Below are 72,089 nucleotides of genomic sequence, written 5' to 3'. Positions count from 1 at the left end.
ATCTTTTACATTATACTATAGAAGCATTTTCTTTTTTTCTAAATACACACAAACATATGTGTTTGCACACACATAGTATTAGAATTTGAAGACTATATTTATTTTATAATTTTCTTTTAAATTTAAAATTACATTTTCAATGAACATTTAACTATTTTAAGGCCCACAGTGTACAAGAAGCTACAAAAGAAATAAAAAGAATAAACTGTATTACATTATTCAATAGCGTGTTTTACCTAAAACTAAGATTCTTATTTTCATTTTCCTAACTTTTATTTTAGGTTCGAGAGGTACATGTGCAGGTTTGTTACATGGGTCTATTGCATGTCACTGAGGTTTGGTGTATATATGATCCAGTTACCCATAGTGATGCATAGTATCTGACAGGTAGTTTTTTCAACCCTTGCCCACCCCCCCATCCCTAGTAGTCCCCAGTGTCTATTGTTGCCATCTTGATGTTCATGTGTACTCAATGTTTAGCTCCCTCTTATAAGTGAGAACATGTGGTATTTGGATTTCTGCTCCTTCGTTAAACTAAGACTCTTAAAAGCAAAAATTTGTGTGTATTTTTACTACTGCATTCCCCATGTGTATAAGTGTGACCAGCATAAAGGAGGCATTCAATACTTACTTAAAAAGTGAATGAATGACTGAGTGAGTGAATGAAATTAGCAATATATCACTCAAGTTGGAGAATACATTCACACACACACAAACACAAATACACAAGTATGGATTTGTGTGCATGTGTATAATATTAAACTTCACTAAAATAAGCAAACATGTATTAAGAAATAGAGACCTAGTTTTCAGCCAGAATAACATGTTAAAATCAAGACTCAATCAGCATGATTATAAACTTAAATAAGTCAAAACACATTGCACATTTCAACAAGACTTATATTTCTGGTCATGCTAGAGTAAAAGGTACAGAAAACCCTATATGAAACTCTAAAACACGAATCAGATATAGGAAAGAATAACTTTTAGGACAATATACATAAGGCAGTAGAGAAATGTGATCCCTGTGAAACAGGAAACAAATAAGGTGAGTCCCCATAATTGCTACAGTTTGCTGCCGGGAGTATTTTCTGGTGCTGCGAACAAGAAGTTAGGTAGAGTTGAGGTACAGAAATAGAATTAAAAGTCTGGGGACACCAAGGTAGTGAAAGGTCACATGCAGAATACTGGAGAAAGTGCCCGTGCATGATGATAGAAACGTGGAGATCTGCAGAAGATCCAAGCTTAGAATTCAGCTGAACTCTGACCAGTAGGTGCATGTAAAGAAATTAGTGGGCACCAGAAGAAGAACCATCCAAAAGAATGAGAGTTAGTAGGGACAAGCTCACATACAGCCAGGAAAAATGCCTGTAAGTGTAAAATCCTATTACTCACAAAAATTTGGGTACAGTGTACTTGCCTCAATAATAGGAAACAATTATACTTAAACTGATTGCTACTCCTGTGCAACCTAAAAAGTAAATAGATAGAGGGCTGGCAAGATGGCCGAATAGGAACAGCTCTGGTCTGCAGCTCTCAGCGAGACCAATGCAGAAGGCAGGTGATTTCTGCATTTCCAACTGAGGTACCCAGTTCATCTCAATGGGACTGGTTAGACATTGGGTGCATCCTATGGAGGGCGAACAGAAGCAGGGTGGGATGTCGCCTCACCCAGGAAGCGACAGGAGTCAGGCAACAGAACAGAGGCCTCAGAAATAACACCGCACATCTACAACCATCTGATATTTGGCAAACCTGACAAAAACAAGCAATGGGGAAAAGATTCCCTATTTAATAAATGGTGCTGGGAAAACTGGCTAGCAGTATGCAGAATACTGAAACTGGGACCCTTCCTTATACCTTATACAAAAATTAACTCAAGATGGATTAAAGACTTAAATGTATGATCTAAAACTATAAAAACCCTAGAAGAAAACCTAGGCAATACCACTCAGGATATAGGCATAGGGAAAGACTTCATGACTGAAACACCAAAAGCAATTGCAACAAAAGCCAAAATTGAAAAATGGGATCTATTTAAACTAAAAAGCTTCTGCACAGCACAGCAAAAGAAACTATCGTCAGAGTGAACAGGCAACCTACAGAATGGGAGAAAATCTTTGCAATCTACCCATCTCACAAATGGCTAAGGATATGAACAGCTAACAGACATATGAAAAAATGCTCATCATCACTGGTGATCAGAGAAATGCAAATCAAAACCACAATGAGATATCATCTCATGCCAGTTAGAATGGCGATCATTAAAAAGTCAGGAAACAGCAGATGCTGGAGAGCATGTGGAGAAATAGGAACGTTTTTACACTGTTGGTGGGAGTGTAAATTAGTTCAACCATTGTGGAAGATAGTACGGTGATTCCTCAAGCATGTAGAACCAGAAATACTATTTGACCCAGCAATCCTATTACTGGGCATACACCCAAAGGATTATAAATCATTCTACTATAAAGCACATGCACACGTATGTTTATTCCAGCACTATTTACAATAGTAAAGACTTGGAACCAACTAACATGCCCATCATATACGCCATGGAATTCTATGCAGCCATGAAAAAGAATGAACTCATGTCCTTTGCAGGGATGTGGATGAAGCTGGAAACCATTATTCTCAGCAAACTAACACAGGAACAGAAAACCAAACACCGCGTGTTCTCACTCATAAGTGGGAGTTGAACAATGAGAACACATGAACACAGGGAGAGGAACATCACACACTGGGGCCTGTCGGGGGGTGGGGGTCAAGGGGAGGAATAGCATTAAAAGAAATACCTAATGTAGATGACAGGTTGATGGGTGCAACACATGTATACCTATGGCACATGTATACCTATGTAACAAACCTGCATGTTCTGCACATGTGTCCCAGAACTTAAAGTATAATAAAAATAAATAAATAAGCACACACACACACACACACACACACACATATATAGAGAGAAACAGAGAGAAAGAGAGAGAGAAAGAAAGAGAGAGGGAGAAGCATCTGAAAGGATCAGACTGTTAAAAAGTAACTTAATTTCATCTTGAAATTAAGTTCAAGGATATTTACAGAAATATAAAATATCCGGCACCTATGAATTAAAATTCACAAAGTCTGGAACCCAATCAAAAATTACCAGGCTTGCCAAATGGTCATGGAAATATGTCCTATAATGAGGAGGGAAATAATCAATAGAAAGCAACAGAACAGATATTAGAATTAGCAGACAAAGACAATAAAAACACTTTTGTAAAGGGTATCCCATGTTTTCAAAATTTTAGTAAAGGAATGAAAAACAAAAATATATTGAAGTTAAACTGATAGAAGAACTACAATGCAAAAGCTGAGACCTGCACTGAATGGAATAAATAGCAGATTAGATATCGCATTGAAAATATGAAGGACTTCGACAGCACAGCGATTGATATTATTGAAAATAAAACATGGTGCAACTTAGAATTAAAAAAAGAAGTGAGCACAGAATCAGGAAGCTGATAAACACTTCTGGGCAGCCTAACTACATATAATTAAAATCACCAAGGAAAGAGGAGAAAAGGGAATGTAGAAAAATGATGTGAAGAAATAATGTTTGATTATCTTCCAAGTGGACAATAATTACAAATCTACACATCCAAAAATGTCAATAAATTCCAAGGAGAGGAAATGAAAAAAACTACACTAAGGTACATCACAATTAATTTGCTCAAAACCAGTGTTGGTAAAAGCTCTTAGAAACAGCTAGAGACAAAAGACATGTCATATACAAAGAAATGACGATACTGGCATATTTGTTGTGAGAAACAATGTAAGTGAGAAGATGGTGAAGTAATATTTAACACACTGAAAAATATATAGTCAACCTAGAATTCTGCATTTGTTTAAATCATCTTTCCAAGATAAAAGAGAAGTAAAGACTTTGCACATGTGCAAAACCTGAAAATATTAATTAAAAGAAGTCCCTCGGGTTACAGCAAAAATTGCTTCAGATGGAAATGTGGATATCCATATAGAATAGACAAGTACTGGAAATAATAACTATATGGTTAAGTACACAGTGTTCTTATTATGTAAATATCTTTAATGCATGATTGACTATTTAAACAATAAATAACAATATGCAGTGTGTTTTATAATTTATGTAAAAATAGCATGTATGATTACAATAGCACACATTTAAGAGGGATGAAATTTATCTATACTATGGAAAGTTCTTACACAGTGAGTACCTGTTTTCACCTCATAGTCTTTATGATGATCATCATAGAAGTGTCTTCCAAATAACTCTCTATACAAAATTTAGAGGGGAGTAATGGACACTGTATTTTTTTAAATTTCTTCCAAGATGCAAGTAAACCCCAGAATTTAGAGCAAAAAGTCTATGCTTCTTGAAAGATGTAGGATTTTAATGATTTTAGAGTGTGTGTTGCGGGGGGGAGAAATAAAATACATGCTTAGAATACCAAACATAAAAATTTCTATCACTTATTAGTATACATTATATGCCAACCATTTTTGCCACTTTTAAGGTTAACTTTTTTAAAATCATCAAGTAACAGTTTTATATAAACATAATTATCCAATTTTTACAGATAATAAAACTTACACTTAAAATGTTTAGAATCTATCAAAGGCCAAACAGTTATTAAATAGCTGAGTTAATAATCTGCCCTAATATATGTGATACAAGCCCTGTGTTCTTCAGCTCTCACAGTGATGCTTTTGAGATGACTAAAAACTTTGGAGATGGAAATGTACACAGCATACTTGGAAAGCAGTTAGTAGATCAGCCTTAGAGAAAAGTAAAGGCTTGCATGGTTGGGAAGTGGGAAGTAAACAAGACACAAACGTTAAACAAAAGAATGATAAAAGAGGTAACAAGGAGGAGGGAAAATAATTATGAGAATGCATTTCACTAGAGCTATGAGAGAAGAAAGCATCAATAAAGAAGGTCTTGTCAGAATCAAGGTTTCCAGAGCTGCCAAGAATAACAGAAATATGCTCTTGCACTTAACAACAAGAAATCAATAGAATATTGTTAGGTGCTAAGGCTAATTCTTAGTTCCTAGGTAAGATTTCTGAATCTAGTGAGGAGAAAAGATAACAGAGAAAAAAAAAGAAAGAGAGAGCGAGCCAGAGAAAGAGAGAGAGAGAAAGTCTGCAAGGGAAATAACTGCAGGGATTGTAAATTCCGTTAAAATAGAAAAGAACAGAAGTTGGATGACTGCCCAAAAAGGCAGAGTGTTCAAATAAATTTGTCTTTGATCCTTAGTTCAAGCAGGGACAACTTTTGCATGTTGATAATTATAGGGTAAAAATGACTAATAAAATTAAGAATGAACATGCTAGAACAAAGTGGGGTAGTTGAGGTATAAGGGCTCCAGAAAAAGTGAAAGGAAATGAGTTCATGATCAGTGGTAGCAATTTTAGTTTTTTAAATCATAATTATATGTCTGCCTCTGCTGTCTGCCTCTATGTCTTGGAGGAAAAATAATAAATTGTCTCACTTATCTTCACATCTCAAAAGTAGATAATGAGTGGCAAAACAGTCACTGGTGCTTTAGACAGTGAATAAGAAAAATGTGGTCATTGGTTTCAGTGCTCATGGCATAGTGGGCTGTAATTGTTGAGAAAAGTTTATTGACACTACACTTATCTATGAAACAAAAAATATGTCCTTCATTTTGATATAACTGGAATTATCCTTCTTGTTAGCTCCTAACCTAACAAGAGACAGTGGTGTGTAGTGTTGAGGGGAACTAGGTGAATTCTAACCTCATAATCTCACCTGGTCCAGTAATTTAGTTTATCTATTTAGGAAGTTGTTACTTGTCCAGAGGACTCAGTTAAAGGCTCATTATTTCAAAAATATTGCCAGGTCCACTTCTCTTTAAGATTCTATACAGGGAAATTGTGGACATGAATGGAGTGTAACCACATGAAACTGAAGTAGGGAGGGAAGCTGATATCTCCTCAGCATCATCAGCAATTTGAAAGTCTCTGCTAAGGTGTGCTAGTGATAGGGACAGGAGGCAGAGAAATTCTAGGCAGAAAAGGGCAGGTCCCTGGTGAAACCCCATCCTCAAGCTGAAAAGCCTGAAACCGTGGCCTAAAGTGAGAACTTATATCCCTGTTTTCCCACTCGAATGTTGCCTTTTCCTAAACCACCCATGGCCCTGCACTGTCCCATCCTATGCCTATAAAAACCCCAGACTCAGTCAGTAGATGGGACTATGGTTGGATGTCAGAGAGAAGTGACTTGACCTCAGAGGGACAGCTTGATGGAGTAACTTTGGAGAAAAATCCAACCAGAAGCAGCCAGACTTCAGGGGAAGATTACTTTCTCACCCCACCCCCTTTTCAGCTTCCCTTCCCACTGAGAGCCACTTTCATCAGCAATGAAAGCCCTCACATTTACCATCCTTCAGTTCATTCATGCGACCTCATTTTTCCTGGATGCCAGACAAGAGCTTGTGAGCCACAAGTGTGGTTACAAAAAGCTGACACACTGGCACATCGCCCTTGTTGGCAGAGGGCAGCCACCTCATGCAAAAAGGCAGAGGGCCCACTGAGCTGTTAACGCTTAAGCCATGCATGGATGGCAGAGCTATGAGAGTACTGTACCATGCTCTCTGGAGCTTCTGCAGTCTCAGGCACTCCCACCTGGATGCTGCCATGGGACCTGCACAGAGTTCAGCCCTGCCGGTTCTAAAGCATCTGGATGGTTCCTGTACCTGCTCAGCCATTTGCTTACTCTTGCAAGGGGTGGAACGCAGCAGGTCTGAGTGAGTGGAGTTTGATTCCATGGGCACTGAAGGGGCTGGTCAATTCCAGCGCTTGTTCACGCCAGTTCCTGCACTCATTCACTCATGCACTGCCTCCTGTGAGGTGTTGAGAGCATGGGGCTCAGTAAATGAGGCAACCCTGTCAAGAGTCGTGCGAAAAGATCAGGGAAATATCCTGCTTTAGTAGAACTAATTCCAGAGACTTCTTTTGGCTTTTACTGCTCAAAGTTGATGCTAATGTAACACATGGTCTATGTTCTAATTTAGACCATGCTCCTGTTGAATCATCCACTTCCCTCTGCTGACTGATTCCATTGACACTTCTGTTTTCCCCTGATTTCCCTTTAATGCCTAGTCCTTCAGCCCTCAACTCCAGTGGTATTAGAATAGTCTAATAGCCACATGGCCGTCCCCATCCACACACATACCCCTACGATCATGAAGGAATTTATAGGTCATTTGCCACCATTAGAAAGCCTAGGAAGGCTGAGGAGGGCTAAATGGGTTCTTATCTGTTCCGTTCACAAAGCTGAGGCTGCTCTATTATGCAGCAGGACAATATTCAAAGGGGACTTTTGTTAAAGTTCCAAATAGAAGGTGGGATAAAGGACCTCTTATCCTTGACAGTTCCTTCAATACCCTAACAGGACCATCTGCTACAATCTTCTCTGCAAATCAGACCAGGAGCAAAAAAATGCAGTTCAATAACATGTTTATTCCAACCATTCATTTTAATGGAAGTTGGGAAATTTCCTTCCCTGTTCTCATGTTTCTGAGATATATATGTTTTTTAAACAGCTATAATAAAGTTGTTTGACCTGTCTCTAGATACATTTGAAAAGGATAAGGAAGGCATTTTTAAAATTTTTGTCTCTTTTAATTACACTTGGCTTTTATTACTATTGTCTAGTTAAAGCAATCAAGAATAGCAGCTTTGAGACTCGAAACTGATCAACAGCTAATTTGTTCTTGGTAGTTTCTACTTCCTTTTTTCCCTGGGGCAGTAAATCTCACTGCTTTGATTTGAAGACAGAGAATTCCAAGGAATATTTAAGAAGATATTAGAAAACATTTTTGGGATATCATAACCTCCTTATATGTATCACCTCATCTGCGGAATTCAATTAACAATAGTGCCCACCTTAGAAAACAATCAAAATCATTAATGGAGTACCTGGCGGTTAGTATTTATAACAATAAAGAAAGTAGGAAATGAGGCTCTCTACTGAATCTGGAAAAAAAAAAGAGAGAGAGTATTGAGATTATTTGCTTGAAAAAAAGTGAAAATTTTGAAATTATTCCTGAAGAAAATAGTAAAATATAAAAGAGAAAATTATATAGAAAATTATATGGTTGTATAATCTCAAGGAATCAGTTGAAATTTGACATTATGACTATTTAGAATGGACCCATCTTTTCTACTTTCTTCATCTCCTTTATATACTTTATGTATGAGAAAGGGCAGAGAAATAATTTGCTGATGGTAGTCTAGATTTAGGAAACAGACTACAATTACTAGGGAAATTGAAGTACAGTGAAGGGCAGTAGGCTGTTATTGAAAAGGGGAAAGAAATGGACTGATTCTGGAGTGAGAAAACAAGTGAAGCCAGAAGGATCCTATGCCGTATTTTAATTCAGTCTATTTTGGGATTTTGGGGCATTGAGAACAACTGGCCTTTGCCACCAATTTAACTGTATTTTATGAATGGTGGTGGGAATTGGGAATAAAAATCATCTAATTTTGAATTCCCTGTGGACTGCTCTATTTTGGAACCATGAGAACTGAATAAGAACTTTAGAACTGAACAGGAAAGTTGTGCTTTTAGCACTTCCCAGATGAAAACATGCATCAGAAAATTCTTGTGTTCCCTGTACCCCTTCTAGTGACAGTTGTCATTGATCATAAATCAAGAAGGTGTTGTGTGTACACTGCCAAATTTATAGAATAGTCTTCAAAAACTAACACCATCTCATGCTCCTTGTAGTTTAAATATATGTTCCTGATCATAAGTTTTTTTCTGCTAATTTCTACATCACAGAGATGTCAGGAAATCAGCTTGTCACTCTTTATGTTCCTATCTAAATGCTCAGTTTGTCAGATCTGCCCCCACATTCTTTCTCTGAACTCTTAGAACTATGACCAATGAAGGAATGCTAATCTGAAAAGACTTTTAGAAATATGTTGTTTTCTATCTTTTTAATAAAAAAGCTTTATTAAACTATAATTGATATACAAAGAACTACATATATTTGATGCATTCAATTTGGAAAGCAGGGACATATGTACACACCCATGGTTATGACTATTACAATGAAGGTAACAGACATTTCTAACACCTCCCAAAGTTTCCTTGTGTTCCTTTGTCATTGTCTTTTTCTATTATTATAAGAACATTCACCATGATATCTATTCAATAAATTTTATAAAGCGTAATACCTTAGTTTCGGTTATGCTAGATGAGTAAATTCTAGAGATCCGCTGTACAACCTGTGACTATAGATTTTTGTTATTTAAGATCCACCTGCTCATAAAAGAAAAGAAAAATATATGAGGCAGCATAGTGTATTTATAAAAAGTAAAAATAGCCACTTTAGTAGACATTTGCTTACTAAAACCTATAAAATTCAAAGTTTTCATCACAACATTCTACTTAAGCATTTGAGTGAATTTGAAGAAGCAGCCAAACTTAGCCTCATTTTTACCAATATTTCAAGTTAAATTTAGAGATTCCTAGCAAACACCACATTTAATGAGGTTCTTTTGAAACCAGTGTTTTTATATTATTGGAAAGGTAATCCTGTAGTAAATTGCCTGTTCACAAAGGTAATAGTCACTATTTTAATTACAAGTATAGAAAACTTCTTTCAGTAATCTCATGTTTCATAAGTACCTTGTCTCCCATGTCTCTCATTTCAGAAAGACAAAGACATCCTGAAATTCATACAGTGGAAATCGGTCATCAGTACTTTTTCTGTAATTAACACTTGATTTGAACTTAGAGCATCTTCCCAATCCATGCATTTAAAAAAACTTGGCAAACATTGTCAAAGGAGATCTTTCCTTTGTTTTCAAGTGCTCAATGAAATTACTCAGGGCTGTTCTACTAGCCAATAACTGTTAAGTCCACCCTTTCCACTTACGTTTGGCATTTCATAAAAGTCAGATTATTAGTTCTGATATTCAAATCACAAATCTGTTTCTCTCTTTAACACACACACACACACACACACAAACTCAGAACATCAGAGTTTTTCACTCGTGTTTCAATCATCTGATGGTATGAAGTCACCCGGAACTTGAATAAAGGAACTAGGAGCCAGCGTGCTACAGTTGAACAGTTAAAAAGTATAGTAGGTGGAGGAAGGTGTTGATGGGAATACGATAGAACACATGGCTATTTCTACTCCCATAGCAAGGAAACAGGAGAATGGAGACATAGACTTGAGGTGCAAGAAGATGGCAGATTCTTTCTTTACCTGAGGAGAGGCATGTGCAAAAGGTAGATGGAAATGTAGTCCAAAACTAAAAAAAATTTTGATTTTGAAATGTTAAACTAATTGGTGTGAAAAAAATTGTCCTAAAAAATAGTTTATTCACATATTCACTTTAGCAAAGGAGAGAAATTTTATGTAACTTATTTGGATACAAGACTACGATATTACAGATACTCACATTTTAAATGACTCCCTGCAACTTAAAAATAAGATTTAACCTTTTATTCTTTTAAGGACGGAAGACTCTTCATATTGTGGCCTTGCCTACCTGCTCAATATTGCTTTTCTTTACTCTCCCGTCACAAATCCCACTCGGTCATTTCCGAAGGACATGATGATACCTACATGGGTCACATTCTGTAATAAGACCTGTCTTTCGAATATGCTACCTTCTCTCCTTGGGATGTTCTCCTGCCTTCTCTTATTCCCCTCTCCCTAACAAAATGTGCCTGCTTGGAAAATAAAACCCATCCTTTTTATTCATTTTATTTTTTATTGATACATAATAGATGGACATATTTTTGCAGTACCTGCTATAATTTAATATATTCATATATTTTGAAAAGATCAAATTTGTATAATTGAAATATCCATCATCTTAAATATTTGTCTTTTGTTTATGCTAGAAACATTGAAATTATCCTCTTCTAGTTATTCTGAAATACATAATAGATTATTGTAAACTATAGTCACTCTGTTGAGCTATCAAGCACTAGGTCTTATTTCTTTTATCAAACTGCACATTTGTACTCATTAATCCCCTGTCCCCAATCTTTTAAGTAGAGTCTTCAAGCATCAGTTTTGTTTGTTTGTTTGTTTGTTGAGACGGAGTCTTGCTCTGTTGCCCAGGCTGGAGTGCAGTGGCACAATCTTGGCTCACTGCAACCTCTGCCTCCCTGGTTCAACCGATTCTCCTGCCTCAGCCTCCCGAGTAGCTGGGATTACAGGCATGTGCCACCATGACAACGGGGTTTTGCCATGTTGGCCAGGCTGGTCTTGAACTCCTGACCTCAGATAATCCGCCCACCTTGGCCTCCCAAAGTGCTGATATTACAGGCATGAGCCACTGCGGCCGGCCCAAGCATCAGTTTTAATACTGTATCTTTTATAAGGTTGCCACTGATTTGTCTTATTCTATTGGGTTCCCACTGCATTTCAGGCATAATCTGTTATACATATTATCTCATATCATCATACATGGCTGCCTGCATACCTCCCACCCTAATAGTAGCATTTGTAGGTTAGAGACTTTGCTTTCCATCTTTATGCCTCCCAGTAAATACGCATTTGAAATGCATTTGTTAAATTGATAAAAGAAGTGTTCTGAGTAGTAAAGTGTTTACTGAATACTACTGCAGAACTGAAGGGAATTGCTTACTACAAGAATCCTCATAGAGGTATTGTTTCAATAGAACTTTAAAACACAAAAAATGTGTAGGAAATTTGCTGTATTTTTACTATACTTCCATACCAGGCTCTATTACCTGAGAGGGAAAGCCTGCCTTCTCCACCTCTCTCTTACTGCTGGCCAAGAGGCAGGTTGCCCCTGTCACGTAAACAGTGACTGAAACTAATCTACATAGATTACAAAACACTGTAGAATATTTGTCTCATCTACCATAAATGTGTATCCCCATATCCTTGCTGGGGATAACTGGGATTGAATAGCTAATTATGTTACTAACAAAATTCCTTGTCAATATGTTAGATTCAATTGAATTTACAAAAAAACAGAATTTTGGTCTACAGCCCAAGTAATAGATGTTTAGTACCATGTAAATATTTATAAGCCAGGTACTAGAAAAATATGCTAACTCAAGCATTACTTACATATAGATGACTCTTTTTAAATGTTACTCTGTGTTCAGACAGGAAAAAAAAAAACCTGGTAAGTTTAGCCTCGAGGATATTCAATTTTTTTCCAAGACTTCCAGAAAAAAACAAGAAAGTATACCCAAGATGAGAAAGCAAAATATACTTGCATGTAAACTGTAGAGAGTAAAAAAGTTGTTTGGCTATGTTTCCTACTACGATCTGTAGTCATAATTTAGACTCTTGCTACTCAAAGGGTAATCTGAAGACCAAAAGAATTACTGTTCCATGGGAGCTCATTTAGAAATATAGACTTACAGGCCCCATCTCAGACCTACTGACTCAGAAACTCCATTTTAACAAGATCCCTCAGTGGTTCCTATGCACATTAAAATTTCAAAGAATGGTCTAGATTATCATTTTTTAATATCTGCTAAACATTACAGAATACATTAAAGAATAACTCAGTCATCTGAATATTTTTTCTGATTTTGAAATAAAGCCAAAAATACTGGACTAGGAATAATGCCTGTTGCTCAGGTAACAGACTTGTCTCTTTAAGAGTGTGTGTGTTTGTGTGTGTGTGTGTATGTGAGAGAGTATATGAAAGTATCTAAAGGAAAAAGTATACACATACATAGGCTTTGATGTTAATCACATGAGTTTATTCTATTTGATGCCTTAACACAGAAGTGGGGAGGAGAGTTTCTTAGACAAGAGGCTCACCCTACAGTTTCACCCACTTAAAAATAGTCAGCAAACACTAATGGAGGAAAAGAGGAATAGGGCTATTCAGGAGCCTGAAGGTCTCCTTAAATTACGAACCCACTTTCTTTCTTCTGTCAGTGGATAGAGACTATTTCCATTAGGTACTCCCAGCAGTGACATTAGGCAGCAGAGGCAAGAGCGCATGGCTAAGCTGTCAAGGAGAGGGCAGTTCCTCTCTTCCTAGGAGGGAATTGAGTGTGGCTGTCCTTCTTATCAATCGACACCAGATGTGCTCCGCTGTTTCGCTTTCTATTTCACCCCAACTAATCAATTAACCTTGTTCAAAATCCAAACAAACACTCAAGATATTCAGCAAAGTACTTACTTTAAAAAAATTTTTGCTTAAGGCCTCTACTAATTTAGCCAATAGTCCTGGGATGCACTTAGGCAAGTCTAACGTCATAAAAATCGGCTCAGAAATGTCTTAACATTTCTTTTGGACACAGCCATGAACCCTTGAGTGATTCCCTTGATTTTCTCCTATCTCAGTGTGCACATACATAAAATAAGGAAAATGCCCCACTCTCTGAATGTCAGATGAAAGCAGGTATTTAAAAATCCTTTGAAAAAACGAAAATGTTATACCAATGTAAGGCATATCTTAAATAAGGATATTTAAGGGATATTAAAAGAAAATCAATAAATTGCAAATTTATTGCTCAACAATACTATTTGTCAAAACAAAATTATTAATCCAAAATGAACAATTTACTATACCTTTTTCTACATATTTGTAAGTAACTATTTTATTGACTACAGCAAGTTCTAAAATAGAAGCAAGGGAATTTGATCCCTGAATATGGGAGACAAGCTAACCCATGAAGCAGTTTGTGTTAGTAAGAACTGATGGCATCAATGCACAGGGTGCTTGTGAAGGTTAGAATGTGGGGTAGGATTATGAGTTTTTAAAAATGTCTTTAGAAGATCGCTCAAATTATTTCATCAGATTTTCTAAACAGAATGAAATATAAATCACTGAAATGCAGTTTGTCATTATTGACATTTTAATACTTGGTACTTTTTTCTGAAAAGAAAATTACACCACGGAGTAAACACCAGTTAAAAGCAAGATCATGAATCATTAGCTGTATTGATGGTATATTTATAATGTATCCTTTTTATTCTGTTTAGAATTAGCAACAGTAGAAGAAACAACTGTAAATTTTATATGTGTGCACAACACACATATGCATAATTCTGTAGAAGGAATTCTACTGTGCTGATTCTACCTTTCTTTGCAGAAAAGTGGATAAATCAGATATTAGGGAGGCACTTCAAAGTAATTTTATTGTGGAAATCTATTGCTTATAGCAATAGGTGTTGCTCTCAACATTTTAGGGGTTCAGGTAAATTATATACCTCTTGTCTCAGTTTGAAATAAATTGAGTGAGAAAGGAAATATGCATACAGAGATCAAAATGTCAGTTCTATCGCTGATATAAAACCTAGTTTGTAGAATATGGCTAAGGTGTGTGGCAAATGAGCTTCCTAATGCTCTCAGTTCCCCCATTTTATCCCATAAAGTCTAGACCTTCAACAGTTCATCTGAGCATATACGCAATGCTTAGAGCACATTAGTAGAAAAGCTCTACCATATTGAGAATTGATGGTCACTCATATCTCCTCATGGGGCGAAATGTGTAGGGAGTGGAAAAAGAGACCAGGGTAGTTACTTTGGTGGAGGCCCCTGACATGTACAAATAAGGAGGCAGAAAAGTAAACTCCTACTTGGCAACTCACATATGAACCCCAACATATACTCACATACATGGGTATCAGATAAAACTGACTCTGTTGAGAAGTATTGAATCCATAGATTTTTATAATGCCTACGTTAAGGAAACCAGAGAAGAAAAATTATAATAATTTCTTATATTTATGTAGCATCATAAAACTGAAAGAGGAGTTCCACATACATGAATCTATTAAATAAAACTAAAATCTTTGAGGATTATGACATGGAGTGTAGACTTTCCACCTTCAATAATTACTCCATAATTGTTACTTTCAAACAGAGCTTTGGGCTGAGTAGAACATGAGATATGCAGAATGACATTTCAAAGGGATCTTTCTAAATAATATTTACAAATTGCAAGTAAACAAACAATAGGCTGGATTTATGTTCCTTCTACTTTTGTTGCATTAATTCATGTCTGTAATTTCATGAAATATACTTCAAAGATTTATTTGAAATCTTTGAATTATAATCAAAGATAATTATACTTTATTAAAGATTTACTTCCTACTGAAGCAGGAAATTTCCTTGACCCCTTTGCAGGTGGGAACTGGAATGCACAGGTGCTAGGACTAGCTGGCCGCTTTGGTGTCAGCAGGGGCAGACTCCACTCACTCTGTCCCACTGCGTTCCACTCCTCACAGGACGGGGAGCGTAGGTAAGCAGGTGCAGAAGCCAGGGTGAGTGCTTTCAGGTGCCAGCAGTAGCAAAACTCTGTGCGGCCCTGCAGCAGCCTCTAGGGCGGTGCCTGCAATCCCTGAAGGCGCAGAAAGAGTGTTACAGTCAGTGCTCTTTTAGCTTTGCTGTCCATGGACAGCTTGAGTGTTAACAGCTCAGTAGAGAGTCAGTGTGACAGCCTTTTGCACCTGCATGTGAGTTCTTGTCCAGTGTCCAGGAGGAATGAGATTGCTCGAACAAATTGGAGATGGTAAAAGTGAGGGATTTTATTGTGGACAAAAATGGCTCTCAGCAGGAAGAGAAGTTGAATAGGGAATGGAGCAGGAAGATAATCTTCCCCAAGTCCAGCCATCTCCGGCCAGACTCCTCTTTGGCAACACCGTCAAGCCATCCCTCTGAAGTCAAGCAGCTTCTCTCCAACATCCAGCAGTAGTCTTTGATGCCTAGCTGCTTCAGCTCTGCTGGTAGAGCCTGGGGTATTTTTTGTTATTTGTTTTGTTTTTCTTTATTATTATTATTATTATATTTTAAGTTCTGGGATACATGTACAGGTCTGTTACATAGGTATACACGTGCCATGGTGGTTTGCTGCACCCATCAACACATCATCTACATTAAGTATTTCTCCTAATGCTATTGCTCCCCTAGCCCCCCACCCCTGACAGGCCCTGGTGTGTGATGTTCCCCTCCCTGTGTCCATGTGTTCTCATTGTTCAACTCCCACCTATGAGTGAGAACATGCAGTGTTTGGGTTTTTTTTCCTGTGTTAGTTTGCTGAGAATGATGGTTTCCAGCTTCAAAGGACATGAACTCATCCTTTTTTATAGCTGCATAGTATTCCATGGTGTATATGTGCCATATTTTCTTTATCCAGTCTATCATTGATGGGCATTTGGATTGGTTCCAAGTCTTTACTATTGTAAATAGTGCTGCAATAAATATATGTGTGTGTGTGTCTTTACAGTAGAATGATTTACAATCCTTTGGGTATATACCCAGTAATGGGATTGCTGGGTCAAATGGTATATCTGGTTCTAGATCCTTGAAGAATTGACACACTGTCTTCTATAATGGTTGAACTAATTAACACTCCCACCAACAGTGTAAAAGCATTCCTGTTTCTCCACATCCTCTCCAACAGCATCTCTTTTGTCCTGACTTTATAATGATTGCCATTCTAACTGGCATGAGATGGTATCTCATTGTGGTTTGATTTCCATTTCTCTAATGACCAGTGATGATGAGCTCTTTTTCATGTTTGTTGATGGTATAAATGTGTTCTCTTGAGAAGTGTCTGTTCATACCCTTCATCCACTTTTTGATGGGGTCGTTTTCTTCTTGTAAATTTGTTTAAGTTCCTTGTAGATTCTGGATATTAGCCCTTGGTCAGATGGATAGATTGCAAAAATATTCTCCCATTCTGTAGGTTGCCTGTTAACTCTGATGATAGTTTCTTTTGCTGTGCAGAAGCTCTTTAGTTTAATTAGATCCCATTTGTTTATGGGCACAAGATGGTGTCAGGGCAGGCCATGGGTGGTTTTGAAAAAGGCAACATTGGAGCAGGAAAACAGGGATGTAAGGTTCTTACTTCGGGCTGCACTATTAGGCTTTTTGGCTTGAGGGTGGGACCCTCACTGGGGACCCACCCTCTTCTGCCCAGAATTCCCCTGCCTCCTGTCCCTATCACTACTTTTTTTTTTTTTTTTTTTTTTTTAGCAATTAATGTTTTGTGTAACTCCACTCCAAAATAAAACAAGTAAAATTTAAAAATACACTTTTATAGTCTAAGAGCAGTCTGGCATCTCCACTATACACATTTGGGAATGCGAGGCCACCTCAATTGCAATTGATGGGCCTTGTTTTGCCTAGCGAATGCCATTATGAACTAAAGAAAACCTGTATTATTGTGGAGATTCTGCCATCAGTTCAATCAACACTAAAGAGATGTTTGAAATATTGTATTTTCAAAATGAATGGCAAAAGTGTGCCATTGTTTTTTTAGTTGCTTAACTTATTGAAAAACCACTGTAGAATTTTGTTGCTCATAGGCATGTTAGCTTTCAAGACTTACTAACTTCTATTTTTAGTTTATGATATGTGTGTAAGAGCTGGCAAAATTTTGAAGCTAATTTATATTCAAAAATATGGTAGATAAGGCATATCTTAAAAAATAATTCTTCCTTTCTAGAGTGAATATTTTAAAGTATAATATAAAATTCTATATTTTATTATCTACTTTCTGGATTTGAAACACTTCAGAAATTTGTTAGGTTTAGTTGTCCTGGATAATACCATAACAAGATATAGTGATTCCTCCTATGTAATAAATTTGAATGCTCAGAATAGTGTTGTGCTAGCCTATGTGTAATGAATTACGATTCTGGTTGTTGAATCAAGTTGATAAGATGTTTATTTTCTAAAAGCATAACAAACCAACATGAACCTTTCTAGTGCTTATATTTAAGAAAACATATAAATCATTGTTTGGCAAAGATTAAGGCTAATTTAAGATCACTGAAAACAGTGAAAGATTTTTTTTCCTTCTATCGCTGCCAGTTAAATTAGGTGCCTTGCTAATAAAGTTTAAACTGTTATTAGAAATTCAAGGCTATAAAATGGTCTATGTAACAAAAATTTTGAGGAGAAAGTATGGAATGGAGTTGCAAACACCTTTCTAATTCCACCATTGTTTATAATCCACAATGATACAATATAAAAAGATGAACTGTAATTGCTAACATGAAAGGTGTATATTTGTTTAGCTTTGCTAAGGAGCCAATCAATATTTTGGATGGAGTAATTAATAAGTTTGTGTAAACTCCAAAATGTAAATTATAGGTAAGCAGTAATCAATTGACTTTTTCTGCTGAATGACATCAGATTTGTTATATTTTTTCTCCCTATCTTCTTATTTTCTTTTAAGAAACAACCTTTATTATTTCATATTGGGTCATTCCACTGGACACCAAATATTTGGCTCTTTCACCGTACACCCTGTGCATTTACAGAAGCTTGACTTGATCCTTTGCTTAGTATTTGTCCTTACTGTTCTCTAGCAGAATTAACCAGGTGTCTCATAGATACCTTATATATAGTGATAAAAGTGAGAGGTGAACCCAGCTGGACTTCCTGGGTCGAGTGGGGACTTGGAGAACTTTTCTGTCTAGCTAAAGGTTTGTAAATGCACCAATCAGCACTCTGTAAAAACACACCAATCAGCACTCTGTGTTTGGCTAAAGGTTTGTAAATGCACCAATCAGCACTCTGTAAAAATGCACCAATCAGTGCTCTGTGTCTAGCTAAAGGTTTGTAAATGCACCAAACAGCACTCTGTAAAAATGGACCAATCAGCACTCTGTAAAATGGACCAATCAGCACTCTGTGAAATGGACCAATCAGCAGGATGTGGGTGGGGCCAAATAAGGGATTAAAAGTTGGCCCCCTGAGCCAGCAGCAGCAACTCGCTCAGGTCCCCTTCCACACTGTGGAAGCTTTGTTCTTTTGCTCTTCACAATAAATCTTACTGCTGCTCACTCTTTGGGTCCACACTACCTTTATGAGCTGTTAACACTCACTGCAGAAGTCTGCAGCTTCACTCCTGAAGTCAGTGAGACCACAAACGCACCCGGAGGAACAAACAACTCCAGACACACCACCTTTAAGAACTGTAACACTCACTGCGAAGGTCTGCGGCTTCACTGCTGAAGTCAGTGAGACCACGAACCCACTGGAAGGAAGAAACTCCAGACACATCTGAACATCTGAAGGAACAAACTCCAGACACAACATCTTTAAGAACTGTGACACTCACCGCGAGGGTCCGCGGCTTCTTTCTTGAAGTCAGAGAGACCAAGAACCCACCAGAAGGAATAAATTCCAGACACATTTGGCGACACAGATGGGACTATCACCAAGTGGTGAGTACCATCAGACCCCTTTCACTTGCTATTCTGTCCTATTTTTCCTTGGAATTTGGGGGCTAAATACTGAGCACCTGTTGGACAGTTAAAAGTGACTAGCGCAGCCACCAGACTACAGACACGAATGTCAGGCTTTCTGGGAAAGGGCTCTCTAACAACCCCCAATTCTTCGGAGTTGGCAGCATTGGTTCATGTGGAACCAGCTTCCACTTTTCATGTACTTCTGGGCTGAGCTGAGGGTTGACAGAGAGGAAATCCATTCAGCTCCGGGGTCCCGGCAACAAGTTGGTTGACCCTGTGGCCATGAGTGGAACTCTCAAAGTCATGTCGCCCAAGCCAGACTCGCCCATCTATCCTATCTATCCTGACCCGTGCCTCATGGGTCCTAACACCTGTCGGACAAACTTCCTCCCAACTCTCTTCTCTGAGGTTAGTCCCACTTCTAAAAACCACTCCCTGTCTCTGGTGCTTTTCTAGTTTCTCCTGTAAGAATGACTTCTAGTATAAACTTCAGGACTCCATTACCTTCTTTAGGCACCCGGGTTCACCAATAGGAAAGACATAATTTTTGCCCAAAGCCCCATTGGGGTGGGGGACTATCTGGAATTTTAGGATTCCTCCTCAGACTAGCAGGCCTAACAAAAGCTATTCCTGAAGCTAGGATATGGGGCGCTTCAGAAATGGTATCTTTCCTATTCATATAAGTGAGGACAAAAGGCATCACTCTTCCAACCCTGGAGATCCCTTCCATCCCTCAGGGTATGGCCCTCTACTTCAATTTTGGGGCATAACATCTTTATGTGACAGGGGTAAGGTCCCAATACTAACAGGAAAATGCTTAGTACTCAGGTTTTCGAGACTGCGTCAGTAAGGGCCACTAAATCCAAACTTCCTTGGTCCTCCTTGTGGTCTAAGAGGAAAGCTAGTGTTTCTGCTGCTGTGTCGGTGAGCACAACTATTCCTATCAGCAGGATCCAGGGACCATTGTGGGTTCTGGGGCAAGAGGTGTTTCTGCTGCTGCGTTGGTGAGCGCAACTATTCCAATCAGCAGGGTCCAGGGACAGTTGCAGGTTCTTGGGCAGGGGGAGAAACAAACAAACCAAAACCGTGGGCAGTGTTGTCTTTCAGATGGGAAACACTCAGGCGTCAACAGGCTCATTCTTGAAATGCATCCTAAGCCATTGGGACCAATTTGACCTGCAAACCCTGAAAAAGAGGCGGCTCATTTTTTTCTGCACTACAGCCTGGCCCCAGTATTCTCTCTCTGATGGGGAGAAAATGGCCACCTGAGGGAAATATAAATTACAATACTATCCTGCAGCTTGAACTTTTCTATAAGAGGGAAGGCAAATGGAGTGAAATACCTTATGTCCAAGCTTTCTTTTCACTGAAGGAGAATCCACAACTATGCAAAGCTTGCAATTTACATTCCACAGGAGGAACGCTCAGCTTACCCTTCCTATTAATGATAAACCTCCTCTAATCTCCCCTGCGCAGAAGGAAACAAGCAAAGAAATCTCCAAAGGACCACAGAAACCCCTGTGCTATCAGTTATGTCCACTTCAAGCTGTAGGGGGAGGGGAATTTGGTCCAACCCGGGTACATGTCCCTTTCTCCTTCTCTGATTTAAAGCAGATCAAGGCAGACCTGAGGAAGTTTTCAGATGATCCTGATAGGTATGTAGATGTCCTACAGGGTCACAGGCAAACCTTTGACCTCACTTGGAGAGATGTCATGCTATTGTTAGATCAAACCCTGGCCTTTAATGAAAAGAATGCGGCTTTAGTTGCAGCCCGAGAGTTTGGAGATACCTGGTATCTTAGTCAAGTAAATGATAGCTGAAGAAAGGGACAAATTCCCTACCAGTCAGCAAGCCGTCCCCAGTATGTATCCCCACTGGGACCTCAACTCAGATCATGGGGACTGGAGTCGTAAACATCTGTTGACCTGTGTTCTAGAAGGACTAAGGAGAATTAGGAAAAAGCCCATGAATTATTCAATAATGTCCACCATAACTCAGGGAAAGGAAGAAAATCCTTCTGCCTTCCTCAAGTGGCTACAGGAGGCCTTAAGAAAATATACTCCCCTGTCACCTGACTGACTAGAGGTTCAATTGATCCTAAAATATAAGTTTATTACCCAATTAGCCATAGAGATCAGAAGAAAGTTCCAAAAGCAAGCCCTGGGCCCTGAACAAAATCTAGAGGCATTATTAAACCTGGCAACTTCAGTGTTCTATAATAGGGACCAAGAGGAACAGACCCAAAAGGAAAAGCAAGATCAGAGAAAGGCCGCAGCCTTAGTCATGGCCCTAAGACAAACAAACCTTGGTGGTTCAGAGAGGACAGAAAATGGAGCAGGCCAATCCCCTGGTAGGGCTTGTTATCAGTGTGGTTTAAAAGGGCACTTTAAAAAAGACTGTCCTATGAGAAACAAGCTGCCCCCTCACCCATGTCCACTATGCCGAGGCAATCACTGGAAGGCACACTGCCCCCAAGGACAAAGGTTCTCTGGGCCAGAAGCCCCCAACCAGATGATCCATCAACAGGACTGAGGGTGCCCGGGGAAAGTGCCAGCTCACGTCATCACTCTCACTGAGCCCCAGGTATGTATAACCATTGAGGGCCAGGAAATTGACTTCGTCCTGGACACTGGCACAGGTTGCTCAGTGTTAATCTCCTGTCCTATCCTGGACAGCTGTCCTCAAGGTCCATTACCATCTGAGGAATCCTGGGACAGCCTGTAGCCAGGTATTTCTCCCACCTCCTCAGTTGTAATTGGGAGACTTTGCTCTTTTCACATGCCCTTCTTGTTATGCCTGAAAATCCCATACCCTTATTAGGGAGGGATATATTAGCCAAAGCTGGAGCTATTATCTACATGAATATGGGGAACAAGTTACCCACTTGTTGTCCCCTGCTTGAGGAGGGAATCAAAACCCTGAAGTCTGGGCATTGGAAGGAGCAAACTCAAGCTCCATCCTTAAGCCTTCCCATAGGATGAAACTTTTCATTATACGTCACAGAGAGAGAGCAGGAATAGCTCTTGGAGTCCTTACTCAGACTCATGAGACAACCCCACAACCAGTGACATACCTAAGTAAGGAAATTGATATAGTAGCAAAAGGCTGCCTCACTGTTTATGTGTAGTTGTGGTGTTGGCTGTCTTAGTGTCAGAGGCTATCAAAATAATACAAGGAAAGGATCTCACTGTCTGGACTACTCATGATGTAAATGGCATACTAGGTGCCAAAGGACGTTTATGGCTATCAGGCAGCCACCTGCTTAGATACCAGGCACTACTCCTTGAGAGACCAGTGCTTCAAGTGCATACATGTGTGGCCCTTGGCCCTGCCGCTTCTCTCCCAGAGGGTGGGGAGCTGGTTGAGCATGGCTGCCAACAGGTTGTAGTCCAGACTTATGCCACCGGAGATGATCTCTTGGAAGTCCCCTTGGCTAATCCTGACCTTAACCTATATGCCAAATGGAGGTTCGTTTGTGGAGAGTGGGATGCGAAGCGCAAGTTATGCCATAGTTAGTGATGTAACAGTACTTGAAAGTAAGCCTTTTCCCCCAGGGACAAGCACCCAGCTAGCAGAACTAGTGGCACTTACCCGAGCCTTAGAACTGGGAAAGGGAAGAATAAATGTGTATACAGATAGCAAGTATGCTTATCTAATCCTACATGCCCATGCTGCAATATGGAAAGAAAGGGAGTTCCTAACCTCTGGGGGAACTCCCATTAAATACCAGAAGGAAATCATGGAGTTATTGCCTGCAGTGCAAAAACCCAAGGAGGTCTTACACTGCCAAAGCCATCAAAAAGGGGAAGGAGAGCGGAGAACAGCAGCATACGTGGCTGGCAGAGGCAGGAAAAGACTAGCAGAAAGGAAAGAGAGAAAGAGACAGAAAGTCAGAGAGAGAGAGAGAGAGGAAGAGACAGAGACAAAGAAGGAGTCAGAGAGAGAGAGGAAGAGACATAGACAAAGAGGGAGTCAGGCAGAGAGAGAAAGAGAGAGACAGAAAGTCAAAGAGAGAGAGGAAGAGACAGACAAAGAGGGAGTCAGAAAGAGACAAAGAAGAAGTCAAAGAGAAAGAAAGAGAGAAAGAGAAGCAGTAAAGAAAAAACAGTGTACCCTATTCCTTTAAAAGCCAAGGTAAATTTCTGTCTACCCAGCTAAGGCATATTCTTCTTATGTGGAACTTCAACCTATATCTGCCTTCCCACTAACTAAGTCCCAACATTAACATTGCCCCAGGAAATCAGACCTTATCAGTACCCCTCAAAGCTCAAGTCTGTCAGCACAGAGCCATACAACTAATACTACTACTTATAGGGTTAGGAATGACTACTGCTACAGGAACCGGAATAACTAGATTATCTACTTCATTATCCTACTACCAGACACTCTCAAAGGATTTCTCAGACAGTTTGCAAGAAATAACGAAATCTATCCTCACTCTATAATCCCAAATAGACTCTTTGGCAGCAGTGACTCTCCAAAACTGCCGAGGCCTAGGCCTCCTCACTGTTGAGAAAGGAGGACTCTGCACCTTCTTAGGGGAAGAGTGTTGTTTTTACACTAACCAGTCAGGGATAGTATGAGATGCTGCCCGGCATTTACAGGAAAAGGCTTCTGAAATCAGACAACACCTTTCAAACTCTTATACCAACCTCTGGGGTTGGGTGACATGGCTTCTCCCCTTTCTAGGTCCCATGGCAGCCGTCTTGCTATTACTCACCTTTGAGCCCTGTATTTTTAAACTCCTTGTCAAATTTGTTTCCTCTAGAATCCAGGCCATCAAGCTATAGATGGTCTTACAAATGGAACCCCAAATGAGCTCAATTAACAACTTCTACCAAAGACTCCTGGACTGACCCTCTGGCCCTTTCACTGGCCTAAAGAGCTCCCCTCTGGAGGACACTACAACTGCAGGTCCTCTTCTTCACCCTTAACCAGCAGGAAGTAGCTAGAGTGGTCATCACCCAATTCCAAACAGTAGTTGGGGTGTCCTGTTTAGAGGGGGGATTGAGAGGTGAGGCCAGCTGGACTTCCTGAGTCGAGTGGGGAATTGGAGAACTTTTCTGTCTAGCTAAAGGTTTGTAAATGCACCAATCAGCACTCTGTAAAAATGCACCAATCAGCACTCTGTGTCTAGCTAATGGTTTATAAACACACCAATCAGCACTCTGTAAAAATGCACCAATCAGCGCTCTGTGTCTAGCTAAAGGTTTGTAAACGCACCAATCAGCACTCTGTAAAAACAGACCAATCAGCACTCTGTAAAATGGACCAATCAGCATTCTGTAAAAATGGACCAATCAGTAGGATGTAGGCGGGGTCAAATAAGGGAATAAAAGCTGGCCACCCAAGCCAGCAGTGGCAATCTGCTTGGGTCCCCTTCGACGTTGTGGAAGCTTTGTTCTTTTGCTCTTCACAATAAATCTTGCTGCTGCTCACTCTTTGGCTCCGCACTACCTTTACGAGCTGTAACACTCACTGCAGAGGTCTGCGGCTTCACTCCTGAAGTCAGCGAGACCACAAACCCACCTGGAGGAACAAACAACTCGGGACGCACCACCTTTAAGAGCTGTAACACTCACTGTGAACGTCTGCAGCTTCACTCCTGAAGTCAGCGAGACCACAAACCCACTGGAAGGAAGAAACTCCAGACGCATCTGAACATCTGAAGGAACAGACTCCGGACACACCATCTTTAAGAACTGTAACGCTCACTGCGAGGGTCCGCGGCTTCATTCTTGAAGTCAGTGAGACCAAGAACCCACCAGAAGGAATAAATTCTGGACACAAAAGTGTATCTGGTATCATCATTCATTCATTAATTCATTGACTAATGCATTTATTATTTCGAGAGTTAACAACTTTGCTATTGCTACATGTCAGAATTTCTTTGAAGGGTCAGTATTCCCAGCCCAGTGATATATGCAGAACAGCAGTCTCAAGGATTTGGGTTTCCCCATTTTTGTGGGATTGTGTTTGCCAAAACAAGAGGGAAGTTGAATGATGAAACTCAGTTGATGAAATATCAACTGGAGACAAAATTTTCAATATGTATAAAATATATTCATTAATTATCATACAAGTTGTATGTATAAATATGTTCCTATAAACATTCAACTGCTTCAGGGATATTCAACTTAGAAATATGCATTTATTCTTGACTTCTTTCTTTCTACATTATTGTGATGTCAATTCCATGTCATGCTTTTCCTTTACAGACCCTCATGGGATCCTTCTAAATGATTTCAGTGTCCTGCTAAATGTCTTCATCTACATTAATTCATTTGCTTTCGTCAAACTAATCCTCTCTTACCACACACACACTGACTGAAATCATTTTAATAAAATACAAACTTGATCATATCAGCCTGCTACTCGAAACCCTTCAGAGATTCCTCATTTCCTTATAAGCTAAAATTCAGATACTTTATCACCTTCAAATACAGTTCCAACAAACCACTCCATATGTATTCTTTTGACTCTCTCAATTTCTAACATTTATACATCTTCATTTTTTATGTACATGGTACATCACAGACATAGAATTATTAGTATTCTCTATTAATACTAATATTCCTTGCCTATCTGAATATTATCCATATTTTAAGCTCTTTTTGTGGGGAGAAAAGTCTTCCTTTAAGGCCATAGTTAAGATTCTAATGTCTTTCTAAAATAATTTATGGATTAATTAAGTTAATCCATGAATTATGCACTCAATATCTATTTATCATGTGCCTACAATGTGTCAGGTAATATCCTAAATTCTGGAAAAAAAAATGGCAGCAGTAAACAAAATATATGAGGACTCTGCCTTCTTAGAATTTAGAATATAATGGAGAAGAAAGGCCATAAGAAAATTAGCAAATAAAAAATTTGTTGAAAGTTGTAATTGAGAAGGAAAAAGACAAGAGAAAGAGACCAAAAAAGGCAAGGGAAAGCCTACTTTGGATTGGGAGACTTCACCTCTATTATATGTTCATGCTGTACAAAACAAGAATGAACCCACTGAGAGAAGCCAGTTCAGCTGGATTATAATTTTGAAAGGGAAGAATATCTGAGATAGGGATTTGGGGCAGTCAGGTCAGGAAGACAATATTAAAGAGGGAAGCTCTTGCTCTGAAGGTGACAGAAAGACCCTGTACGTTAAGAAGAGGAAGTAGATAATTTAAAAAGAAAGTCTACGTGCCATATGGAATATAGGCTGTGTAGGGGCAAAAATCATAGCAATAACCACTCAGGAGGCAAATGAGTGTAAGATACAGATAATGCCAACTTTGGCTAAGCAGGTTGATGGCAGTGGAGATGGAAAGACAGGGACAAAGTGAAACATTCTTTAGCAACAGAAGTTTGCTGAATTGAATTGAATGCACACACTAGTAAACAAACCAATTAAGTATATAGATCAAGAGAAACTTTAGAGGGGATTGCCAAGTTCATTTTAAATATTCTTGAGTTTCAGAGATGTCATGCAGAAGGTAAAAATACAAAAGTGGAACATCTTTTTTGTGTGTGTATGTTTGGACATAAAAGTCATAGATACAAGCAGGGAAATCAGCCATGTTTTACTTTATGAGTTATGTTCACAGTATTCCATGTGCTGAGGAAACAATCTTACCTTTATGAGATCTAGATCATTTAGGAAGCATTCACTCAAACCACTCAGAGAAGTAGGGTAACACATCTCCTAACACTGAAAGGACTATGTGTTTTAATTCAGTAAGTTAAATTAGTACAAAGCTTCATAAACCAGCTAAAGATAGAAGCTGATGAATTGTTCAATGGAGAGAACTGCAGAAGCCCTTTAAGAAAAGCCTACAATTTTAATGGAGTTGTTCAAAGTGTGTCAAAGAACTTATGCAGAAACAGTCCTAAAATATCCCTATTAGATGCATGTATGTTTAGGTTTATTTCAGATTAATTGTGTTAACCCTTGTGGCTTGGAAAAACATTAATAATTGTTAAGTAAATAAATGTAACTGCCTCACCCTGGGTTAGACTACTTGAGGAAGTGCATCTGAAATTTTCTTGAAGATCATTTTCCACAGTTTCAAAACGATTGGCTTTTTCTTGGTTCACACTGTCAAATAAATAAAGCATATCAGAATTCACTTCTGAAGCATGACTGCATACTAAGCAAATTTTGTAAATATGGCCTCTATTTTAATTTCACCATAAAAATATTTTGTTAAACTGAATCCAAAGTATTTTCTCCTGATGCTAAAATAAATAAGCAAATAAAATTAACTATATTTGTTGCAGAAGACCATTGCATGTGTTTTTTACAGTATATCTAAGCAAACAGATATATTAATTTAAATTTAGTTTGTATTAATTGTATATTTTCTTGGAAAACATGACTTTTCAATCACAAGTTTATACTCTAATGAGAGAGACTGCATAAATCCTAATTGCTAAAAAACAACAGTGCTAAATAACAGATACATAATTGTGGAAAATAAGGAAACTATGAGATAGTGTAGTGTTATGTTCAGTCCTGTCTTGGATGATAGCTACAAATAGCAAGTTGTAACTGTCCATAAGAAGATGAAAGGCTCTCTCTTTTCATTAACTAGCTCACCAGGATTAGGTTTGGTTTACTCTTTACTGGAGTAGAAGAGTGACATACAATCTGGTGAAATTTAGGGTAATTTATCCAGTGAGTGATTCACCAAAGCAGCTGGATGCTGCCAAGCTTGGAACTCAACAGCCTCATTCCAAACATTTTCAGGCTCTGGGACAAGAGCACAAATGGAGGCCCATGTACCATAGGTGTAAATATACAGAATTATAAACCAAGCTAACAAAATACTTGACAATTGTGTTCTGCCCTCCTACTCCAACTAAATATTATGTCATCATGTCAAGATTTCATTTCTTCTTTTCACCTTTGGCTCTTCCTTAAGGTCCATTTTCGTAATGTTTATTTCTATCAAATCCCTTAGATTGTACTTTGTTCTCAATTATTTAAAGGATTAAAATGTAATTGTATTCCAAGTATAAGAATTTTAAAATATTTAATCAAAAATAGATAATACAGTCAATAATAATTAATTGTACATTTAAAAAATAACTAAAAGAGTGCAATTGGATTGTTTGTAGTAGAGAGGATAAAGCCTTAAGGGGATGGATACCCTACTTTCTATTATGGTATTATTGCCCATTGCATGCCTGTATCAAAACATCCCATGTACCCAATAAATATATACACTTATTATGTACCCATAACAATTTAAAAATTTTTAAAAATGAATACTGGTTTTCATATGAAAAAGTAAAAATTAAATTTATTTTTGATGTTTAAAATATTTTTCTCAAAAATATTTAAACATTTTTATTAAATGTAACTGACAATATGAGACCATAATGGAGGTAAATACAAACTACTTATATGACGTTAAAATCATTTTTTGGATTTAGTTAAATATAATTAAATATTTTGGAAAAAATTGAATATCTGTGATTTTAACATTTATTGCATCTTTAGTTGCCAATATATGATCCGTGACATGCTTCATGTACATTCAAGGCTTGCCAAACTATTTCTGTAAAGCATCAGAATTAAAATATTTTAGGGTTATGAGCCATACACTGTTGCAACTACTCAACTCATCATTGTTGCACAGAAGCAGCTATACACAATATGTAAATGAATGAGTGTTGCTGTGTCACCAAAAGCCACTTTAGTTCCAGAAACAGGCAGCAGGCCAGATTTTGCTTGTGAACCATAATTTGCTGACCTATGTGATGCAGAATACGTTCTTTGGAATCATAAGGCCCTAACAGCAACTTAACATTGCTCGTTCTGATTAAATGTACATAAACAACTTGCATTTGATCTAAAAAATAAGAAGAATTCAATACCTATTTGTTGAAACAGATATCTCCACTCTCCAATTCTGGTCCACTCTCCAATTCATCCTTTAAAAAGCTAATAGATTAGCCTTTTCCAAACGTCATGCTTTTGGATTAGCAGGGGGGAAGAAAATAAATGTGAGACCATAATAGAAATTCATACTTTTCCAATTGAAATGTGATCAAACTTACCTGACCTAAAAAGGAGTTATACAATTTAGTCGTGCGGCATTTTATAAACACTTCTCATGCTCTCTACATTTACTGATGCCTGGATTCAAATTGCATTCCAAAAAGATCTTGGATAGCTGCTATGGATAAAAAGCCACAGTAATAAACACTCTAGGATAAGACAGCACATATGGAAAGAATGACACAGCAACTGAAGTTTCTATTAAATATCAAAATATATGTAAAATCATTTAAAATTATTCATGAGACAAAACCAAGTTTAAGTAACAGATCTTCAAAGATGATGGATATTCAGATTAAGATTACCTTTAAAAGAGGAAGATCTCACTGATGACCATGGTGGCTACCAGTTCCAGCAGACACCTCTGTCTTGATGTTTAGGGTATATCACCACATGCCAAATACCCAACTAGTTGTCATCTATTGCTAATAGCTATCCAGGAATATCAAATTAGAACAATATTTAGGTAAAGAAAAAGAAACCCATCCAGGCTTGTTCAACTCAAAGCCCATACTTCAAAATTTAGTGCTATGAAACAATCAGTGAAGTGAGTCCATGAGATTGGGTGGTAATTGTAATCTTGGGCTACCACCAAGGGTAGAGCCAACTTATGTCTTACTGTGAATTGGTCAGAGACGTTTCCCAGTGTTCCCCCACCTTCCATCTCTTACTGCTCTGTCCCCATCCCTGTGACTCTGTGGCCCCATCTCTCCTAGTTAACACTTGTTCCATTTAAATAAATCCAGATTCTCAGTTGGCTTTCCAGGTATAAAAGAATGTTCCACTAAACAACTAATGGCTTACCATGCTGTTCCTTCCTGACATAAGCTATTATTTTTTTTTTCTAAGATGAGTTTTACAAAGATCTTCAAAATACATTTTGAAAAAAAAAATTCTTTGAGATACAAAGAAGCATATTACTAATAGTACAATCAATGGAATAGTGACATAATATGGGGGTGAGATTTGTAAAAAGTTCAGTTACCTGTTATACCTATATTTGTAATATGCACTGCACGTACTTGTTAGAAGGAACCAAAATTAACCCTGTAGGTTAAAATCCTAGCAGGTGTTTTGAGTAGAGGGAAAAGTTAACATTCTGGATATCTTTAGAAGCTTAGCATTTTTTAGCACTGTGCATTGCATATACTCCCACTTTAAGATGTCTGTTTATCATTATTTATGACCCTTCCCATTGGAAATTATGTAACTCTCTCAACATTGAGGTTACTCAAATTAAATAAATGTGGAAATTATTACAGTTATTGCAAGCAAAGTGAGCTGTAAATACTATACCTACAGTTTAAGAAGTCAAGTACTAGCCATAAATAATTTTGCCCTTTTATTTCCCATATTAAGAAATAAAACTATCTTATCCATTGTTAGGTTTTAGATTTAATATCTACAAATTCCAAAAAACACTGTTGCCAAAACTGTTGATCAGATGGATATTTTATGAACTTCTCTCAATTGTGTCTTTCAGTTTGAGAAAGTATGGCCTCATGAGTGTCATTATAAAGGGCACCTTTAATTTCATTTCCCGTATCTTCTTAGTATTTACCTTAGTAACATTGCACCATTATTGTATTTTATAAAGCCTAAGACTCATTTAAATGCTAGAAAACTATGCCAAAGGGATTTCATTTACCTCTGGCTGTGCAGGGGATAGAGTTATACAACCCCTATTAATACTAATGGGATTTTATGAATAAATCCTCAGGAATACAGACAAAAATGTATCCCAAGAAGGACATGAAATGAAGACAATAGGCTCACTAGAGCCAAATTAAATGGCAGTTTGATTTTCTGAGCTAATATCTCATAAAAATAGAAGTCACTTACACTTAAAATCACTTAAGAACAGGGATTTCTTTAGTAAAAATTCACACATCTCTTAGGCAACCTAACCTAGTAACTTGTAATTGTCATTGAATGAATATTCCAATGATAAAATACATTTTTAGAAATAAATCACCATGAAATTATATATAGTCTTAATACTACATATTTAATTGTAATGTTTATGTAAACTTCCATAGACAGTAGGAGTATGGACAACAAACCATAGACAAGTATGGACAACAAAAAATATAGAATATTTTTATATGATTTATTGGCAAATGGTGTAATTACTTTTTAAATATGGTAGCAATATTTTAAAACTAAATATTAATTATGTAGGTCTTGCTTATCAGGTTCTGAAAATGGTAATGTTGTAAATAGTTAAGATTTAAACTTTTTATTTTAGATGATTTTATTTATGCTTTTCTCAATGTAGAACTAAATTATTTTCATGGAACAATTGAGATATGTTCCATAACTGATTTCAGTATTTAATTATTTTAAAAGAGTAATCTTCATATATACTAAAAATCTAAATATAAATGAATTTAATCTCAAATGTATGCATACTAGTATAATCATATTTTGTTGAAACGGTTTTATATAAATTTACATAACTTTTTTGTAAACTATATTTTCAAAATATGTCAATTAAAATGACATTTGAATATAGAAGACATTTTACTGAAAAAAAATTTAACTCAGTTTCTTGTCAAATAATAGATAATTTAATATTTCAATTTATAGGAATATGTGTAGATGTTTTTCCTATACAATTTGCCTTTATGTGATAGGGTTCACTGCATACAACATCTCCATTTTTAATGTTATATTCATGATAGATTAATAAACAATTTGTAGTATTGGTCAAGTGCAGAAAAACTTTATTAAAATATATCTGTAAAGATGAAGTTTTAAAATCCCTTAAATACAACAATAACAACAATCATAATTCAAAATATTTCAATTGCAAGAACATAATACATATATACCATATTTTAGGCTTGTTTCTTTTGATATTATTTGAATTTTTGAAGCATAAATGGAACTTAACACTAACGTATAGATTGAGTTTACTAAGATTCATGATAATACCCATTGATTTGCTTTTTGATATGAGGAAGCCAGTATGAGGAGGACTAGGATGTCAGATGTCATCTGGAGCCACCATTCATAGAATGCTTTCATTTAAAGCTCAAAATTGGATGAGTCCAAGTCATTTCAAAGCCTAACTTTCCATGGGCCGAATAGGTTCATGGTACTATAAATTCAAGGGGAACAAAAAAGCTTAATATACAAAAGATCATTGTTAAAACACATATTACTTGATATGTCCAGTAGTGTAGTGAGAGGAGAATTGGTTTTAGAGTCAGACAACTTAGATTTGAATCTTAGATTTGGCACTTAGTTCTGTGTCACCTTAAGTACATTACTTACACTTGCTGAACTTCAGTTTCCTCATCTTGTATATTGGATGAATAGTATCTACCTTATAAAGTGATTATATAGAGAGCTTATTTGTTAAAATGCTTTTGCTTAATAGGTGAGTCATACATAACAATTATTATTCAAGCATGTGCTCATTGCACATAGTAGTTGTTAGCTGCTGGATATCTCAACTTCCCTTATGAGATCAAAACATAGCAAATTAAAACCAGCCCGATATAAATCTGCCAAGTCTAATATCTTTTACCTTTATTTGCTACCTCTAAACTATCTCTGATTTATTTAAAAGATCAATACCTGATTCACCATCATCATACAAGGCAACCAATGCCTTTCTCTTCACTGTTGTCCAAACCTGATTTCCCGCCCTGGTTTAGAATGGCACCTCAGATAGCAAAAGGAATAGCCATTTATCCTAAAACTCCCTGGGGACTACACGTGGTGTGACTGAATTAAGTACTCATTACACCCAAGCTCTGGAAACAAATGCCTATCAAGAGTATAATAGAAAAAAAGAAAAACAAAATGGTGAGGTCAATTCTCTACTGCTTCAATACTTCTTACCCCACCTCCCCCAAGAAAAAAGTATCTCATTCTTGAACCCAAGACACCTTATCCTTTCACAGTCCAAGTGTGCTTGCTTGAAGTAAGTGAGGGTAGATAGTTATTCCCCTTGACCCTTGGCTTACCCACCGTTCAGTTACTTTAGTACCTCTTTCGATGAGAGAAACCAGTACATTGGGTGTGCACTTAATATCACTTAGATCAACAGATTGCACACAGCAGTGGTCTCAGCCTGTTCCCAAGGCTGGCTGCATACAAGTACGACCTCACTTAAGGTCATTGCCAGTAATGGCACTTGATGAACATAAGAACTTCTCCCTACATTTCTTGTATCAGCATTTCTAATCGGCTTTATAATTTCTAAGGCCATTTCATTATATGCAGGGAGGCTTTTTGTTGTCGCTGTCGGTTCAACTGTTTTGTGAAGCCTTGTGTGGAATTCTGAAATAACAGAAGGAAATAAATCATGATATGTATAAAACTTTATCTGCTTTTTCCCTCTGAAGAGAGTGCTTTACAAACCAAATTCTCCAGCTTTCTCATGGGCTTTATTTTCCTTCTTTCCCAAGGACAGATAATCATAACAATATTCTTTAAGAACTCCCCACCATACTCTCTTTGATGTAGAAAGCAGTCCAGCTGTAATTTATTCCCACTTCCTTTTATCTCCAGGGAAAAGAAAAAGCTGGCTAGTTTAGCCTAGTCCTAGCTTTTATCACAGAGGAGAAAAAAGTGCCCTAAAGAATGGATAAGGATGCTGCATATGCTGAATGCTGATGCAAGATTCTGTCTGGGCCTTCTAAGTATTATACCCAATATATTTATTTTACAGAAATCTGTAATAACCCAAAACTGGTTCTTAGATTCGCCAGAATAAGCGTGTCTTCTTTACTGTGAAAGTTGTAATATAAAGAAGAATATAATGAGATCTGTCATCCTGTTTGCTTCACAGAGATCATTATTGCTTATAAAGGTATAGTGACTGGTAGCCTGGACCAGAGTCATACAAGAAAAGCTGTGAAAGGGGTAAAACAGTTGCTTTATACATTAGCGGAGCGAGGGATGATGACACTTGGTGGGAATATACAAGTCTTAGGCCAGTAGCGTAGGTAGTAATAAGTGTAAGCAGCAATACAAATATAATAATGTGCTAGGTCATCATCTTTTCAATTTAGTAATCATTCTCGATGATGCATCAGGGATATAACTATTTTTCCATTTTCATTTGTTTTATCTGTAGTACAAGAGTAATGCATGTGCTTCATAATAAATCCAATCAATATTGAAGGATATAACATGAAAATGAAAGCCTACTTCCCTTCTACTCAGACACACTTTTTAAAAGTCTCCTTTTCGGTTTTCAGATAATTATCTAAATAACTGCAAATATTATATGTATATATCTATTTATAAATTTTTGAGTACTAAACATAATCTACCCCTGCCAGAAAAGTTGTTACTTTATTACACTGCCATTCTTTCCTTGTACTCTTCCAAGTCCTTGCTAACAATATATATACATTTTCATTTTTATTCTATTTATAACTTACATACGTACACAGAACACTGAAACTTCTATTTCTTTACTCAAATGTTAAGAGCATGTTGACTTTTGAAAGAAAGGAGGGAGAAGGAAGAAGCATTTTGAATTGATCTATTTCACCTACACTTTGTTAATACACTTGCTTCCTTATTTCCTTGTGTGCTCTTTAAACAGCCACTTCACTTTATGCCCAATGTCCTCTTCCCTACTTAATCATATAGAGCACATTTTAAAGACTGTTTTTAGAAGTGCAAATGATTTCTATTTTAATTTGCACCCATTGCTTTTTAGGCCAGCTTCACAATTACCATTTAGAATTGTCATTCTTTTACTTCTCTAGGTTAGGCCCTCTTGGATGCCTCGAACCCCTTAAAACAGCTACAGTACCTTTTAAGTAAATATGACAGAGAATGTCTGAGAATGAAACAACGTCTAAGTCTTGCCTGTCCAAATTAGGTTTGTTTTACTGTCATACCTGATCAGTGATTTGTCTGATATTCTTATTGTTCTATGTTTAGTTTGTTCATTTGTTCATCTTGACCCTGTTTTTGCGCTGTTTTTCATGATTTTGGTTGTCAATTAATGTTTATCAATGAAGGATTGTGATATTTAATATTTATTGATAAGGTGGGTATTCTTTCTAGGAATGCATTTTATAATTATTAAGATTTCATATTTTCATATCCTGCACTTAGAAACTCAGTGGCTTTTAAATCCTTTTATATATCAATATACGTGATTCATGACATGCTCTTTGTCACTGTAAGATATTGTAGAAACATCATATTGTTTCAGAAAGGTTTGGACTATACCTTTCTTTCCATTTCTACTAGGCCTACACCCTGTTATCAATGTCCATCACTTTCTGCAGTGATTTCATAGTAGCCCCTTCAATGGTTTCTTTGCCACCAGCCAGCATCAATTTGTTTAAAATTAGAAAATAGCCATTTTAGAAAATAATGCATTGAACCTGCCATGTCCATTTCTATAGTGAAATAAAGAGAGCAGATCAGAAATGCCCTCTACTTTTCACATGTTAACTTAAGTATCTCTGGACTCTCTTGCACTACATTCGTAAAAACATCACCAAGGGTTATTGATCTGAGAAGAACATATCATTATTTAGGCAATTTTCTACCAACATGGTTTACAATGAGGAAGTCTGATTTTAAAAATGAAAACCTGCTTATTGGGAAAGGTATTGCATAGCTGCCTAGTAGTCAACTGTTCTCCACTAAAAAGAAGTGGAAAAAAACTAGATACTTAAGTAACTTCGTAAATGGATTTGGTTCCTAGTAGCCTCAGGAGGTGTTATAATTACCCTGTTTGGGGGTGCTCCATTAGAGGACTATAGAATTTTATTCAGACCTATTTTCAAAGTAGTTTTTGGAGTTTGGAAGTAGAATAACTCAACAAGTATTGTTCTCACTGGGAATCATTCCAGTTCCACCTAAGCTTTCATGTAAGGACAGGATTTGGGAAAGAATGAACAAGAAAATCTTTTAAAATCTTCCTCTTGATTAGAAGTAGTTCAATGTATTCCAGAGGAGTATTATTGTGAAAGAAATTTTAAATAAACTTCCTTATTGTGCCTAGTTTCTGGGATTTCTAAAAATATCTTAGAATATCACATTTTGATATCTATTAGAAAAATATATGTTGCATTAATCAATCCAACATCTTTTACATGCTCCTTCTTCCTGCAATGACACCTCATTTTGATGAGGGAACTCCTCTTCCCCACACCAGCAATGTGCAGGGCTCCAATCTTGCAGTCTCTTGACCCCAGGTTGAGGTTACATAAGTTGTTGAGACCATTCTTTTACTCTGCAGCAGCATTCATCATGTGATCAGAATCTTTCCCTGGAGTTTTCCTAAATCTCTCTAGTTATGGATTCATATGTCTATGAGTACAAAGCATGTCAGTTTGAGAGACTGAAGATGGCACTCAGAAAGAGGAAACATGAGGTTAAAAGCGAATGTGCTGGCAGAAAGCTGTCTCTAGGCATCTCCAGTTCTCCAGTTCTTGAAGTGTCTATACTTCCTGGTTCACTCCTGAGCTTCTCTTGCATGAATTATCCCGTATACCACCCATAAATCTTAAATTTTCTAAAACTTGTATGATTTTCAAATGTAGACTCTTCTGATATGGGAATCATACTGCTAAGGCTTTTCATGTGGAAAGATGCAGCTTGATTAGAGAAGAAAGTGCATGGTTTTAGGATGCAGATGTATACCGACTAGAATGCAGACAGCAGTCAATGTATATTGACTAGAATAGACTTGTCTATTAAAAATCTGCTAATATTTATTTTAAAGAAAAATATATCTCAAAATACTTACAACTGGAGGCTCCCAGAAACATCATCAACTATGTATGTTGTGAGCACTGTGAAAGCAAATAACAAAAGCACTGTTGTGACTATTAAGATGATTATATTTAGGAGTCAAAGAAGTCAACAATTTTGATATAACCAGAGTGCTGTGGAAAAGTAATTGAGGCACCTGACTTAAACCTGAGGCCATGGAAATTAGAATTTTAATTCCATAGGATAAAGAATGACCAGATAATCAATAGTATTATAGGTGCATACTGACATGAAGAACATGAGAATAGATACACACACACACACACACACACACACACATACACACAGACACACACATGAAGGAAGACTAAATACCATGGAAAAATAGGGGAAAATGTACCAGTCATTAGCATTGAGGTATCCTTGAGATATCATATTATTTATTACATATTACTTTTGGAAAAAAAATTTAGCCTTCACTAGGGTATGTGAAACTGAGTCCACAAGCCAAGTTGTGCCCAAAACAGAAACAAAGACACTGCACTCTTAAGTTCATTTTGTCTCAGCATTCTTATTTTATTTGGCAGATAGAAAATTATGTGTAATTTCCTAATTCCCAATCCTTGCTCAGTCTCTTGCCTTTTCTTCAACCTTGAGTATACTTTGGTATCTCCCAGTCTACAGGGTTCCTTCAGGCCCACCTGTGTCTGCATCTCTTGCATTGCATCTTCTGCAGCATACGTGAGACTGTGAATCTGCGGGAAGCCATTGTCCTGAGGTTCTACCATTTCCTCATGGCAATGTCAGTAAGATCTCTTGTTATGGAACCCCAGACTCACCACCCTACACACACTCTGGGAATCTCTCTTTTATATATCCAAGAAAAGCCTCTTATTTATTTTAAGCATGAAATCAGTCTTATACTAAAACTCACATTTATAAAAAGTAATTTATTTTAAGAGAATAGACTCTCTGTGTACTAGGTTCCATAATTCTTAGATGATCTGTGAAAAAGTAACTATCATAATACATTCCTAGCATTTAAAATTTGTTTTAACAAATATTTATTGAGTGCGTACTGTTAAATTAAAATTATGAGAGGCCATGATTTTGGACTGAGCTCCTACACTAAACCCAACAGACGAGGCCAAACCAGAATCAAGTCACCTATACTAAGTGCCAAGTAATCAAAGTGAACTTTAAAATGGGCTAGACAAAACAAAACAAAACAAAACAAAAACAGGAGATTCACAACAATCAATAGAAAGAGACTTATTAATTTGAGCCAGCCTTATAAGTTAGCCCCCTCTGTTTTAACTCTGTAAGGAAAAGGTTCATCCACTTTTTATCTCGTTTCTGTTTCTTTAGCTCTTCTCTGCCTCTGAAGTCCACCTCCTCTGCTCTGCTCACTAAAGGGTCTTTTCTAAATCTTCTAATGAGATACTGACCATTTAATTAATTAGTAATGAAATGCAATTATATCTTTAAATTAAATTTGTTGAAATTTTGTCTCTTAACACTACTATTTTAACAGTAGAGACAGACAATAAAGGAAATTATGGGTAAATAAATGATACAGTGTGTTAAAATGCAGTAGGTGCTATGACAGGAAATAGACCATGTAAAGGGAAATGGATAGGTGAATTTCACCTTTAATAGAGTGGACATCATGGGCACAAATGACCAAAAACTTGAAAAAGGAAAGCCATGAGTTTATCTGAGGAAAGTAATTGCCATGTGAGGAATCTACCAAGAAAGGGTCTAGGGCAGGAACATTTTTGGTGTGTTTGAGGAGCAGCAAGAAACAGTGGCTGAAGCCGAATAAACTAAAGGAAGAAGAAGAAGCAGGTGAGATAAGAGAGGTGTTGAGGGCCAGATCATGAATTGCCTTGAAGGCCATTGTTGTAAGGATTTGGCATTTACTCTGAGTGAAATGGGAGCCATTGGAAAACGTGGATTCTTTCTTAAACCCTTTAAAATACATAGCTAAAATAATGCCCCCTCCGGCAACTTATCGGTACAACAGTTGCCCATTTCAGAAGGAAATTAAAGAGGAAAACAAGAAAGTATTTTAAAAGTTAACAAAAATTCAAAGAAACCCTAAAAGGATTACATAGTGCCAAGTCCCTTTTTTTCTAAACATAGAAGGTAATGGAATACTACAGCACTTCTGAGAAACTCAAAGAAAGGAAGCTATATGTTGTCCCTAGATGGGATTTTCAAAGGTCTCCAGTGCAGGCTGAGCCCCTCTGCCAAACAACACAGTCACTGGGTTTCAGTGGAGATGACCTTTAGCATCAGAATCAGCTGGCGAATGCAGATGAGACTAGCTGTATATAGTACACTTAGGAGTGCTCTGTGCAATATCATCAAAATCATGGAGTAAGATGTTAGCTGCAAAGGGTCCAGAGTATTTGGAATATTTATAAATACATGAATAAAGTAACAATCTGGAAATTATGTTCAGCATATATATTTTATTTCCAGGTCTGGTAAATGAGAAATAGCTGTTTTAGAAGAAGAAGAATCATAATCAGTGATTCATAGTCATTGCTTTGTGCTGTATCTGTATTTGTGTGAAATACATAATTTTGAGCTAACTGTAAAATAGTTGTATGTAACTTATATTTCTGCACTTACTAAAGAAACTGAACTACTATTTATTATTGCTGCTATTTCATCCCTAAAATTTAAAAAATTGAGAAAGAACAAACATTCATGCCATTTTGTCTAGCACTTCTCTTAGCAGTTTTTCTAATATTGTATTTTAACAGTATTTAAGTCATCTTATCTCCAGCTAAATTGTAATGGCCTCAAAATAAGTTGTTTTAATAATGGTTTATGCCTAGACAATAAGAAAGTCTGGAACATAGATGTTTGGTAAATGTTTAAGTGTAATTTTAGTACTACAGTTATGCTTTGGAGAGGTGTGAAGCATTAACTGCTTTTTCCTAGTATACTACCATTTCCTAAGGATAGTATAAATCTGAGAAATCCTATATATATATATTGTCCTCTTCCACAGTAAATCTTTCACGCCAAACAAGGGAGTAGACTAATCTTATAGAGGGTAAAATTTCAAAAGGAAAATAAGAAATGTCAGTAAGAACTAAAAAGATCTGTGATTAAAAAAACAAGAGCAAAATGGTTTAGAAAAGTATAGAAGATGTCTTCCAGATAAAAAAAGCTAAAAGGAAGTCAAATAACAGACCCAAGTACAAAAATAAAGAAAAGAGTGCAAGTCAAAGCCATTTTGTTGATAAATTACAGAAATTATTGATGGTCATCTTTTCATCGCAAAATAAGCTTGAGTGGTTTCTGAAAAAACAAAACAAAACAAAAAAACAATGTTTTAAAGCAATCCAGGAAGGTAAAAATAAGTTCTATCTTGAATTTAAAAGCAACGTTTCTCTCATCTACTGAAATATGTTTTGTGAAGATTTCCAACCTCAGGTTGACAAACATAACAATTCTCCTAAACACGTTGGTGAGTGACATCTAACCGAACTCTGTGCTTTTCTATACATTTTCCTTTTCATTTTATTTTCTTTATTTCCATAGAAAGTTATGAAGGTCATGATGGCAGCAACCACAATGGATAAAACTTGCAAAGAACCATGGTGGTCCAGGTCACATAGGAAAAGTGAGACGGAATGATCTGATAAACTAGGTAAGTTACAGTTTAGAATGAAGGAAGGAACCAGGTGAGATCAAGTTGTTTCAGCTCATAGCTAAATCTTCCCAGAACGGGTAACAGACATTATGTGAGTAAGCCTTCAGATAATTTCAGCCCTAGCATTTTAGCCATCCCAGTACACACCGAGTGGAGCATAGAGGAGCTAATCCTTGCCAAGCCCTGCAGAGTGTATATTCATGAGAAGAATAGATGCTGTTGGTGTTAGACCACTAAGTTTTGGGGAGGTTTTATGCAACATTAGGTAATTAGAACACAGAGAAACAGTGATTTGAATGACTGTGGACTGCGGACTTGGCTTCAGATATAATGAAGGCCTATTAGGTACTATGCTCACTACCTAGGTGATGGGATCATTCATAGCCCAAAGCTAGAGGCATCACACAATATACCCATGTAACTAATCTGTACATGTATGCTCTGAATGTAAAATAAAATTTTAATTAAAAAAATTATGACAAAATAAAGCATATTTAGATAAAAGAAAACCAATACAGTGTGCTTCCAGCAGAAATTCACTATTATAAATAGTAAATGTAGTACTTCAGACTGCAATAGGAATTCATATCTTTAGGAACTAATAAAAATCATTAAAAATTGGACAGGTGCAGTGGCTTACACCTGTAATCCCAGCACTTTGGGAGGCCAAGGTGGGCGGATCACGAGGTCAAGAGTTTGAGACTAGCCTAGCTAATATGGTGAAACCCTGTCTCTACTAAAAATACAAAAATTAGCTTGGCATAGTGGCATGCACCTGTAGTCCCAGCTATCGGGAGGCTGATGCAGAAGAATCACTTGAACCCGGCGGTGGAGGCTGCAGTGAGCCAAGGTCATGCCACTGCACTCCAGCAGCCTGGGCAACAGAGGGAGACTCCGTTGAAAAAAAAAATCATTAAAAATTTAAACAACTTTGACTATAAATTTGAAATTATAATAATTTTTCATGGAATATATATGTTTCATGAATAGTTCATTCTTTATGGTAAAGTTATCAAAGGCATCATAATATATATCATATGATGCCTTTGATATATACACACACACAGATATATATGGATACAAACACACATATGGATATATATATATATATACCTATATAAAATGCCTTTGATAACTATACTCTAAAAAATGATGGGAGTAAAAACACTACAAATTGGAATATTTTCTATGTTTTACATGAAGCATTGCAATATTAGGTATAAATAGACTGTGGAAATTAAAGGATTTATAATGGAATCCTTTAACTGAAGCAAACAATAAAAGTCATGGGTAGCTAAAAATCTAATTGGTAAATTAAGACAGACTTCTACAAAATTAAATAATTCAAACAAAGTGAGAAAAGAGAGCAAAGTGATCACTGACTCAACAAACAGAATAAAACCAATAATGACATTTTATACTTCAGTTCAGACATATAAGTAATTACATCAACTGTGAATAAATTATTACTCTAGTTAAATGCAGAGATGGCCAGAATGGATAAATAAGCAAGCCCAATTCTGTGTTGTTGACATTAACTTTAAATACAAAATCCCAGGTAAACCAAAAGTACATGATACACATAAGTGAAAAAAGTATATACAATCAATACTCATCATTTGTAGATTCTGTTTTTGTAAATTCTAAATCAATACTTGTAATTACCAAATCAATACTTACAATGCTTTCATGATCATTAGCAGACATGTGCAAAGCAGCAAAAAATTGAGTTGCCTGATGCACATCTTCCCCGCTGAGGTCAAAACAAAGTGGCTCTCTGACTTCTTGTTTCAGCTTTCATAGTATAAGCAAGTGTTCTTTCGCGTTTTATTTAGTGCCACATTTTTTTTTATTTCTGTGCTTTTATTGGTGATTTTTCTGTTTAAAATTGCCCCTAAATGTAGTGCTGAAGTGCTGTCTAGTGTTTTTAAGTGCAAGAAGGCTGTGATGCCCCTTAAAGGAAATATACGTGTGTTAGAAAATCATTCAGGCATAAGTTGTAGTGCTGTGGACTATGAGTTCAATGTTCAGGGAAGAATGATATATGTTAAATATTATTAGTTAAGCAAAATTAGTTAAATAAATATATTAGAGGTGTCTCTAACAGAAACACGCATTAGACAAGGTTATTATTGATAGGTGAATGAAAATTTTGCAACCGCAGAAGCCTGACCCTGTCTTTTCCCTAGAAGCAATAGTACAATGTTCCTTAATTTAGTTTACATGACAGCTTTACAAAACGTACTTGTGAAAGTTAGAATCAACTGTACCTTGAAAAGAATAACTTAAGAATAATTTATTGAGTATAATAACAAGCAAAGTTAACTTTAAGACAAGACTATTACCAGAGATAAAGGGGGATGCTTTATAATGAAAATGTTAACTCATTAGACTTAGAAAGCATAAATGTTATGTGCCTAATAACAAGGCTTTCAAATATATGAAGCTAAAATTAAGTTCATCAATTAAAGGGCAAAATTTAAAAATCTCTATATTATTGTAGGAAATTTCACCAGCCCTTTCTAAGCAATTGATAGAACATTAACCAAAATATTACAAAAGACATGGATAATCCTAACAATGATATAAACCACTTTGACCAAATTGAGTTTTATGGATCACCCAATAACAGGAGGAGACATATTATTTCTAAATGAATGTACTTCAACCATATAGTCTATATGCCTAGCCACAAACAAATTTCCATGGGTTTAAAAATACTGCTATGACATAGAGCTTACTATCGGAACAAAATGGAATTAAAAATCAGCAAGAAGATGTCAAGGAGTTACTAAATAATTAGAAAATGAACATCTAAATTATTCATAGTTCAAAAAAGAAATCACAAGAGATTTTAGAAGTATTTCAGACCAAATGATAATAAAAATACAGAATAGCTAAAACAGTATTTTAGAGAAAATTTTTGACTGAAAATGCTTATTTTATAATGAAGGAAAGTTCTAAAAGAAGAAAGGTCTAATATATTCCTTTAAGCTGCTTGACAGTAAAAGTAGAGTAAACCTAAATAAGTAAAAAAAATAAGATATAGCAAAGATTTCAGTAGAAAGTAATAAAAGATAAAATAGATATATTAATAAAGCTAAAGTATGATTGCTGAGAAAATCAATACAATTAATATACCTTGGCTTAAATTGATCAAGAAGAAGCGCAGTGGCTCACGCCTGTAATCCCAGCACTTTGGGAGGCCGAGGCGGGCGGATCACGAGGTCAGAAGATGGAGATCATGCTGGCTAACACAGTGAAACCCCGTCTCTACTAAAAAAAAATACAAAAAAATTAGCCGGGCATGGCAGCGTGCGCCTGTCGTTCTAGCTGCTGGGGAGGCTGAGGCAGGAGAATGGAGTGAACCCGGGAGGCGGAGCTTGCAGTGAGCCGAGATGGCGCCACTGCACTCCAGCCTTGGTGACAGAGCAAGACTCCATCTCAAAAAAACAAAACAGAAGAGAGAGAACATACATTTCCTATATCAAGAAATAGGGGTTATCACTACAGATCCCTCACACATTAAGTGAATAACAAGACTATCATGAACAACTTTAAACCAAAACATTTTGGTATCTTAGATAAAATGGACAAATTCCTTGGGAAGTACAACTTTCCAAAATTGACACAAATTAATCTATAGATTCAAACAATCTAAATAAAAATTTTCATAGATTTTTGTAGAAATCACAAACTAATTTTAACGGTTTATAGAAATGCAAGAAATCTAGAAAATTCAAAGCAGTTTTATAAAGGAAAATATAGAGAACTTACACCACCTGTCCTCTAGACTCACACTTGGTTACAGTAATCAAGGGATTGTGGTATTGGTGGGAAAAATATATATATATATATACACATATATATGTGTGTGTGTGTGATATACATGTATATATACACAAACACACACATTAATATATACACATACACACAGATACACATTAGATAGATGGATAGATAGATAAATGAAATAAAATAGAGTCCAGAAATAAAAACCATACACTAGAGGCCAGTAATGGCAAAAAGGTAATTCAATGGAAGAATGTCCTTTCAATAAATGTTACTGAAAAAACTGCATATCCAAATAGGAAAAAAAACAGGAAGAAATTTTTGCCACCTTGTAACAGGTATGGAATTTTTATATAGGACACAAAAAGATAAACCAGAAAATAAAAATTGATGTTAAAATTAATCATAATTTAAGACTTTGCCTTGAAAGAGATGATATTATGAAAATTAAGAGGTAGTACACTGATCAGAATAAAATATTTGTAATGCACATACCAGAAAAAAAGACTTGGTTCCTGAAGATATTAAAAGTCTAATACATTAATAACAACAATCAATTCATAAATAAACAAAATATAAGAATATGCGTGTCACAAAAGATGATAGTTAATAAGTAAATGAAAGAGTTCTCAACATTACTCAAACACGTTAAAACCACTGTATACTCAAAAACATGGTTAACATTTTAAAAACTGACAATACCTAATGTTGACAAAGATATGGAAGGTTACATTGCCGGTGGTAAGGTAAAATGGTACAACTGCTTTGGAAAATGGTGGCTATTGCTTTATGAAATGATCCAGCACCTACACTCCTCTATAATTATCAATGAGATATTAAAAAGTGTTGACAAATATTTATAAAAGCTTTATTCTTTTTTCTTTTTTAATCATTTATTATTATTTTTATGTAATTTTTATTTTAAGTTCAATGGTAAATATGCAGTTTTGTTATATAGGAAAATTCATTTCATGGAGGTTTGATGTACAGATTATTTTATCACCCAAGTATTAAGCCTACTATTAATTAGTTATTTTTCTTGATCCTGTCCCTCCTCCCACCCTCCACCCTCCAGTAGGCCCCAGTGTATGTTGTTCCCCTCTATGTGTCCATGTGTTCTCATCATTTATCTCCCACTTATAAGTGAGAAGATGTGGTATTTGGTTTCATATTCCTACATTATTTTGCCAAGGATAAGAGCCTCCAGCTCTATTCATGTTCCTGCAAAGGCATGATCTTGTTCTTTTTTATGGCTGCATAGTATTCCATGATGTATATGTACCACATTTTCTTTATCCAGTCTATCTTTGATGGACATTTAGGTTGATTCCATATCTTTGCCCTTGTGAATACGGCTGCAATGAACATATTATTAAAATGGCCATACTAATCAAGGCAATGTATAGATTCAGTGCTATTCCTATTAAACAACCATTGACATTCTTCACAAAACTAAAATAAACTATTTTAAAACTCATATAGAAAGAAGAAAGAGCCCAAATAGCCAAGGCAATTCTAACCAAAAAGAACAAAGCTGCTACACAGCTTCAAACTATACTATAGGGCTACAGTAACCAAAAGAGCATGGTACTGGTATAAAAACAGACTGTAAACAATAAAAATAAAGTTGATTTAAAATGTATGTACAGTATAAACACAATGGAATACTACTCAGCTTAAAAAGAAATAAAACTCTGACACATGCTACAACTTGGTTGAAACTTGAGGACATAATGCTAAGTGAAATAAGCCACAAAAACACAAATATTGCATGATTTCATTTAAAAATACTTAGAATAGTTGAAATCATGAAGACAGAAAGTAGAGAGATGGTTGTCAGGAACTGGGGGACATGGGGTAATGGACCATTATTCTTTAAAGCATATAGAGTTTCAGTTTTGTAAGATTTTAAAAAGTTCTAAAAATAGTGGTGATAGTGCACATTATGAATGTCATATCACTGACACTTAAAAATAGTTAAGATGGTAAAGTTTATAGTATGTATATTATCACAATGAAAAAACAGTTGAAAGGGATTATGTACAGTGATATACACAGGGACAAAATTATTACAATTGAATATTCATAGTGTCCATTGCTGTATTTTGGAGCATATTTCTGATTGGAGAAGAATTCCATTCTGTGCATCAAGGAGAAGTAAATCCTCTGCTTATTGTTTTATGCATCTGCTTATTAATTATAATTTATGATTCCATGCATCCCAAGTTTTGTTTCTTATCAGCTACCTATATACTTCCATTGCCAGGCAACGTGGAACACATTTTGATCCTGTACCTTTTCATCTATGACATCTATTTTGTCGTAATATCACATGAGTGGTGGTAAGTGGAAATAGTATTTCTGGAAGTCATGCCTACATGTGATGGCTTTTAATTACTCGACTATTAAGAGAGTAATTAAAAAAGTGCCTGTGAACCTCATAAGTATATCCCACCAAACTCAAATCAAATTATCCTCAACTTACTTTCCCTTTTATTAGGGTTGACACCACCAGACAGGAGGGGTGGTGAAACGGAGGGGACACCATAGTGGGGAACAAAATCAATCTTAGCCAATTATTGTTAAATATCTTAATTTACAATATTTATTTTTAAAAACTGAATATATTAACATTCTTCTAGTGCCCATCAAAATTTTTTGAAAGGGGCCTTTTCATGTAAGCATTCTTAAAGCTTAAGCTTCACTAATTATACCCCCTCACCCCAAATCCTCTTCTGACCTTGCAAAACTAGAGAAGTATTCGCATGTACTATAAGATCATGAAAGCAATGCCCTGGAATTCAAGAGGGGCTGCATGGATGCAGACAACAGAAATATCAGCAGCACCTATGATGGACTAGAAAGCAGAAGCCCTTCCCTAAATTTGTAAGCACCACATGGACACTCAGATTCTTGTGTTTCTCCGTCTCGTGGAAAGGAAGTCTCAATAATTATAAAGTTTGACTTGTGCACTAACCTGGAAAGTTGTAAGTTAGATTTAAGCTGAATTAAAATATTTTCATCTCACACCCAGATTTGTAGCTGAACATTGATATCAAAAAAATAAGAAATGAAATGAACATAGGCCCTGTCTTTGTGTTAATCAATACTGAGAAAAGACATTCTCTCCCCCTCCTTTGGTAAATACACAAAATAAGTGAAAATAGTCTGTTTGCTCTAAGAAAGACCTTCTCCTGGATGATAAGATTGTGAACCAACTTAACAGCTTACTAATCAAAACTTACTCATTAAGAATCTTATTAACACACTTTCCTTACTATGCTCATGAACCCAAAACTAGTATATCACAATGCAAACCCATTTCTCACCTTGCAAGACCTGCCTAAAAACCACCCAGTCCAGAATTTGAAGCTCTGTAATATTCTCCCTTGATTTCCCCTTTTGAGACATGGCCAAAAATTCTATCAAGGTGGTGTTCTCCCTTGCCAAAATTAAACTAGTAAGTTTGGTTGTGCTTGACCAGTAGGGTTTTCTGGTGGACTTTTGGGGAGTTCACAGTTGACAAAGGGAAAAACAATAGACAAATAACTGGGAGGTAGAAGGCACACGCAAAAAGTCCTCAAGTTTTAAACAAGTAGCTGTCTCTCTCATTGTTACTTTTAAAAATATACTCTGTTATGAAATAAGCTGAAAGAAAAGGCTTGGCTTACTTGGAACCCACATATGTAGAAGATAGTTCTGCTTGTTTGAAGTTGGGACATGGATAACAAATAAGGGAAAGTATGAACTTTGCAATTTTGTCCTATCCAGAGTCGCAGCTGGCACTCTTAGGAATGTAGCAAATGTTTCCTGTGGTACTTCTTATTGAAAAAAGGTAAGCAAAATAAAGGACATATTAACTTTTCCTTTCATTTTCCATTGTTGCCTAACTGGGAAGATTATTTTAACTCTCTGTGGTATAGTTTCCTCATCAGTATAATTACAATACTCTCTACATTCTAATTATGCAGAAAAGACAGTACGCCTTAGTCCATTTTGTGTTACTATAGAGGAATAACTGAGGCTGAGTAATTTATAAACAAAAAAAGTTTACTTGGTTCACAATTCAGCAGACAGTATTAGAAGCATGATGCCAGCATCTGCATCTAGTTAGGGCCTGAGGCTGCTTCTACTCTCGGAGGAAGGTGACGGGGAGACAGGGTGTGTAGAGATCACACAGCAAGAGAGAAAGCAAGAGAGAGCAAAAGGAGAGGTACCAGACTCTTTTCAACAGCCAGCCCTCCTGGGAATTAACAAAGCCAGAATTCACTACTCTTACCCCCAGATAGGGCCTTAATCTATGCATGAGGCATTTGCCCTCATAACCCAAACACCTCTCAATAGGCCCCATCTCCACTACAGGGATGAAATTTGAACATGAGATTTGGAGGAGACAAACATACAAACCATGGCATAGTATGACACATAATTACAGTTTTAAAATCCTATTCAAATCTTTAAGAATCATTCAAAAGGGATCTATATTAAAATTGAATTATTACCAAAAATAATGTTCTTACTCCCAAAATAATGAATGAAGTCACTTAATGCTATGATGAAATGTAGCTTCAATAAATATGAAAAAAACATAATGTGGAGTTATTTTAAAACGGCTAAAGCTATTTTAATTAAACATTAATTTTTTAGAGTTGGAAGCAATCAGTTTTGGTAGGTCATTTGTACACCAAAAAATAGAATTCACAAACTGAATTTATATAAAGGTCAAGCACAACACGCATCAGTTCAAAAATACTAATTAGTGTTTTACCAGTGATTGCATGAGAATATTTATGGATGCAGAATTGAATAGTAGAGATCAAAAATAAGAAGTGTGGGTAGATTTAATGATTTATTGCTCCCACGCTAATCAGGATTTCTGACTCTTTCATCTCTGAGTCACAATTAAACAGTCTTTCTTTTCTCCCTATTCTTCTTTACTTCTTTCCCCAGTGAATTTGACTATTGACATAACTTATAATGAATTTATGTTAATAATTAAGAGGGAAATTATAATTGAAAAGGGAAATAATATTCAAGTTAAATTAAAATGACTTTCATGTGTTTATACACCACACATTATTATTTTTGGTCAATGAAGTACTTCGTTTCAGAAAACAATAGGTTCTCCAAATACAGTTATCTGATTAGATTCATTATTTCACCAGGTCTTTCTTTGAGCATGACAATTGCTTTTGTACTTAAGGTCATTTGCATATATAATTTTTAAAATTGAGATAATTGCAGTAGCATCAAGAAGATTATCTTAAGATAATAAAATCCTTTAGGAAATATTTCATTTGTGTAGCCCAATATGCTGACATCAGTCTCATGATGTACAAATACAGTAGGTACAAACAGAAGCATAATATTCAGATACTTCTTTCTTCAAAGGATCATAGAAATTGAAATCTCAGGGAGACTCTATCTATTTATAAAGGGTAAAGATGCTTTGGGGGAAAAGAAAGTAAGGCCAAAGGAGATTTTCTGATGTTTTTCTCCTAGGGTCACATGATGTAGAAGAAGAAAAACTGTAACCAAATGTTCTCAGCTCTAATTCTCTCCTTTAAGAATAGTTTTAAATGTACAAAAAAAAAAGTGAGTAGACTTTACAGAAGGGTCTCATGTACCTCACTGCCCCCCACACACAAAGTTTCCTTATTATTAACATCTAACATAAATATTGCACATTTTTGCAATTAATGAACCAAAATTAATATATTACTATTCAGTAAAGCCCATAATTGACAATAACTATGAAGTTTAGATAATAAAAATATATTAATTCTGTGTTACACAATTCTGAGCTTGACAAATACATAGTATCATTTATTTACTGTTATAGTATTATACAGAATAGTTTCATTGTTCTAACAATCCCCTGTTTCACCAATTCACCAGCTACCTCTCTATGTAATTTACCATTTTCATACAGTTAGAATCACACGGCATACATCCTTTTCAGACTGGCTTTTTTACCCATATGATTTTAAGGTTCCTTTGGTTTTTTTGGGGGGGGGCTCTGTAGTTTATTTATTTTTATTGCCAAATTATATCCCATTCTATAGTGGTATCACAGTACTTATTCATTCGCCCATTGAGGAACATCATCTTAGTTGCTTCCAGTTTTAGAAATTATGAATAAAACTGCTATAAAAATTTGTGTGCAGGTTTTTGGAGGGTCAGTTTTCAACTCAATCAAGTAGGTGGTAAGGAAATAAAGTAACAGGGATACATTCTGAGAAATGTGTCTGATATGGTTTTTCTGTGTCCCCATTCAAATCTTAACTTGAATTGTATCTCCCAGAATTCCCACATGTTGTGGGAGGGACCCATGGGGAGGTAACAGAATCATGGGGGCTGGTCTTTCCCGTGCTATTTTCATCATAGTGAATAAGTCTCACCAGATCTGATGGGTTTATCAGGGGTTTCCGCTTTTGCTTCCCTCTCATTTTCTCTTGCTGCTGCCGTGTAACAAGTGCCTTTTGCCTCCCGCCATGATTCTGAGGCGTCCCCAGTCACGTGGAGCTGTAAGTCCAATCAAACCTCTTTTTCTTCCCAGCCTCGCTTATGTCTTTGTCAGCAGCGTGAAAGTGGACTAATACAGTGTCATTACACAATTTTGTCATGCCAGCAATATAGAGCGTAGTTACACAAATCTAGATGGTATAGTCTGGTACACACCTAGCCTATATGCTATAGTCCTTTGCTATTGAGCTAAAAACCTGCCCAGCATGTTTCTGTACTGAATACTGTATGCAATTGTAATACAATGGTAAGTACTTGTGTCTCTAAACATACCTGAACAAAAAAAATAGGTATTATACTTGGTATTATACTTCGGTATTATATTTTTATCAAACCAACATCATACATGCTGTTTTTGACCAAAGTATTGTGTGGCTCATGACTGCACTTCCAATAATGATTTAATTTTCTCTTATGTCTAACATTAATCCATACTGTGGGTAAAAATGCTACCCAATTAATAAGTAACTTACATTAAATACTAAACCATATTTGAATATTTTCAAATTCTAACAACCATATAATCTTCTATAGATTAAATTACTATAATTCTTTTTGATTTTTACTTAAATAATATTTTACAAAAAAAGTAAGTTGGTTAATTTTCTCACAATGTTAATTACCTCTAAAAGCTTTACAGCCAAATTTAAATTAACTGTTATAATATGAACTTAGCAATACACCATTTCAGTTTATGATTTTTTAAAAGCAGAAAAATCTTACCACTTATATACAATTTAGGATATGCAATTTCATAACATATAAAAAATTATAAATATAGAACCCAAATATTTCAAATTTATAGTAACAAAGTACCTATATTTTTAAAAAAATATTTAGCAATTAGAAAAAAATTATGTTTGTAATACTGGGAGAAATATTGGTGACAACATTCACAGTGAAAATTGTGTCTTAATTATAGAGTTCATCTAAAAACAATTAAGTGAATTTGACAACAAGCTTGATCTTACTAGTGAATTAGATGGAAAATAACCTGCATTTCTATATATCAATAATGAATAATCTGAAAAAATATGAAATCAATCCCATTTATGATAGCTCAAAAATACCTAGGAAAAATTTATCCAGAGAAGTAAAATGTCTCTACAGTGAGAACTATAAAACACTGATGAAAGAAATTGAAGAGGAGACACAAAATAATGCAAAGATATTCCGTGTTAATTGGAAGAATCAATTTTCTTAAAATCATCATACTACCAAAAGTGATCTGTAGATTCAATGCAATCCCTACCAAAATACCAATAACATTTTCCACAGAAATAGAAAAAAAAAATCACACAGAACCACAAAAGACCCTGAATACACAAAGCAATTCTGAGCAAAGGGAATAAAGCCATGTGCATCACATTGCCTGACTTCAAATTATACCACAAAGCTATTGTTACCAAAATACCATGTTACTGGCATAAAACAGACATATAAACCAATAGTACAGACTAGAGAACCCATACTTAAATAGACACATTTACAGTCAGTTCATTTTCAACAAAGATGCCAGGCACATACATCGGGGAAAGAACACTATCTTCAATAAATGGTGCCAGGAAAACTGAATATCCATATGCAGAATAATAAAACTAGAGCTCTATCTCTCACCTATAAAAAAATTGAAATAGATTAAAGACATAAACATAAGACTTGTAACTATGAAACGACTAGAAGAAAACATTGAGGAAATGCTTCAGGACATAGTTTTGGGTAAAGATTTTTTTGAGTAACACATCAAAAGCAAAAAGCATCCAAAGCAAAAATGGACACATGGGATTACATCAAGTTAAAAAGCTTTTTCACAGCAAAGGAAATAATCAAGTGAAGAGACAACCAGCAGAATGAAATAAAATATTTGCCAACTATCCTTCTGGCAAAGGATTTATCTAGAATATTTAAGGAACTCAACTCAATTGCAATAAAATCCCACAAATAATTTAATTAAAAAGGAGCAAAAAGTCTGAATAGACATTCCTCAAACAAAGAACTACCAATGACCAGCAAGTATATAAAAAAATTCTCTACATCACTAATCATCAGAGAAATGCAATTAAAAAACCACAGTGGGTTATCATCTTACCCCAGTTAAAATAGCTTTCATCAAAATGAGTTAAAAATGAATGCTGATGAGAATGTGGGAAAAGAGGAATGCTTGTACACTGTAGGGAGAAATGCAAATTAGTACAACCACTATGGAAAATACAATGGAGATTTCTCATAAAACTAAAAATAAAACTACCATATAATCCAGAAATCTGACTGCTCTGTATATATCCAAAAGAAAGGAAATCAGTATATTAAAGAGATATCTGCACTCCCATATATATTGCAGCAGTTTTCACAGTACCCACGATATGGAATCAACATAATCTGTATCCATCAACACATGAATTGGAAAAGAAAATGTGTTACATACACACAATGGAATATTATTCCATCATAAAAAGCATGAAATTCTGTCAGTTGCAACAACATGCATTAGGAGAAATCCTGGCATTATGCTAACTGAAATAACTCACGCATAGCAAGACAAATATTAAGTGTTCTCTCCTATGTAGTAACTAGAAGAACAGATCTCATGGAAGTAGAGAATGGAATGATGGTTACGAGAGACTGGGAAGGATAGTAGGTGTGGAGGGATAAATAGGGGTTGGTTAATGATTACAAAAATACAGTTAGATAAAAGAAATGAGATCCAGTGCTCAGTAGCACAACAGGGTGACTATAGTTAGCCATAATATATTGTATATTTTGAAACAACTAGAAGAGTGATTTGGAAAATTCCCGACACACACACATACACACACACAAAATGATACATGTTTGAGGTGATGAATATCTCAATTATCCTGTTTTGATCATTACACATTTTTTGCTTGTATGAAAATATCACGTGTATCACATAAATATGAACCATTATTATGTATGCATACGAATGAAAAAAAATAAATACAATATAAATTTTCTGTTAACTTTATGGCAGCATGTGTCTGCCCAAGGTAGAATCATTTTAAAGATGAATAAAGACAAATAAAGATTTCTCTTCTTCTGCACCCAGATGACACACTCAGTTTCACATAAGGTATACATGGTTGACTCTAGTCAGTACCTAAAAACAATTTTCCAAATTGGTTATACAATGACAAATGACTTTTAACTTCTCAAAACTTATAAAAAGATACAATGAAAATCTGAGCCTGGATCTTCTGGTTGTGTGTCCAGTTGACATGATTCTAGATGAGGAAAGAATAAAAATATCTAGAGAAAGGATCAGCAAGACTTGAATCACTGAATTAACCAGATACAAATGACAAATGTAAAAGGAATTATAGGGATAGAAGGAATAACAAAAAGATAGGATGCCAAATAAACAAGATGCAGTATGGTAGAGGAAGGTGTTTCCTTGGGCTCCATATTGATTTGATTTTTTTTTTCAAAAAGTTTGTACTAAATATTTGCAAAGAGTCTTATGCAGGTGCACAGTCAAAGACAGACGTGCAGGTTCTTTGAGCTGAAAATGCATGTAGAAATTAGCTAGTACTAAGAGTTTTATTCTATAGGAAAAGAATTAAGGTTAAGAGAGATTATATGACCTGTAAAATTCACATAGATGGCAAAATCATGGTTGATTCCTGGTAAGAACATCAACTATAGGAACAAAAGTAATTTATAAGCAAACTGATCAGCATTTTATTATGATAGTTAATCACACACAGAGCATGCTTCAGTAGATGAGTATTTTTCACATAACATAAATTTTTATAATTTATCATACATGATGAAGCATCCTTAAAAATAACATAAAATCACATCATCCCTATATAAAGTCCTTTTCAACATGTGTTTTAGTTAAAACTACTTTAGTTGAGGAGAGGCCTTATGAATATAACAACTAAAAATCATAAAAGACTATATTTCAAATACAACTAGCAAAAATCAACATGTATTGCTTCAAAACAAAATAGATTAAATGTAATCTTTAAATTAGGTGAAGAGATGCAGATACTGACAGGGTAGAGCTAATATAATTTGCTAAGGGTAGACTTCTTTTCTTCTCTAATTAAAATTAATCTGCTCTAAAAATCTTTTGTTCTATGAAGGACACCATATTTTAAGCAATCCATCTTTTTCTCCCTTAGCCTGATGATGTATTATATTAATATATCATTAAAGAGACAGCTTTCAGAAATGATGTATTAGTACAACACATCACTGGAGAAATAGTGAAGATGCGTGACTCATTACAGTTCATGCTAGTCCTTGAAAAAGGGGACTTATTTTATTGAATGAGTTTCTTAAATGTAAAGGACCACAGCAGGGCATATCTGACCACCAATAAATTATCCCAAGTAGTTAAAAATTAAAATATACAGAAAAATTTAGCAAAGTGTGATAATTAGAATTTTGTCTTTGATAGCAGTCAAAGATTATGGAGGGATTCTTCTTAAAACTGAGGGATGAAGTCAATGACACTGAAACAATTTTCAAATCTCTCTAATTTACTACCTGTCATTCTTTAATAGGATTTAAATGAGGAAGACAGTGCTTTATCAATTCTGTTTCTTTAACATCACTAATGTGTCATATTTGTAAGTCTCAGGCCTTATGTAGAAATCCATGACATAAAAATAACATAACTTACTACTATTTGCATTACCAAGAAATAAAATATAAAATATAGCATTGTAGAAATAGCCTAGAAATTTAAATTAGCTTAGCTTGACCTTTATAGGGTTAACAAGACAAGGTTTTTTTTTTTTTGCACTGGATGTATAGTCGTTCAACACTAAAACACAAATTAACCAATACTCATAAGGTCAAGTAAAAAATCAACAGCCAGAAAATATGTTGTTTAAATTGTTTTCTCCATTTCCACATCTGTCCATGTGTATATTTCTTCCATTGTATGACTCTCATTTTTCTGTCCACTGGTTATCAAAGTCTTTTATGAACTGCTAAATTGCTGATTGCTTTTACATGGTAAAATGCAAAGAAAATATAAGAGAATAAATCACTATAGGCCCCCTTCTCGGTTCACTTAATGCCTCCCTTTCTCTCTCTCTCTCTCTCATGCTCATGCATGGATACTCTCTCATTCTCACTCTCAGTTATAAATTTTAACTTTAAAGTTTCATAGCAATTATAAGTTATAGGTGAATTACAAATATTTTCTAAAATAAAGAATCCAATTTTACTTGGTTTAGTTTTTACCTTGGCAGAAAATAAACATATAAAGAACTTACAAAAGTTGAGATGGCGAGTTTTGCTTGGTGGAATGTTTTAAAGCAACTTTATAAATTAAATGAAAATTTAGATTCAAATAACAGTTCCTTGGAATTGCTATATAAACGATTATCTACAATGGTTCAAATGAAAAAATAATGTTTTATGACAAACAAACTTTAAGTAATCTTTACTTGTATCACTATTCTGCAATGCTTACAAGACATCATTAGGACAGTATAATGCACATTAAGGCTCCTCTAATATGACCTACCTCACTCAGATTTTATGAACTATACAAGAAAATCACTTAATTGGCAATTCTGAAACAACTATAAAATTAGAGTTCAATACAATTAGTGTCATTATAAATACGCATGTTTCTAAGCATTTAACTTTAAAAGACAAGAGATTGATGGACCTTTATTACATTTTTTTGAAACCATTTCCTTTAGGGAAATGGATAGAAGAGAATTTTTGGTGTGTCTTAGAAAATCCTTGCTGGACTCTCGAAACAAAATGTGCTTACAATTTCCTCTGTCCAAATTTTTCAGGAATTTCCTGTTTTGAAGTGCCTTTTGTTGTGTACCCCTGTTGTGAACTATATCTTGCTTTAGCAGTTCACTTCTATGCCCTCATGCCATATCTGTCCAGGATAAATCTCAGAGTTTGCCTCAGCTTAAACCTCTCTATCCCAGGAACTCACAATATTTCAACAAATTGTCACTGAATGAATCAAATATGTGAACATCTCCATAAAATGTATCAATTTCATAAAATTAAGAACTAGGTATATAAATTAGAGATCAAAGGGGTAATTTACTTACTGACTCAAGAGAAAAGGTGTTTCCCTAAGAGCTTCGCTAACAAACCCACATCTAACAGAGAATGGTTAGGGTAAATTGTTACTTATTGTATAGATGTTATATAATTACTTGTTGACACTTGTATAAATTTTATTTAAAAACTTGTACAAATAATTTCACTAATTAGTCAAAAATAGGAAATATTTTATAAGAAATGAATCTTTATAATGTTGAATATGTGCAGATAAAATGTCTATTTGGCTGAAAAATATATTTTAATTACTTGTGAACTTTTTCAAATGTTTCCTGATAGTATTTGTACAGTGTTTTCTTAAAGTGTTGTAACTTGTAGAATGATGGCATTTGCTCTAAATCTATCTCTGTGATTTACTGATCAAAGGTAATTCAGCTTTCTAGTTAGAGGAAATCAAATTCAACATATTGCTTTCATTCTGTAGGTGATCTAAAGAGAAGGTTTCTGCAATTTCTAATTCTTTTGAGGTTATGATTCATGTTTGATGCCCCCTCCTCAAATCCACCCCTCCTTAGGATTAATGTGAATAAAATTAATTCACATTAATTCTAAGATTCTGGATTCTATGGATCAGGTAAGTTGGTTATTCAGATGAAAGTACCATGTTTACCAGGAAGATGCATGCAATAATATGGAAAACCTCAAACTACTATTATGGGGAAAAGGGTCAAAAGAGGCATTAAGGGGTAAAGAAGGAAGAATATTGGAGGAAGTGATGTTTGCCTTTTTTAATATGTGGGAATGAGAGGGCAAATGGTGAGAATAATTTGAATAATAGCCTTGGTGTCCACCACAGCCCACTAGATTCATATTTATATGATGCTTTGTCAATCTCCAAATTGTAAATGTCTTCAGCTATCTCTCCTGTCATGGAATTTTGTATATATAAGTCTATGCTTCCTTTTTTCTGACCATAACTGCCATTCATCCTTACCTACCCACATCTGTTTCATGATGCTTCATGAAATCCCCATTCCATACCAAGGAGCTCACTATTTCTCCTTTATCTGAACCCTGTAAACTTTCTTATTTCCTCGTATCTCTCCAGACACTCTCCTGGAGACACCTATCTTCCCTGAGGGCACCATATCTTCTTCAGCACTTTGCAGTGGATGCTCTTTATTATTTTCCAACCCATGAAAATAAGAATCATGCATGAAATTATTACTTCTAAAGGCAGGTGTGTTTTGACTTCTCTCACTTTTTGCTGTTTTCTGTCCCCATAGTTTCGGCTCATTTGCTGGTCTCCTTTTGTTCTCTTCATGTATTGAAGATCTCACTGGCTTTCCTTTCTCTGGAACCATTACCCAAGCTATGGCTTCATCAGGAGGGTCTTCAACAGTTCAATGAACAACCATTCAATATCCTCACTCCTCTCCATCATTTTCAGTGACTTGAACTTCCACTGCACCTCCCAGCCCTAATCCTTCCATGCAGGAAACACGGAAGCTGCAAAGTAGAATAGTCAAATCTGTCACCCTCTAATATCAACCTACAGACCAGGGGGGTTCACGTTTCACCGGCCCTTCAACATTGCTGGGACCTCTAGTCCCTTTTCACTCCATGATCACTACAGTCTCATCCTATTTTTTCATCTTTGTAGTTTTTGGCATAGATCCCCTTGTCTATCACTTAAACCATTTGCTTGATAATTTCTAAATTTCTCTACTTTTCTATCTTTCTGTAAACAGTTAAGGCAGCAAAGTCCAAATGTTTGCTTTCTTCTAGCCCAGTGATTTTCAAACATTTTTGTCTAAAAATACTTTTAAGCTTAAACATTATGAAGGACTACAAATAGCTTTTTTTTTATTCTTAGGTTATGTCTGTCAGTATTTATCATAGCAGAAATTAAAACTGTGAAATTAAAAAATAAACATTAAAATAATAAACAATAATAAACCCATTACATATTAACAAAAACACAGTTTGACATAAAATAACTATCTTATCAAAAACAAAACAAAACAAAATAATGGAAAGAGTAGGCTTGTTCTATGTTTTTTGCAAGTTTCTTTAATGCCTAGCTAAATAAATGGTAGCTAGATGACATGTGCCAACCTGATACATCATCTTTTGGCTATTTTTTCTACTTTATTAGACGTGTCTTTTTTTGTCTAACCGAACCCAGCTGATTCCAAATGTTCACTTTCAATTTTTGACTCACCATTGCAGATGATTTTTTGAGCCAGAATTAACAAATTTAAAACAAAAGAAATAAGAAATAAGCTCATTAATTTCCCTTTCCCACACCCTCACATTTGTTTTTGTTTATCTTGAATTATGACACTAAATAATAATATTAGAAAAAGAGAAAATACTTTGTTGTTGTTAAATCTAGCTCTGTGGACACAAAGCAAAACTCCATGTCCCAATCTCCTCTACCTGGTCCCCATGTAGAATAATCTCAAGACTGAATATTTTTCTGGATGGATATGAATGACATAAAATTTGATGTTGATGTTCCTTTTACAAACTGTGCTGATTTCAACTCTTGTGATTGTTTGGTATATTTTTAAGGCATAAAATAAAATAAGTCACATTCTGTAGCAGCTTCATCTGTGACACACATATTTAACTGAAGGGCTCAGCCCTACTGGCTTCCTGTTAGATTGCCAGCTCCTCAAGGAGCCCATTTTCCCAAAAGATTGGTCTCAGTGATTACTGCCATTATGGTGTTATTTTGTAACACTCAACTAGAAATATTTGGCATCAAATTACTATTGACTGAAATTTTTTGTATTCCCTAGGGGAACAAATTTGACTCAGCAAATTCCCTTCATTGGGGCCCTCCCAACCTGGATGGGACAGTGCTTCTTCTTGGCTAAAATCAACTCATATTTCAAGTGTAGTTTTGCCTTTCTTTCCTGTTCCTAGTGCTTCAGCACCAAAATCCAAGTAGTTTTACAGAGTATTTGAGCCCCCAGCATGGATTCTGTTCAACTCTTCACTGAACCAGGCAGGAGACCTACTGTCTCAGTATATTTGGTGTTTTTATAAAGAAATATCTGAGGCTGGGTAATGTATAAAGAAAAGAGGTTTCTTTGGTTTATGGTTCTGCAGGCTGTACAAGAAGCAGGTGCCAACATATACTTCTGGTGAGGGTTTCAGGCAGCTTCAACTCATGGTGCAAGGTGAAGGGGAACCATTATGTGCAGAGATTACATGGTGAGAGAGGAAGCAGGAGAGAGGGGAGGGAGGTGCCAGGCTGTTTTAACAGCCAGCCCTCATGAAAACTAATAGAGTGAGAATACTTTCAATCCCAACACCCTCCACAGGGAGGGCCATTAATCTATTTTTGAGGAATCTGCCCTCATGACCCAAATTATAACACGCCCCGTCTCTTACATTGGGGATCAAATTTCAACATAAAATTTGAGGAGAAAACATACAAACTGTGGCATTTGGCTCTAGCCCTCCAAAATTAATGTCCTTCTCACGTTGAAGAATACAATCATCCCTTTTCAATAGTCTCCAAAAGTCTTAACTTGTTTGTTCCATTATCAACTCAAAAAAGTTCAAAGTCCAAAATCTGAGACTCAAGGCAAATTATTTAGTCGTGAACCTGTACAATCAAAAACATATTATTTACTTTAAGATGTAATGGCTGTACAGGCATTGGGTAGACATTCCCATCCTAAAAGCGAGAAGTTGGCCAAAAGAAAGGAGTAATAAGCCCCATGCAAGCCCCAAACCCAGCAAGGCAGACATTAAATCTTAAAGTTTCAAAATAACTTGCTTCCTGGGCTTTACTAGGTACTGCTGTAGTAGAGGATTTCTGAAGAGGCTCTTCTCTTCTGGAAGGCTACTGCCTGGGCACCTATGCATTCCAATACATCCTCTGAAATCTCAGCGGAAGTCACCAAGCTTCCATTCTGGGCAACTCTGAAGACAATACCACATGGCTGCCAAGACTTACTGCTTTTGTTCTTTGGAGCAGTGCCCAAAATACACCTGGGGATATTTGAGCTGAGGCTGAAGCCTGAGTGGTGGGGATATAAGTGGCAGCATCCTGAGGCAGAGCAGGGCAGCAGCACCTCAGTCCTGCCCTTGAAACCATTCTGTCTTTCTGGGCCAGAGGGTCTGTTATGGGAGAGAAAGCACTGAATATTTCTGAAATGTTTTTGGAAGCTTTTATCTATCATTTTGACTCTGAGCATCTGGCTGCCTTTTAGTCATGCAAATCTCTCTAGCAAGTGATTGCTCTGCAGCATCCTTGCATGAGTTGAAGCTGCCTGAAGCCCTTACCAGAAGCATTTGCTGACACCTACTTCTTTCTACAGCCTGCATAACCTTAAGCCAAATAAACCTCTTTTCTTTATACATTACCCAGCCTCAGGTATCCCTTTATGGCAACACTAACCTGGCCATGCAATAGAAAAGAGAAAGCAGTTCCTCCAGATACCCTAGGTCATCACTCTTAAGTTCAGCCTTCCACAAAGCTCTAGGGCATGAACACAAGGCAGCAAAAGGTTTTTTTTTGCTTTGTTTTGTTTTGTTTTTTTTTGTTTTTTTCTTTTTCCTACAGCATAACAAGGATGAACTTTGGTCCAGTTCCCAATAACTTTCTCATTTCCATCTGAGACCTCTCAGTATGGCATTTATTGTTAGTATTTCTATCAGCATTTTGATCACAAAGACTTATGCAATCTCAAATGATTTACAGACTTTCTGTCATCTGTTTTTCTTCTGAGCCCTCTAGCCCTCCAAACTCTTCCAAACATTGCCACTTACTCAGTTCCAAAGCTACTTCCGCATTTTTGGATATCCTTATAGCAACACCCTACTTCTCTGTACTAATTTTAGGTCTTAGTCTATTTAGTGTTGCTATAAGGAAATACTTGAGGCTGGATGATTTAAAAAGAAAAGAGATTTATTTGGTTCATAATCGTGCAGGCTGTACAAGAAGGATAGCATCAACATCTGCATCTGGTGAGGACCTCAGGAAGCAAGGAGAAGGGGAGCCAGCATGTGCAGAGATCACATGGCAAGAAAGGAAGCAAGAGAGAGGGGAGAGGTGCGGGTTCTTTTTAACATCCAGCTCTCATGGAAACTAATAGAGTGAGAATTAACTCCAGCCCCTGCCTCAGGGAGGGCATTAATGTATTCATGACAGATCAGCCAAAACACCTCCCATTAGGTCCCACCTCCAACACTGAGCATCAAACATGAGGTATGGGAAACAAACATTAAAAAAAAAATCACCTATTTACAGCTCATTCAGCACAGCTGTGGATGTATGACAATGGGCTCCACTGATTCTATCACATGCCACACTTCCCAGAAATTGTCAGAATGAGAGAGTAATTTAGCAGCTAATAATGTTATAGCTAAAGTGACAGCTCAGAGATAATACCCTGTGGTATTCCACACTTTGGGTACTGAAGCACTCATTCCCTACCAGCTGCTAGGGATGTTAATGGTTAAAGTATTCAGCTGGGTTTCCACTTACCCTTTAGTTCTGCCTTGTTCACCCTATGATTGCCAAGATTGTCAGTAGGTGGAAGAAAGCTAACTCAAGGTCATGTTTCTTTTCTTCCCAAAACCTGGCGATGCAATGAGATAAAGCCTGGTATCCCTGCACTCAAATGAGAGAATTCTGGGCCAATCCAGTTCCAGAGTCTGGTGACAATGTGCCTAAACATTTGTGTTCTGAGTAAGAAAAAACATGGGATAATAATTATTGGAAAACTTTCACTGGCACACCAGGCTATTACATATCTAAAACTTACAAATTTTGCCAGCAAGGAGAGTTTGCTGTATATCATGTCACTTCAATAATTGAGAAATGAAGTATTATATAAATGATTTTTGAATAAATAAAGGAGAAGACGCTGATATTTTGTGTGTCCATATCCACATATGTATCTGTGTTTTTTTTTTTAACTTATAATCATAGGAGAAAACTGAAACCATTGGGATGACTATGAACATAATGGTGGGGAAGATACTTGCTATTTGCTCCAGAGAGATTGCTAAAACCAAAAGAAATGATACACTGATTCTATTGAAAATGACCATCTTTTTAAAGCAAAACGAGGTGATTAATGTGTAACATGTTTCACCTGAAGCTATTGATGGCAGGATATGTGACATTGCTCCACATATTCAATCAGAGAAATGTCAGTTAATTGTCAGGTTTACAGCTGCCTGTGATTCAATGAAGTTGTTTCTTGCCAAAGGTGATTCTGTTCAAATAGAATTTGCAACAAGAAGAGTAGTAATTTCATAAAGAAAAAAAGTACAATCAGAGTTTCAATCACATCCTAAGCCTATTTCCATATTCTTTGAAACCATTTTCCATCAACATTAACAAGCAACACTTTTTTCTGCAAGTAGAAATGAATAAAATATTGCATTGCGTTATTGTAATAGAGTCTGCAAGACAAAAATGTAAATGTAAAATTAATATAAAATTTTCAGAGCTGGATCTTTTTCAAGTTATTTATTTATTAGCTACCCCTGCTTCTGCTTTATGAAGATATCTCCAGTTTTATACAGGCACTATTGTGGCCAGCCCCAGGGGATGTATTATGATGGGTTCATCATCATCCCTTTCCCTGAGGAATATACTCACTTTACTTACTTGCAGTTAACGGTGGTTATATGACAAGCTTCCTGTCAGTATCATGTTGGGGCAGGCCTACTAGGAGGGTGCCAGGAAAAAATTCTGCTTTTTACCTAAAGGGACAGGAGTGTAAAGAGGTCTTACTGTGCCATCTCTTCTTCCTTTATATGTTTGGAAACTGCTTTGAAAATGTAATATACGGAGATCATTTTGTGTCACATGGAAGATAAAAATCGCTGGAATGTCAACCTTTTACCCTGTTATCATTGAGCTGCAAAAGCAACCCTGGAAATTCCTCTTCCTAGACTTCCTTTAAGTGACCAGCCAACATCATAATGTGATAAATCAGAATTGCTAAAACTACTATTGCTTGTCTCTAGAAACACCCAAAATTTAAAATATTTATTGAGAGCTTACTCTATGTCAAGCTCTATTATAAATTATTTGCATGCACTAATTAACTTAATTTTCAAGACAATTCTTTGAAATATGCATTATCTCTATGTTATGCCCGAAGAAAATTAGTCCTAGAGAAATTGATCAAGGTCCCATAGCTACTAAGTGGCAGAAACAAAATTATAGGCAGGCCAAATAAAATGTTTTCAGGCATAAAAAAGATGAAGAGGCCAGGTGCGGTGGCCCACGCCTATAATCCCAGCACTTTGGGAGGCCGAGACCGGCAGACCATCTGAGGTCGGGATTTCAAGACCAGCCTGGCCAACATGGCGAAACCCTGTCTCCACTAAAAATACAAAAATTTGCAGGGCCTCAAATCCCAGCTACTCAGGAGGCTGAGGCAGGAGAATCACTTGAACCCAGGAGGCAAAGGTTGCAGTGAGCCAAGATCGTGCCACTGCACTCCAGCCTAGGCAACAGGGCGAGGCTCTGTCTAAGAAAAAAAAAATGAAGAATTCATAGCCAGGAAACCTGAATTTCAATAAATAAATAAATAAATAAATAAAGTTAAAAGAAGTTCTTCAAGAAGACAGAAAATGATCCCAAATGGAAATGGAAATCTAGATCTACACAAAGCAACAAAAAATACTAAAAATAGGCAAAAATATTACTTTTTCTTATGATTCAAATTTTCTTAAAATGTAACTAATGATTACATAAAAATAATTTCAATATAGTGAGTTTAAAACATATGCAAGTAGCAGCAATAGCACAAGTGTGGTCAAGGTGAGAAAAATGAAAACATGCTATTATAAGATTCACATTTTATGTGAAACTGTATAATGTATAAACTTGAAGTTAACTTAGGCTGTGATAGGTTAAACATGAATACTATAAATCCTCAAGTGACCACTAAAATAATAAAACAAAAAGTATTACCTAAGAATTTAGCAATAAAACAATAAATTATTATTACACACAGCAATGTGAATGAATCTCAAAATATTTATGCTGACCACAAGGCACCAATAAAATTCTAGAAATGGATTTGCTCATGTTTTATAATTAACATTATATTATTATTTTAAAAATTTCAGTGAGAATTGATTGAGGTAGGTATAGTAAATGAAATCTCTTGAGGAATTCAATTATCAAGAGAGAAAAAATGATAGTTAAATTTAGATGAATATAGAGTTGAAGGAGATATTAATAACCATGTCTATTTAGTTATAAGGAACCAGAAGAAATAATAAACTCAGAATATAAGAACTGGAGAAAATCCATGTATGATTGGCTCAGTGGCCAGGCAAGTGTTGACTGGAGTGAAGAGCGTTAGGAAAATTTTCCTGGACATCTGAATGAAGGTTGCAGTGGATGTAGACGTGTGCTCATGGATGGATCCAGTAAGTTGGATGAACTCATATTTGAACACTGCTATGATCTGAATGTTTGTATCTCTCCCAAAATCTATTGAATGCAAGTCCCCACTGTACTTGAAGGTGTGGCCTTTTGAAGCTGCTTTGCCCTTTTCACTATGTGAGAATGAAGTGAAAAGATGCCGCCTATGAATGAGGAAATGGACCCCTTTCTCCTTGTATCAAAGGAATTTCTTCTTACTTATTATGCTTAGTATACATGGTGTTTCAATCGTAATTTTCATAATTTCTGCAAATGATCAATCATTGCCTCACAGTATTTTTCCATTTGCATTATCTTTATGTGCTTCATTTAGATGTCTGTTTCAAGAATTTACATTTTTGTATTTTTCTTTGGATGCCATAAAACCCCTCCAACTTTTTCCCCTTTCCTTGTCTTTTGTGCTATTTCTTTAAAGTTTATCTTGCAGGCCACAGACTCTTCATTCCACTGTTCCTGCTTTTTGATATCTCTACTGAGTTGTTAATTTTAATAATTTATGTTTTCATTTCTATTTGGTTATTTTGAAATCTGGTCATTTTTAAATAGTCTCTTATTTTTTATTTAAATATTTTTTCAAAACATCATTATGTATGTGAGTGTTACATCCTGTTTTTTGTTTGTTTATTTGCTTGTTTGTTTTGAGATGAAGTCTTGCTCTTGTCCTCCAGCCTGGAGTGCAATGACGCAATCTCGGCTCACTGCAACCTCCACCTCCCGGGTTCAAGCGATTCTCCTGCCTCAGCCTCCCAAGTAGCTGGGATTACAGGCACCTGCTACCACACCCAGCTAATTTTTTTGTGTTTAGTAGAGACAGGGTTTCACCATGTTGGCCAGGCTGGTCCCGAACTCCTGATCTCAGGTGATCCACCTGCCTTGGCCTCTCAAAGTGCTGGGATTACAGGTGTGAACCACCACGCCCGTCCTACATCCTGTTTTTTAATATTTCAGTATCTAAAATGCTTTGGAGATTCTATCTTGATTGCTTTTATTATCATCATCATCATTATTATTACTACAGCTTAGTGGAATTTCTTTACTGGTGTTTTGATATATTTTTTTTGGCTCCTATTTTGCTAGCCTATCTGATAGAAGTGTTGAGCACACAAGAGTGCAGATTCAGTTGGCATTTATAGGTATGGTGTGGAGTGGGGCCGCTAAACCTAGGTGTATTCAGTTTTAATCTACCAACATGGAATATCCCAATTACGATGGTAATATTATGTCAAACCAAGAAATATTGTGAGACCAGGCCTCTCTCACAACTTCTTAGGGGAAATGATTATTGTCATAGTTTTGGTTATTTATTTTTATCATACATAGAGCCTGAGGATAAAAACAAATGTTTCCTGGTTGGCTGTTACAAATAGATGGTTGCTTTCCTTTTAAGAAAATGTGTGTGTGTGTGTGTGTGTGTGTGTGTGCACATGTGTGTGTCTGTGTCTGTGTAGTTAATACCACACTTCCAGGTAGGGTATATTTTTTAAGAGTCCCAGTTTTATGTGTGGATTTAAGGTTATCTGTCTTAATTTATTAGGCCAAGGTCCATGGTCATAATCTCCATATGCTGTTAATATCCAAAATTTAGTTTCCTATATTTGGTAGCAACCCAAAGGGCAACCCCAGCTTCCAGATCTGTTTATTTTGCCTTCACACACAGATTCCTGTGGGTCTTGTGAAATAGAAAAAATGGTGGTAGAAGGAGACTCTTGAGAATTTCTGATACATTCTTCTGAGCTGGTCTGAGTTTCTCAGATCATTTATGAATTTGTTTGTTGATTTTATTCAACCTCTAGGTGTTTTGTATCAGAAGAGCTGGTTTGTCTTGTTGACCATAACCAGAAGTCAGCCTTGGCAGACTTGGTTTTGTTTTTGTTTTTTTTTTTTTATTTTTTATTTTGTTTTTGGAGGTAGAGTCTCGCTCTGTCACTAGGCTGGAGTGCAGTGGTGCAATCTCGGCTCACTGCAACCTCTGCCTCCCAGGTTCAAGCGATTCTCCTGCCTCAGCCTCCCGAGTAGCTGGTACTACAGGCACTCGCCACCACACCCGGCTAATTTTTGTATTTTTAGTAGAGATGGTGTTTCACCATGTTGGCCGGGATGGTCTTAATCTCTTCGTGATCTGCCCGCCTCGGCCTCCCAAAGTGCTGGGATTATAAGCGTAAGCCACCGCGCCCAGCCAGCAGGCTTGATTTTTATGAAAAAAAGCATATTAAAAAGTAGAAAAACTGTTTGCAAAAAAAAAAGCCATTCTTATTTAACCAAATAGGAAAAGAATGTAGTGTGTGTGTGTGTGTGTGTGTGTGTAGTTTTTGGAATTAATGTTTTCATCAAATGATATCTACATGTCTAGTTTCCACTCTTAACAAGATTTTGTTAACTGCTTTCGCTTAAGTCAATTTTCTCATAAAGACATTTTCAAAATTTGAATATGTAATGATTTATAAAAACACATGGGTCAATGGCCATTAGCTTCAATAAAACATAATTAGGAATACTTTTGTTTTTTTTCCAAAAATTTGGTGAATTTCTTTGAGGACACTTAGGAGTCTCAGTATTTAAAATTTTTAAATTGAATTTAGAATTTTTCTAATTTTCTTTCATGAATCTGAAGTAGAATTGAATGTAGGAAAAAAACAGAAATAAAACAGTATAGATAAACTGGCTCTGAGTTTATTATTTTCACAAGAGGGAAAATAAAAATCTATTTTTGAAATCATTGAAATTCAGACTTTCAGTTTTATACATGCCATGGGATACCTACATAGCAGTCAATATGGTGCAAATATTTTATTGCTTAGCCAGAAATGTTAAAATTAAAAAAGCATCTGAAAATGACAAGTTTAAAGAATTCCATTAGAGAACTTAAAATGCAACATAACTCAATCAGCATCCAGAGCCTTAATTAAAATTTTACAATTGGAAACCACTATAGATTAAGTGCCCTAAAAAGTAAATTCTCCTTCATGTATATGAACCAATTACTTAAAAGAAAGGGGTGGGGGATATCGAAGAATTCTGATCAAACCAATAAAAACATAAGCATGAAGATGAAATTATTGACTATTGATTACATTTAAATCACATTAAAATGCCATTAGATTTCTTAATAGTTGACTAGCCTAGTAAAGAGCATTGCCAACATATGTACGTTTCTATAATAATAAAAATAGATGAGAAAATAATGCATTTTGAACAAAGTGCTCATTTGTATATTTTAAATAGCAGAGATACAAAAAAGATGACTGAAAATTTTAATTCAGTTCCATAAAAGGAGTTTTGTTGTCAAGTGTGTCATCTTATATACTAATGTACAACTGAACTACCATTTTAGGTTGTAAGATGTTCAGCACAGAGTCAGGTAACTTGATGCTCTCCGTATTTTGGTGTCCAGTGCTAAGTGATTTAAAAAAAATTTGTGTCTAGACATAGTCGCGTTTTAGAATTGTGGTTAGGCTCGTAGCAGTACTGTGATGCAGAGCTACACATATTGGAGCAGTTGGTTTCAGAATACCTATGATCTTGTTAAATAAGGAACTCCCACAGAGTAATGACAAGCATAGGTAATGGAGAACCTTTTTAAGCACAAAGCATGGAGCTTAGCCCTGAAGTGCAGGCACAGCATGGCCCTGTATAACTGAACCTGATGCAGAGGCCGAGAGCAGACAGCTCACGGAGCACATGTGGTGGTGAGAAGCAGCCTAAGCCTCGAGATGTAAGAAGTCACAGGCCCTGCAGAGGTGAGTCTCATAAATCAATGACCAATCCTTATGTGTGCTCAGATGGGCATTCTTGCTGAGTCATTGATCTTTTTATCCAAACCCAAACTGATGGCAGTAATCATTGATTGCATTGCTATATTTAAAATGTGCATCTTCAAAATTGCAAGTTTATTTAATAGACCATTTTAACTATGAAACATCAAAAGCATTAAATTTCTCAAGATATTTTCAAATGTATCAAAGAAAATTAACTTACATGAACTCGGTCCAACATTTAAGACTATCTTATTGAGATAAAAAACTAGAGAAATACTGAAATTTTGATCAGTGTTTTGTTTTGTCATAGGGGTTACTATGAGCCAGCATTTAAATACTAATTAGCTGCAGTAAAATATTTACTGAAAGACCATTCAGCATTTGAGAGAACACATACCAAAATGGAGGCTACAAATAAGGGGGTAAAATTCACTTCTATGTAAAAATAATCATGGTAAACATGAATTGCCAGTGAAAATCACATGCTCTTCAAGTCAGAGCTACTAGTTTCCGAAGGGCACCATCTCCACTCATGTATTTGAGTATGCTTATAACAACGCATGTTTCTGTTAAAAGTGCATATATTACAAAAATATTTTTATGAAAGAGCATTCTTAGCATATATGAGGATATTTTGATCAACTAATATATTTTTCCTTGTCTTTACACAAAAGAGTTGTCTTAGGCTGAACTTTCTTTTGTGTCGTTTGTATTGTGATAAGTAACACATTCAACCTGCCCTCTTAAAAAATGTTTAAGTATACAGTACAGTATTGTTCATTGTAAGTAAAATTTTGTATAGCAGATATCTAGGATTTTTCATCTTGTGTGACTCTGTACCCATCGAACAGCAACTTCTCATGTCTCCTTCCTCTCAGCCACTGAAAACCACAATTATACTTCCTGCCTCTATGAGTTTGGCTACTTTAGATAATTCTCATATAAGTGGAATCACATAGTATTTGTCCTTCTGTGACTTTCTTATTTTAGTTAGCATGACGTCCTCAAGGTTCATCCGTGTTGTAGCACATTACAGGATTTCCTTTTGTATGGCCGAATAATACGACACTGTATGTAGGTATCTGCACAGCAAAAAAATCAATCGGTAGAATAAAATGGCAACCTATAGAATGGGAGAGAATATTTGCAAACCATATATCTGAGAAGGGGTTACTATCTAAAAAATTTAAACAAATTTTAAATTTCTATAAATTTATGGGTATACATGTAGTTTTGTTCCATGGATATACTGCATAGTGGTGAAGTCAGGGCTTTTAATAGATCTGTCACGGGAATAAGAAATATTATACCCATTAAGTAATAAAGAACTCCTGCCACTAAATAGCAAAAAAAAAAAAAAACCAAATAACCCAATTTTAAAAAATAGGTGAGGGACTTTAAGAGATACTTCTCCAAAGAAAACATACAAATGGCCAACAGGTGTATGAACATATGCTGGACATCACTAATCATCAGGGGAATGAAAATCGAAGCCACAAAAAGATATCACTTTATGCTTGTTAGAATGATCACTATAAAAACAAAAATAACAAAGGAGAAAATAACAAATATTGGCAAAGTTGTGGAAAAATTGAAACTCTTGAGCGGTGGTGGTAGAAATGTAAAATGGTGTTGTTGATATGAAAAAGAGTTTGGGGGGGTTCCTCAAAAAATTAAAAATAGAACCACCATATAACGCAGCAATGCCACATCTCGGTATTTATAGAAAAAAAATAAAATCAGGTTCTTAAATAGATCTGTGTACACCCTTGATCATTTTAGTATTATTCACAATAGCCAAGAAGTGAAAAAAACCCTAAATGTTCAGAATCAACTCTTGCTTAGCCTAAATTTTTCCTGGTTTTCTTGCAATGTCTTAGCAAAACTGTTTTTAATTACCGATAACTGAGAAAAATAAATGTAATCCTGGAAATTAGCTTTCACTTTCATCATTATTTGAGTGACAAAATAATGATAAAGCACTGGCCTTCAAAGTGATATCTTAAGAGAATAATTTGTAGTAAAAATGTAACATTCTAAAACTTAGCAAACTACTGCATATACAGGCTGTATCATATAAAATTCTCTGTTATCTGTATTCTGTGAATATACATCAGGGTTTGTGTTTTCTCCCCTTTCATGCTGTAAGGTCACTTTTTAGCAAGGACTGTCAAATACATTTCCTTTGAAGGAAAATTGACCTGGTCCACTGACTACTTAGTAATTTGTTTTGCAGACATTTGACACCTGACACATGGATTTCAGTAAATGATAGTTGACACTTAATGTACAATAGTATTAAAAAGGTAACAAATGTGTAAGTCAATTTTGCTTAGTTACTTTTTCTGAATTGTAAATGCATGAGGCTTTCTGTTGATTATAGTAATTTCAATATTAATCATTAATATTTTATGGAAAAAAAACCTTACATTTAAAGTAAATGATATAAAGTAAGACCAAATCAAGAAGTTACTCCATGTAAAGTATGGTTTATTATATATTTGACTCAAGTTTCTTAAACAAGCTGGTAATTTGGCCTTTAGTTTTGAATTAAAAGAAGGAAGGCAGGGGGAAAGGGAGGGACGGAGGGAGAAGGGAAGGAAGGAAGGAGGGAAGAAAGGAAGGGAGGAAGGAAGGAGAGAGTAAAGAGGAGAAGGGGGAGGGGGAGGGGGAGGTGAGGTGAGGTTAGGCTAGGCGAGAAATCAAACAAACCAGAAACAAAATTCTCTCTGAAAAGACCGGAAAAGGATATTGTAATGGAGGGGAGAAGAGAACGGGCGTTTTAGTGCCCTCCTCTATACTATCTTTACTTTACTGAAAACCACCCCAGATAAAAACTACTAAGGAAAAACAGTTTGTTTCTTATAGAAATGTCATTTGAATACAAATAATTTAGCCATTTTGTATTTGACTGTGCCCTGGAGCCCC

At 36.0% G+C, this 72,089-nt stretch overlaps 1 long non-coding RNA gene across 1 annotated transcript, besides 1 other annotated feature; it reads right to left on the bottom strand.

Moving 5' to 3' along the window:
* Positions 1–31,969: 31,969 nt before the first annotated feature.
* LOC105374141 (uncharacterized) lies at positions 31,970–43,913 on the bottom strand. The gene is made up of 3 exons (XR_924559.4): positions 43,779–43,913; positions 36,999–37,044; positions 31,970–33,553 (listed from the first exon to the last, which is right to left on the bottom strand). It is a non-coding gene; the product is annotated as an uncharacterized LOC105374141 (long non-coding RNA).
* Positions 68,706–69,246: an enhancer, noted in NCBI's record as "OCT4-NANOG hESC enhancer chr3:144578047-144578587 (GRCh37/hg19 assembly coordinates)". NCBI's record gives its function as "activates a minimal SCP1, AML or CMV promoter by ChIP-STARR-seq in naive H9 embryonic stem cells {active_cell/tissue: H9 hESC(naive)}" and the evidence as "EXISTENCE:reporter gene assay evidence [ECO:0000049][PMID:30033119]".

Source organism: Homo sapiens, chromosome 3, assembly GCF_000001405.40.
Source record: "Homo sapiens chromosome 3, GRCh38.p14 Primary Assembly".
Classification (NCBI taxonomy): domain Eukaryota; kingdom Metazoa; phylum Chordata; class Mammalia; order Primates; family Hominidae; genus Homo; species Homo sapiens.
The sequence above is the reverse complement of the archived record's forward strand: the minus strand, read 5'-3'. Positions and strand labels throughout refer to the sequence as shown.